General features: G+C 50.0%; 3 protein-coding genes across 12 annotated transcripts; all 3 read right to left on the bottom strand.

The window, feature by feature from the left end:
• Positions 1–9,281: 9,281 nt before the first annotated feature.
• Positions 9,282–47,597, bottom strand: UBOX5 (U-box domain containing 5). 5 transcript variants are annotated; one of them, XM_027622391.1, is made up of 6 exons: positions 47,477–47,552; positions 42,610–42,657; positions 17,446–17,540; positions 14,686–15,886; positions 12,568–12,729; positions 9,323–10,090 (listed from the first exon to the last, which is right to left on the bottom strand). In XM_027622391.1, exons 3-6 carry the CDS (start codon positions 17,497–17,499, stop codon positions 9,675–9,677), a joined length of 1,833 nt encoding a protein of 610 aa, XP_027478192.1. In that variant the 5' UTR covers positions 17,500–17,540; positions 42,610–42,657; positions 47,477–47,552; the 3' UTR covers positions 9,323–9,674. The 5 variants fall into 5 exon arrangements, with proteins under 5 accessions (XP_027478195.1, XP_027478192.1, XP_027478193.1 ...); XM_027622392.1 differs by lacking the exon at positions 47,477–47,552 and adding an exon at positions 45,096–45,171; XM_027622390.1 differs by lacking the exon at positions 42,610–42,657 and having other exon boundaries at positions 47,477–47,597.
• FASTKD5 (FAST kinase domains 5) lies at positions 36,092–47,598 on the bottom strand. 2 transcript variants are annotated; one of them, XM_027622389.1, is made up of 3 exons: positions 47,477–47,566; positions 42,610–42,657; positions 36,092–38,930 (listed from the first exon to the last, which is right to left on the bottom strand). In XM_027622389.1, exon 3 carries the CDS (start codon positions 38,891–38,893, stop codon positions 36,446–36,448), a length of 2,448 nt encoding a protein of 815 aa, XP_027478190.1. In that variant the 5' UTR covers positions 38,894–38,930; positions 42,610–42,657; positions 47,477–47,566; the 3' UTR covers positions 36,092–36,445. The 2 variants fall into 2 exon arrangements, with proteins under 2 accessions (XP_027478190.1, XP_027478189.1); XM_027622388.1 differs by lacking the exon at positions 42,610–42,657 and having other exon boundaries at positions 36,093–38,930; positions 47,477–47,598.
• Positions 47,599–49,370: 1,772 nt separating this feature from the next.
• LZTS3 (leucine zipper tumor suppressor family member 3) lies at positions 49,371–59,160 on the bottom strand. Of its 5 annotated transcripts, none has more exons than XM_027623000.2 (5): positions 59,023–59,160; positions 54,522–54,684; positions 53,504–53,980; positions 52,317–53,186; positions 49,371–51,967 (listed from the first exon to the last, which is right to left on the bottom strand). In XM_027623000.2, exons 2-5 carry the CDS (start codon positions 54,591–54,593, stop codon positions 51,269–51,271), a joined length of 2,118 nt encoding a protein of 705 aa, XP_027478801.1. In that variant the 5' UTR covers positions 54,594–54,684; positions 59,023–59,160; the 3' UTR covers positions 49,371–51,268. The 5 variants fall into 5 exon arrangements, with proteins under 5 accessions (XP_027478801.1, XP_027478802.1, XP_027478805.1 ...); XM_027623001.2 differs by having other exon boundaries at positions 52,380–53,186; XM_027623004.2 differs by lacking the exon at positions 54,522–54,684 and having other exon boundaries at positions 59,023–59,044.
• Between the last annotated feature and the right edge of the window lie 651 nt (positions 59,161–59,811).

Here is a 59,811-nt window from a genome sequence, read left to right as displayed (position 1 = left end):
GGCGCCCCGAGACCTATCCATTTTCTGCACCAAACAGGGCACACGGAATAATGTAGAACTAGCTAACATTTACTGCATGCTGACAATGAGTTCTCGGCTCAGACACTATAAGCCATATGTCATGAGATGTGACATGACAACCGTCCCCATTTTGTTGGTGTGGAAACTGAGGCACCCAAGGGTTAAGCAAATGTCCTGAAATGCCACAGCAGGCAAGGGGTAGGAGCAGGACCCCAACCAGCACCGAGCTTCCAGAGCAGCCCCAAGAGGGCTCACCACCCCCCGGATTTCAAGGCTTTGAAGGGTTCGCCCAGCTTCCGATCTGCAGTGGAGCTTGGCAGCCAGGGCAGCTGGGGAGGAGCTGGCCTCTCCCTCAGCCTTGTTCTGTCCCACATCCTGAGGGACACGCACACAGGTGGGTGCTCCAGGCTGCAGGCTTGGGCTCTGTCTGCGCGCCTCACCCTCGGCCTCCTCCTTCCACCATGCAGGCATGTGGGCACACTTCAGGGGGGGCCCACCTGGTCACAGACCCAGACAAGAGGACCCCTCCTGCCCTAGAAACGGTCATGGGAATATTAGGTAGACTGTTCCAGGCCACAGGCTGCAGGGTCCACATTTGAGGAGGGCATAGCCCCTGGTCTCACCGGAGGAGGGTCAGAGTCGGGCCCCTAAGGCATGAGGCCGGGGCCCCTTAGGCATTACTGGTCCTTGAAGCCCTCAAAGCCTGAAATCCTGTGTCAGCAGACCAGAATCTTCCAGAAACCCGCTCTCAGGAGTCACAGGACTCCAAGGACTCAGCTGCTTCATCCCCACCTGCCATAAGACACGGGGGTCCAGGGCGCCTGGGTGGCTCAGATGGTTAAGCGTCTGCCTTCGGCTCAGGTCATGATCCCAGGGTCCTGGGATCGAGTCCCGCATCGGGCTCCCTGCTTCTTGGGAGCCTGCTTCTCCCTCTGCTTCTCTCTCTCTCTCTCCCTCTCTCTCTCTCTCCTCCTCTGTCTCTCACGAATAAATAAATAAAATCTTTAAAAAAAAAAAAAGACACGGGGGTCCAAACCACAATATGAATGTCAGTTTCACTATCTTCTGGCCCTTTCTGGACAATCCTACATGCCCCTCATGTTCTTGAGAGTCTGTTGCCAGCCCTCTACTCCTGGTTCTATGTTCTGTAACAAGCTTTGGAAAATTTGAGCAAAAGGAATTTACTGGAAGGCTATTAAGAGCTCATAATTTAGGGGCACCTGGGTGGCTCAGTCAGTTAAGCATCTGCCTTCGGCTCAGGTCATGATCCCAGGGTCCTGGGATTGAGCCACACGTCGGACTCCCTGCTTGGCAGGGAGCCTGCTTCTCCCTCTCCTCCTCGCTCATGCTCTCTGTCACTATCTCTGTCTCTCTCAAATAAATAAATAAATAAATAAAATCTTAAAAAAAAAAAAAACAATAAAGAGCTCCTAATTTAGGGGAAAGCTAGAGACCCAGGCTCAGAAACTGATATGGTCCTGGAGGACCATGAAACATAAAGCCGGGAATGTCTCCTGAAATGGATGCGTCGGATCCCCCAGCGGCAGCGCCTGCGATGGGGATTCTTGTACACATGATTTATGGGGCAGGGAGGGCCCTCGGGGCTGAGTGAAGCTGGACGGGGTAGGGGAAGAAGCCAGGCAAAGATGCGGTGTCAGCTGGATCTAGGCTCAGCCTGATCCCACAGGGAGCTCTGAGTGTGACACCAGAGTTGTCCTACCTTGAGGCAAGGGGGTTGATTTTTGTTATATATCTGGGTATTAGGTGTTGGTCAAGGAGGCTGGTGGGGAGGGGATCTCCCAGGCATTTTCTTGGTGCGGTGGCTCCCATTGGCTGAGGCCAAGTCTTCAGAGACAGGTCAGCTGCCGGCCATATTCACAGCATCTGGGGGCCGATCATCTGCAGGATGATCGCCTTCGGCTTTGTCCCTCTGCTTGGGTTCACATTCTAGGGAGGGGTGTCTATTTGGCATAGCTCGCCTCATATGCCCATCCCTTAGGCGTCTGAATAAAGCTCCCTCGGCCTGTATCCGATGGAGAAAGAAACCGAAGCTTGAAAGAAGACCAGGGTGAAAGGCCAACGGATGCTGTAGAGCAAATCCACCACCAAAAATCCACTGAGGTATTTTTCTGAAATCAGAACCGGAGTCCCATCTTTTCTGCCCCCACCACTACGCTCAGCACAACTGACCTCCTCCTCCTCCAGGTTGACGTGTATGCCGAGAATGCTTGATTCACGTGTTTCCCTGGCTCTCCACCCCTCTAGACAGTGTCCTTCTCTTCAGGGGGTCCCCGGACGCTGCGGTGGGTCTCGAGTAAATGCCGGAGTTAGTGGCCAGCCCAGGGAGTGTCACGTTCCTCTCTCTGCGCCGCCTGCCCACAGAGGCGGGTCAGAACGTGCGGTGTTAGGAGAGGGACATCTTTAGGCCTTCCCCTCCCCCTCTGTGCTGAGGACGACTCTAGCTTTGCCTTCCTGGTTTCCCCCCAACACACACCCCCACCCCAGCTCTCCCCGTAGCAGCTGTCTAGGATCTTGTCATTGTTCCAGTTACTACCACTGTATACCAAACCTCTCCAAAAGGCAGTGACACAGAACCACCATCATCTTATGATCCTAGGTTCCGCAGGTCAGGAGTCCAAACAAGGCACAGCAAGTACAGCTCTTCTCTGCTCCACAGTGACCGGGGCCTCTGCTGGAAAGTGTGAACGGCTAGGGGCTGGAATCATCTGGAGACTTCTCCACTCACATGCCTCGGCACCTGGACAGGGATGACCCACAGGCTGGGCTCTCTGTGTGGCTTTTCACAGCTTGGTGGCCTCGGGATAGTTGGACTTCTTGAATGTTCCAGCTTCCAGAGTGCTTGAGGAGTGTTCTAGCAAACAAGGGCTTTAAGAGTGTCCCAGCAAATGAGGCAGAAGTGATGTGGCATTTTATGACAGCCTCCGAAATCACATAGGGTCACTGCTGCTACACCCCATTGGTCAGAGCAGCCGCAAGCCCATCCAGAGTTAAGAGAAGGCAGATGCTTAACCATCTGAGCCACCCGGGCGCCCCGGCAACTGGTTATTTAAAAGAGTCACAGTTGGGGGCGCCTGGCTGGCTCTTTTGGAAAAGCATGCGACTCTTTATCTTGGAGTTGTGAGTTCAAGCCCCACGCTGGCGGTAGAGATCACTTAAACATAAATAAACTTTTAAAAAATAAAATAGTCACAGTGGCATGAAGTCAGGAGGAAAGGACGAAGACTCAGGTTTGAGATCGATTTTTCCAAGGAGTCTGGGAAAGGGAGGTGATGGATCAGCATGCTGAGAAGGGGCGTGGGAGGAAGGTGAACGGGAGGTGGACGGAGGAAGAGGGATTTTAGGAGGTGTTGTTGAGTAACAGCCCTGTGTGAGATGGCATTTGGGTTGCTGAATCTGTTTCTTTTGCCCCAGACCGGCTGGCTCTGAGACTGAACTGCAGTGATCACTGCTTTGCAGACCAAGCTGGGCCAGATCTAGCCAGCCGCACCCAGCCTGCCCCCAGAAACTTTCAGGGTGGAGGCGCCTACTGTCATTTCCGTCGCCTCATTACCTAGGGTCAATGGGCAAGGCCATCTCATGCATAAACGCGTGCCCCAGCATCTCATTTCCCCGGGTGTTCATGCTCCCCTGCCCCTCCTCATTCCCAGGGGCCAGATCCCACCAAGCCTGATCTCATCCTTCGGGTGGGAGGGGGAGGAAGGCAGGAGAGAGGGGTTCTCTCTAGAGGATCCTGGTTCCTGAGACAGGCTAATTACAGGCTTCCTAATTAATGAGCCATGGGGTTGCATTTCATCAGCTGAGTCACGATTAATGTTTGGGCCCTGGACCCAAGGGGAGGGTATCGGGAACCATGGGAGGGGAGGCCAGCCTGTCTCTGCCTCCCTCAACCGTGATTCTCTACCCACCTCTCCTTTCTTTCTTTCTTTCTTTCTTTCTTTTTTTTTTTAAAAGATTTTAAGAAATCTCTACACCCAACATGGGGCTCGAACCCACAACCCCAAGATCAAGAGTCGGATGCTCCCCTGACTGAGCCACCCAAGTGTCCCTACCCACTATCTTTTCAAACCCAGTTCTCTCCACTGGTTTAGAGGCTATCAGACTGCCCACCTTCCTCCCTACTCCTGCCTCTGCTTCCCAACAACCTTCCTGGGACGGACACCCGTCTGTCCATCCTTTTTTTTTAAGAGTTTATTTATTTATTTGACAGAGAGAGACAGCGAGAGAGGGAACACAAGCAGGGGGAGTGGGAGAGGGAGAAGCAGGCTTCCCGCCGAGCAGGGAGCCCGATGCGGGGCTCGATCCCAGGACCCTGGGATCATGACCTGAGCCGAAGGCAGACGCTTAACTCCTGAGCCACCCAGGCGCCCCCAGTCTGTCCATCCTTCATGCCTTCCCGCCCCACCAGGACCACACAGGGCTCATTGGGTTACTGTTTCCCTCATCTAGTTTCTCTTTCAAACAGCATCTCCCTCAGCCACACACATCCCACATCTCGGGGTGCGGTCTGCAGGGTGGCAAGCCCAGCACAGTTGGGGGGGGCAGGCCAGTCCCCGCCGCAGCCTGCCACAGACCATTCCAGGGCCGCTCTGCACCTGCTCCTTCCCTGTCTGGCTCCTTGCTCCTTCCTACACCCTCCTCCTTCAGCAGCCGCACAGGGTGGGTACTTTTCCATTCATATCTCAAGCCGATTTCCCCACTTACATGAAGTGAACTGTGCTGAGTCTTTGTTCGGCAGAACAGCTTTTATTTTTGTGCCTAGATGTGTAATATTTTTTAACGTTCGAAAGCTGTGCTGTAGCATTCAGGCCACTCCTATAGAGGGGACTTGAGTCTGCTCTTTGTTTTTGTTTTTTTTTAAGATTTTATTTATTTATTTATTTGACAGAGAGAGACACAGCGAGAGAGGGAACACAAGCAGGGGGAGTGGGAGAGGGAGAAGCAGGCCTCCCGCTGAGCAGGGAGACCGATGCGGGGAGCCTGATGCGGGGCTCGATCTCAGGACCCTGAGATCATGACCTGAGCTGAAGGCAGACGCTTAACGACTGAGCCACCCAGGCGCCCCATTGAGTCTGCTCTTTGGCAGCCTCTGCCACCAGTAAAGCATCCCAGGGGTTAAGAGTGGCCTTGGAGTCAGTCAGCTGAGCTCTTCATGGACCTGAGCCTCAGTTTCCTCCTTTAGGAGTTAAGGATTGGGGGGCAGGGGCTGGCTGGCTCAGTCTTTAGAGCATGCGACCCTAGTTCTCGGGGTCGTGAGTTCAAGCCCCATGTTGTCTGGAAAGCTAAGTTAAAAAAAGAGACACAAGGATTAAACGAGGTCATACAAACAAAGCACTCAGCAGGATGCCCCCCGCGCCCCCCCCCGAGTGTACTCAATATGTAGAAACTTTATTAAAAAACTTTTGAATGCAAAGTTTGTGTTTTTTCTTAAACACACATGGGTGGCCTTCAGAGTCTCCATAACCTCCTTGATGATAATATATGCCCAATCACACGTGGGTGTAAACCACTTGTTCCTGGGTCCTCCGCAAGGGGGCGACACGGCTCCTCAGGCCCCGCGGGGGTACCTGGGTCCGCTGCTCAGGTTGCTTGCCGCTTCCGGTGGCGCCAGAGTTGTTCTCCGAGTTTTGCCAGAGAATCTTTGGGCTACAATCCTGGGAGCGGGATGGCTGGGTCAGAGGGTCCATGTACATGTGACTTTGCTAGAAACTGTTACGTCGCCCTCCGCAGAGCTCGCGTTGCCACCCGCGGTGCATGGCAGCACCTGTTAGCCCACAGCCCCAGCAGTGGAGTGCGGCCCCACTTTGAGATGCGTGCCCATCTGCTAAACAAGAGATAGTGTTTCAGGGTTGCTTTTATTTTATCATATTGTGAGCAAGGTTGAGCATCTTCTGACATGTTTAAGAGGCTGTGTGCACTTCTTTATGAATCTTTATTTTTAGAAGCTATAGGAACCATTGTAATACACCTTACAAATATACTTTTCCCAGGTTGTAATTTACTTTTTACCTTGCTAATGGTAGCTTGCTATTCTTTGTACAAGGTTTTTTTTTTTAATTTCAATGTAGTCAGATTTGTCAATCTTCTCCCTCACTGTATCTGGATTTTGAATGAGGAACATTTTCCTCACTCCCAGGTTCCCAGTCATCCCATTTTCCACTTTCTTCTAGTTCTTGGATGGTTTCCTTCTTCCAGCAGCCCCAGTACCACTTCGTGAAACATCCATCTTTCCCTGTTGGTCGGCTGGATTTTTAACTGTTTCATTGGTCTGTGTATTCAAGGGTTAGCTCTCCCCATGCAACCCAAACTGTTCTTCATTTCCAGGGTTTTCCTGGTTATTCTGGCTTGTTTTTCCAAATGATTTTGATAATAAGAATAGTGTCTAAGACAAGGGCAAATGTCCATGAAAAAACTGGTAAGGTAAAGAGCAGTCAACAGAACCACACAGCATATATACGTATTTTTTTTCCCCTTATAGAAAGATATTGTAAGGGGGAAAAAACCCAACCCACAATGTTTGTGTGGTCGCGTCTCAATAATGTGGTTGCAGGTAGCATCATCTTGCTATTGGCACAAACCTTGGTGGAGAAAACGTGCCAAAGGCCACCAGGCTGCCTCTTCTTCCTTCATCCTCCCTTCATCCCCGAGCCACTCTCAAGATTCGTCACCCCTCTGATCTGTGGCATTTCTTTGTAAGAGAGGGAGTGCGTTCCCGCGGGGTGGAGCCTGGGCTATGGCCTCTGCCACAGGTAGCTGGACAGAGCATCTTTGGCTGATTCCCAGTCCAGCCAGCCCCTTTCGGCCTAGAACTGGAAGGAAGGATCTGCGGGAGCCAGTGGGCAGGGGCCGGGTAGGCCAGTGCAGGCTGTGGAGGGGCTGGGGGGGGGAGGGGGCGGGGAGGGCCCTGCGAGGGTGGCGGGGGACAGCCCTGAGGCGCCCCGCCCCGCCCAGAGCCCTCACAATGGCAGCTGGCCCAGTATCACAACCCCACAGGTGGGAGGCAAGCAGCCAAGCAGCGGCCTAGAAGCCCGGCGGGGCCGCAGCTTCCTCCAGGGGCAGGTCGCTTTGTCTGCAGACCTACTTACAGCAACCCCCGAGGCAGAGGGCTGGTTTCCTGGGGGATGGAAAAGCTCCTGGCGGCGGAGTGGCCTCGGGCTGAAGATGCACGGGAGGCGGCAGTGCGGCCCAGGGCTCGGGGCCCTAGGTGCTGTGGGGCGCTGCCGCCAGGCTGCCAGGACATGGAGTACTACTCTGTGAGCACCGAGCAGATGCTCATCTTCTTCCTCGCCGTCTGGTTCTTCTACTTCTTCTACCTTCAGGACTTCTGAGCCGCCCTCCCTCCCGCTGTCCCCGGGGCTGGCGGGGCCCCAGCCTGGAGCGAACGACCCGAATCGGGCCACAGAGCGGCCAAGGACTGAAGACTTCCTTAGCCCCTCAGGAAGAATGGCCAGGACGCCAGGTCGCCCTGCTCCTCACGGATGGAGATTTGGGGCCCAGGCCCCCGCTCTCAGAGGGCCCAGGGCTGCGCGCCCCACACAGCCTTGGTGTCTCGAGTACATGACAGAGGAAAGGGGAAGACGTGTGCCCCCGCGGGACCTGTGGCCGGGCGAGGGGGCAGCGGGCCACATCGAGGCTTTGCGCTCCTGAGTCTTCTCAGAGTCAGTGGGGCCCAGCTCCGTGCTCACTGGTCAGCTGCTCTGTGCCTGGCCTGGGGATGCTGCTGAGAAGTAAACTGCCCTCTGAGCCTCGTTGGTGGCAAGAGAACGGTTATTCCCATTTTCTAAGGGAGAGAATCAGCCCGGCCATGCTTAGCGTTCTGGCAAGGGTGGTGAAAGACCACATCCTTTTGGGGGACTCTCTAGACTAAGGTAAAGGGGCGCCTGGCTGGCTCAGTCAGTAGAGCATGTGACTCTTGATCTTGGGGTCGTTGAGTTCAAGCCCCATGTTGGGTATAGAGCTTAAAAAAAAAAAGAAGAGTAAGATCAAAACGGATGCATGTCCAAGGACATGGGTGTGGCTCCACCTGGGCACAGGACAGGAACTGTCCTCCCCAGGGGCTCCCAAGCCTGGTTTCCCACCAGGGCCAATCGGGGAGCAGGAGCCAGTTTGAAATGCAGATCACGAGGCCCCTCCATAGGGGGGGAGACAGCTCTGCCCTTATCTGGGGGTGCCTCATGCAGACCCCACACTGGAAGCAGCTGCCTCTGGCTCCCTGGGGTGGGGCGGACAGGGGGCCCCCAAACAGCAGGCACCCCCAGATGGCAGGGCTCCTGAGTAGTGGACCTGCCTGGGAGGGCTGAGGGGGCTGCTACCCTGAGGCCATCACAGGCTGAGGAATGGAATCTCCCCACCCCCAGCGCCGCTTCTGCCACAAATGTGGGGCTTTTCTTACAATACATTGAGGCAAGGAGGGTAAGGCAGGAATCTGGAAAGGCCCAGACCTTTAAAGCCAAAGAGCACCCAGGGGCCTCACTGGCTAAGAGGAAAGCCCACCAGTACAGACCCTGAAGTCTCAGGCAAGGCTGCCGCCTGAGGCAGGGGGAGGAATTTCCTTTGGGGACACACAAACCCCCTAGGAATCTCTAGCCCCACCCCCAGATCTCTAAATTCCTGGGTTTGGACTAGAGTCCAAGAATCAGAGCTTTTAGTAAGCTTTTGTAATAAGCTCCGCTCCTCCCTGCCAGCGCCTCATTCCCTGCCCCCTACCCCCCCGCCCCGGGGCAGAGGAGGCAGCGGGCCTGTGGGAGGGGAGGAGAGCAGGCGGCTGGGATTTCGGGGCCCACAGTGCCTGCCTGAAACCTGCACTGCCAGGCCCTCCTTCCCGCAGACTCACAGGGACTCACGGGGAGCAGGGAAGGGTCCGGCACACTTTCTCACGGACATTGTTCCAGCAACTAGAATCTTCCATGCAGTAAACAGTTGTAGGAGCACAGAGTTTCCCCTGGGACGCCACAAAACTAAATTTTGAGTGAAAAGAATGCAGCCGAGTTGTTTAAGTACTTCTGCCAGGGGCCCCGTGCAGCAAAGCTCGGTGGGCCTCAGAGGGCAGTGCGGCCAGCAGCTCGGTGGGTGCCGGGCCTCCCCACTGGCGCCCACACCCACGTGCAAACCCTCGCACGTCAGATGCATCCCGAAATGTGACTTCTCGTCTGTCAGGCCACTGACCTGAATTGCAGCCTGATGGGGTTGCCGGGCTGGCTCGAGGCTGCCCTGTGACAGCCCCACTTGGTGTGGGTGCCAGTGGGGGACAGACATATGACGACAGACAGGCACTTTGTCAGGAGGAAGCCCACAGCGGACAGACGTCAACCATCACTTTATTAAGGCTCGGAGTGGTCTGCCAGTTGGGGGCTGAGTCATTCACTCCAGACCCCCACCACGGAGCACTCCCGGCTCCCGGGTGACACCGAAGGCGGAAGCTGTCTTCGAGATTCCGAGCCACAGTCTGTTGTGCTGCACTCACGTCTACCCTGCGGGGCTGGGATGTGTGCACGGACCACGTGGGGGGCCCCCCAGCAGGGTGGGGCCGGCTCTCACAGGCCCTGGGCTCTGGCAGGGGAAGGGGGTGGGGTGGCAGGGAGGCACAGGAGGGCAGGGATAGTCCCCCATCCCTCCCAGCCCAAACTATGGCTTTGTTATCCTATTGCCACTTGAGCAGGAGTGGGGTGCCCCCTCCCACCCCATACTCTGGCCCATGTGCTACACTGTGGAAGGAAACAAAGGGGAAAGCCCCTGGGGAAGAAAGGGCCCCTGTGTGCTTGGGGCCCTGGCCAGACCTCAGGGGATCCTGACCCCCACTCTCTCAGCGACTCCCCTCGACGGGTCTTCTTGGGCCGAGGCTGCTCACTCAGAAGTGGACCCGCAGCACGTCCTGGCTGGCAAACGGCCGCCGGCAGGTGGCACAGGCCACGGGCAGGGAGCGCTGCTTCTCGCCCAGGCACGGCCGGCACAGGAGGTGGCCGCAGGGAAGCTGGTACACCGGCTCCTTTTTGAAGTAGGGAGAAAACACTCTTTTGCAGGAGGCGCACTCGGGGCCCGGGACGCTCCCAGGCTGCTCTGGTAAATTAGGGAGGAAAATAAGCCAAGGTTAGGGAAAGCGGCCCCCTCGCTCAGGCCCCGTCCCAATGGCCGGGCAGATGCCTGGAGCAGGACAAGAAGCTTCCCCACCCTCCACCCCCGTGGCAGCATGGCTGTATCCCTCCCGAGGCCACTTCTGGCTGATCCGGGAGGACAGGGTGTTGGGGAGCCTGGGAACCTGGGAGGCTTCCCCTCAATGATTAAATCTTGGTGCTCCAATGAGTGCTCAAGAAAAGTTGGCTTCTGAGGGCAGGCAGGCCACACCGAGCCCTCCCTCCTGGTCTCCGAGCAGGACTTACTTTCCACTGGGACAGGCTGCCAAGGTCAGAGTGGGGCACAAGCGCATCCTGACAACAAAACTACAAGGCGAGATGCCACAAGACAAGGAAAAAGCAGAGAGGGGTCAGGTGCAGCAGGGGCCGGGCAGGTCAGCGGAGGAAGGAGGGTACCAGAGAGGCAGGGCTGAGGTCTGTCTGCAGCAGACCTGCCCGCTGAGCCCGGCACCTGCTTCTCTTCAGCCCAGCAGCCCCCTCCTGACCTGCCGACCCCCTTTCCGTGCTGCAGGCTCTCTTTCCCTGCTTCCTGCAGGGCCTCCCCGAATGGGGGCCACACAGGCTGAGTCCTGCCACCCCCTCCCTGAACTGCACCCGCTGCGCTTCCTTTTCTTGTGGCCCTGGCCTTGGGACGCTGCTCTTTCTTCCCCATTCCACACCCCTCCGGAGAGGGTCAGGGTGGCCTCTTGGGGGAAGAAAAGGGACCAGCCATGCAGAAAGAAAGGGAGAGCAAGTACAAAGAATGGCTGGTCTAGAACCAAACCAAACCAAACCAAACCGAGAAAATGGCCGGTCCATGAAAGAAAGGACCCAGAGGTGTGACGTATGAGACTGGCTTCGGGCGAGACTGCAAAGGGGGGCCGGGGGCGGGCTGGGGCATGCAGGCCTTCACAGGCAGCGGGAGTTTAGATGGTATTCAAAGCTCAACCGGATGCCCTGAGAGGCGTCTAAGAAGTGCAGAGCCACGAGCTGGTTGAGAGCAAAAGAAGACGCCTCTGGCTCCCGTGAGCGACGGGCAAGGGTGGCTGCCAGGGAGCTGCAGGGCTGCTGAAGGAGACGGGGGCTACGGCACAGGAGCTGGGGCCGGGGGGCAGCAGAGAACGGGGCTCTGAGGCATGAATACCGACAGGTATTGAGGAGTACCGACAGAACCTGGGGATGAATGGATATCAGGAATGTTGAAGGAAACCAAGGATGATGTCCACGTTATAGGCCTGACCAAAGGGTAGAAGATGCTGCTCTTTATCAGCAGTGGGGTTACGGGAGCGGGGGGGATCCTCCAGAGGGTGTTTGCAGTTCTGAGTTAGAATTTCACTCAAGAAATATCCATGAGTTTCCCATGTGGAGGTGCCAGGCAGCTGTCAGGGAGGTTGGGGTCTGAGCTCCAAGGAGAGGAAGGAGCTACAGGTGAGCATAGGTAGTCACCGGCCGGTGGGCTCTTGCTGGGAGGACAGAGAAGAGGGTCCAGGACCAGAGTCTGGAAGAGATGGAAGAGTCAGCAATGGAAACTATAAAGGGATGGTGAAAACAGGGAGAAGAGTGTGCCATCCAGAAGGCCAAGAGAGAAGGTGTTTTGGGAAGGTGGTGCTAAGAAGCCGCATCAGCCACTGCTGAGAGGATGAGTGACCACTGGGTTTGGAGTCCATGGAAACCACCGGTGACCTGGACAAGAAGGTTCTGGGGGCTGGCCAGGGTGGAAACATAATCAGAGAGACAGGGGGGTGGGTATGAGAAGCGGAAGAGCTAAGATGGCTTGGGATCCAGACAAGAGCTCAGCCCAGGTCTGGAGGGGCAGCAGGAATCGAGTGTCCGCCTTATCATGAGCTCCTTCAGGCTTCATCTTGTAAAACCTGTCCCAGCATTCCAGCAGGTTCTCTCACTTTGTAGCCTAGTTGATTCTATCATCTAATGTGGTCCCAGATTCAGGGTAGGCAAAAACTGGCTCAGTAAGCTGCCCCAGTTCTTTGCTGAAACACCAGGGACAATGTTGACAGGAAGGCATGAAGAGGACAACGCCAGACTCCCTCCACAGTTCCATAAAATAAACCACACACAGGTCGGATGGGAGACGGACTAGATATGAAAACTAAACAAAGGAGAAACAAACAAAAGTCCTTAGGACAGAACAATTAATATTAGATCTCACCGAAACACCACAGAGCTGCCAAGCCCTAAGCCCACAGAATTACTAAGACTTAACTAAAGAAAGCCTTTCTTGTGAAGAGTTACACTTCACAGGAGCTCCTCAACTGCCCCCGGAAAAGGAAAGAGACTGGGGTCTCCCCGAGGCCCGAGCGCCAGGGCTGAGGAAGCCGGGCATGGGGGTCGGCAGAGCCCCGGAGGCAAAACCCAGCCTCCTGTTCCAGGGCTCCCAGGAGACAGATGGGGCCCTGGTTACCCGAGCTGGCGCCTGGCCTCCAGGAGGTGCTGCTTTCTCTCGCGCCCAGCTGCTGGAGCTGCCCCCTGGCCAGCCGAGCTGTGAAGGAGGGCATGGAGCCAAGGGTCGACGTCAAGGCAACTTCCAAGCTTTGTGACAGCTTCTGCTCATGGGACACCGGACCTGACAAGAGATGCACAGACCACAATATCCAGAGAGAGGTTCAGTAAAAGAGAAGAGCAAGCCGTAAGTCCTTGGAGGACTACTCGAACAGCACTTCCAGCTTCGAATGGACACAAATGTAAAGAACCTCCTCCGTAATGTCCACTCGTGAATTGTGATGACAGAATATTAGCAGTTAAAGCCCTGGGGACCCATCCCACCCAGCTTCCAGGGTTCCTGGGCTCCGCTCCAGCTTTCCTCCTCTTGGACAAACTGCTGGGCAGGCCCGGGCCACCTGGTGGCTCCCCTGCGGAACTGCACCCTACTTTCTGCAGGTCTTGCAGGCCAAGGAAATGACTGGGTGAAGGCCCAGCTTTGTGCCCCTGCTCCCTGTCCACTCCCTCACCAGCAGCCTTTCCTCGTCTCCTCTCTTCCGGGGCCCCTGCCACTCCGCAGGGCCACTGGCCTGCACCTCTGGGCACTTGTGTCCTCTCCCTCCTGCTGAGTAAAGCAAAGTGGTCATTATCAAGTGGAATAACAAAGACCTCACTCTGCCCACTCCATGATCTAAGGGACCTTCTCGGTGTGGTCCACAGAAAGCCAAGCAGTGGGCTGAGGGTGAAGGCAAAGGGGGAGGGGGACAGCTGTCCACGAAAGAACCCAGAGACCTGCCTGGTAGCAGGGTTCACAAAACTGCCCTAAAGCAGAGAGTAGAACGCTTTGTCTACAGTTTGTAGGACTTGCCTGGGACCTTGAAGCACAGGTCAGCACGGTCCTATGTCATCCACAAATCTGTCAAGGCCAACACTACTGGAGACCTCAGAGACCTCAGGGTCTGAGGACCTTTCCTTGTCTCACCCCACTGCACCTCGAATGCTTCCAGGAGTTTCTGAGGGTCATGTTAACTAAAACTTATACTCAAAACCAGATGTAACCTTTAAGCACACTATTTGCCTATGGTTTTTACAGTAAGAGAGGAAATTAGAAGAATGATAAAATCTAAACAGACCAATTTTCATAAGAAAAAAGTGTCAAAGAGCTATCTCCAAAACACCCGGCACAAACCGTCATGGGCAAATTCTACCAAATATGTAAAAGAGTAAATGATCTTAATATTATTATATTGTTCTAGTTTATGTGCTGCCAAAGTGAGCACTCTATTATACTGTTCTAAAGTTTAGTAAAGGAAAATTTCTTAATTCTTCTTATGGAGCAAATAAATCTTTGATAACAAAACATGACCAAAGATGGCATGTGCCCATGCATACATACACACGACAGTCCAAATTATTTATCCAAAATAAAACACTAGCAAACAGAACCAAGCCAAACATTAAAAGAAGCATGACCAAAGGGAGTTTCTTCCAGGAATGTAGTACTGGCTATTCAATATTAAGAAGCCTATTAATGTATTTTTTCATATTAAAAGATCTCAGGATGAAAAATTGTAGCATCATCTCCATTGACATTGAAAAGGCATTAGACAAAATTCAACCACCAATCTTAGACAAAAACAAACAAATAAAAAAAACCACCACTGAACGAAATAAGAATCAATGGTGTGGGAGAGCATCTGAAATGGTTCCCAATGAGACCCACCTCCAGATACTCCTGCCTTGGGTACCCGGGTACCCCCACCCCTTGAGTGTGGGCTGGGCTCAGCGACTTGCTTCTAACAGGATATAGCAAACATGATAGGATGTCACCACCACGACTGGGTTAAACAAGACTGTGACTTCCATCTGGTTTGCAGACACTGTGACCGTGGCTGTGGAAGACTGTGAAGCAGATGGCAGAGCCAAACCACGCCTGGATTCCTGACCAGAGAAGCTATGAGATCATGCATGTGTAGTGCTTTACACCAGTAAATGTGAGGATAATTTAAGGTGGCAAGGCATAAAGCACAGGGCAACAGTGCCAAGTGTCACCTGGGAAGCGTAGGGATGACCACGGACATGGACGTAGGACGTGGAGTACCTGTTGAGCAGTCCATGTGCGTCAGCCCCAGCTCACTGGCAGCTTTCATTTTCTTAGCGGGGTGCTCTGAGGTAGTGGGTGAGACCAGAAGGCTTGTGGTAGAGAAACAGGAAGCACTGATACCGAGGCTACCGTCTGGGGCGTGTTCAGCGTGCTCCATCTTCCTTTTCCGAGAGGGCAAAGCAATGGAAGAGGGGGTCACTGCCAACGCAGTCTGTGCTCTCCCGAGCAGATGGCAGCCAGGAATGGAGTGCTGGAGCAGGAAATGGTCAATCCGGGCCTTCAGGGAGGGGTGAGGCAGGGGCTGGGAGTGCGGAGTAAAGGCCACCCCCGTGAAAGGGTCGCTGGGCACTCGGCCCCACGCAGCTTCGCTGCGGTTACACTTCTCCAGTGTGCTCTGGTCGATGACCTTGCCCGAGGGCAGCAGCATGGGGCAAGGCATGATCTCCAGGGTGATGGGATCCAGGAACTCCTCAGGCACATCCCGAATTACCTCGGCTAGCTCCCGCAGGCTGGAGGGGGCCTGCTGGCCCTCAGACAGGCCTGCAGGATCGCAGTCACTCTCCATGGGCAAGGCGGGAGCCTGCAGAGCCAAGTCCTGAGGGAGGCTCTCGGAGGCAAGCAGCAGGACACTGTCTATCACCTCCTGAGAGCAGGTTTTAGCTGGCTGACCCCACACTTCCAACCGTTTGATGCAAGGGATACCGCTGCCTGTCACATGGGTGATACAGATCTTGAGATGGGCCACGTGGCTAAGACAAAGAGCCCCTTTATTCCAGAGCTCCTGTGCCACAACAGCGGGAGAGGGGAGTGTGGCTTCCATTGGACCAAAAGGTGGCCTGGCCTTGAAGCCCCTGTGACTAAACACCACTTGGCTCTGGTTTTTCAGTAAGACTTTGCCTACCAAGGTGAATGCCTCCTTGTCCGGGATGGATGGCTCGGCTGCGCCCGGGGTCCGGCACTCGGGGGCATTCCAAGATGCTCTGCTGGATGAGGCGGACGTGTACATTTCCAGGCCTGTGACATTCTGGCCTCCCCCAGCTGTGAGGTCTATGTTAATCCTACAGATTTCCACACTGAAGGGAAAGGAAACTGTCACATAGACTGGTGGCTTAATGAAATACTCTGTCCTAAAACCATGACTTCTCTTTGTGAGGTCTTCAGAGATGAGATTTTCTACTTCATAACCATCAGCTGATATCTAAAGTTAATGACAAATACGAGACGCATTCATTTGATGAGATCCAAATGAAGACAACCAGTTTTCAAGAACTTGCCACTTCTAAGAAAATTATTTAAAGAAAGTATTAAGTTCCTCATTTAAAATGCTCCCTATCACACCGAATTCTCCTGGGTTTTTTTGGGGCGGGGGGAGGCACTCAAGTTCAGCTCAAAGGCCGAGGGCAACTTGTTCCTACGTACTGCCTATTCTTAAAAAATACGAACAAGGGGCGCCTGGGTGGCTCAGTCAGTTAAGCGGCTCCCTTCGACTCAGGTCATGATCCCAGGGTCCTGGGATCGAGCCCCGCATCGGGCTCCGTGCTCAGCGGGAGGCCTGCTTCTCCCTCTCCCACTCCCCCTACTTGTGTTCCCTCTCTGGCTGTGTCTCTCACTGCCAAATAAATAAGTAAAATCTTAAAAAAAAAAAAATACGAACAGAACTCTGCTCAACCCAACCAAAAATTCCTTCAAAATAATGTCTCTGAGAAAAAAAGAGCTGATATACCAATGTTTTTTTTGTTTTTTTTTTTATTTCAGAGGATGAAACCAGAGAGATTTAGGGGAAAACAAAGATGTTCACTAAAGTTCTTAATTTTGTATTTGGACTTTACCAATTGGTTTCCCTAGCAAGGCACAATGAACAATCTTGTAAATCTATGATTGTTGGAACTTGGTTAAAAAAAGGTGTGTTCAGAAACAAGGACCATAAGACTACGGGAAATCTAGAACAGTGAATATGCTATGGGGTGGGAATGTGAGTAACTTCTTCCCCTCTTAAATTTCCAGTATTTGTTATAACTGGTAGAGATCTTTTTTTTTTTAAGAGAATTTTTCCTTTTACGAAGAAAAGTCATTATCACACTAATATAGGCCTTTCGTAAAAGCAAAGTGGCCTAAGGTGAACTTTCGGAAGGCAGGGGATAATCTTCATTTTACACTATTTCAGCTTATGAAAGGTTTCATAGGAATGTTCTTTTCAGATGGCAGGGGGAAATTGTGTCTCCGTTGGCAGAAATCAGTTTCACAGTCTGGGAACCTGAAATAGTACGCTGTGTGCAGAAGGTCCAAATCAGGGGAGGGTTCAGATCTCCCCTTGCAGTTTCCTTACTCCTTGCTCCGGGCTGTGGAAAGATAACCTCCTTTGCACAAAAGGGGAAGCAGCTTAATTCAAATAATAAAGAAGGAATCCAAATAACAAATACAAGCCATCATCTCTAGCACGGGAAGTAAGCGGGAAGAACGGCAGGGGAGAGACAGTATCTCTACCTTCACTAGGACTTTGAGCGGAATTAAATTTTATCATCAGAGGGAAGAGCACAATGAATACGACCCTCCAGAAAATGAGCTACAGCTCACCTTCTAACAGTGGTGTATGATTCTAGCCGTGGGGCCTGACCATGCTTACCTAAGTGTCACCTGGTGGGATCTAAAACAGAGAAGGTGAAAGCACATTACACCTCCACATACACAAGGCAGGTATGGGGAAAAACATGAAAAGTAGCCATCGTATATTTATGTGCATATACTTGTTTTGCTTACCTTGTTGCAATAAATTCTTGGTCTGAACTGTGGGAGGCAAAGATTGATGACCATCTTTGTGGCTGAAAGGGTAGCTTCCAAGCATCAGAAATAGCCTTCAATAAAAAACAAAACTTGGTATTAGACAAGTTAAAGTTCAATTCTAAACTTTTAGGAGTTGATTCCTAAGGGAAGAGAATCAAACAGGGTAATAAAGACTTCCACGCACATGAGAATGGTCTCATCGTATCATACATGTAATGCTAGGGAAGAATGAGTCACCGAAAAATTGCAGAGTTTTTTTTTTAAGTTTTATTTAAGTAATCTCTACCCCAACGTGGGGCTCAAACTCACAACCCTGAAATCAAGAGTCTCACGTTCCACCGACTGAGCCAGCCAGGCGCCCTGATAGAGGGGCTTTCTCTTGCACACTGAGCAGCTTGGCCAAGACTGCTGGTTCTCTGGCTGACAGATGGACCCATTGGAGGCAAGGGCCTGTCAGCTCTGCAAGGGGCTCCCCAAGGGAAAGAGAGAGTCAAAAGTGGCAGAGCATAGAGAATAGAACTACGCAGCCAGAGGGTTCCAAACGGAACAGGTCACAGAAAATAATCACAGTGCTAGGCATCTTTGTCATTTAACACCTGTCAATGCAATTGCATTTTCTTATTAAGACAAAAAATTAGAAGAGTACAAAACACCATCATTGAGAAACAGAAAATCTTAGACTTGGAAAGCACCATAGAAGGACAAATTTAATGACGAATGTCCAGGCTGGGGGAAATGGGTGAAGCTGGTCACAAGGTACTAACGTGTAGTTATAAGCTCTGAGGAGGAAACGCACAGCACGGTGACTATAGTTACCACTGTATCGTATATTTGAAAGTTGCTGAGAGTAGACCTGAAAAGTTCTCATCACAAGGAAAAAAGCTGGAACTGTGTGAGATAATGGATGTTAACTAAACTGACTATGGTAAGCATTTTGTATTATATACAAATATTGAAATCATTATGTGGTACATCTTAAACTTATTCAATGTGATATGTCAATGAATAGCTCAATAAAACTGGAAGAAAAACAAAGATCAATGTCCAAAAGCCTTTGGTATTCTTTGTACAGAAGCAGGGAAACCACTAGAAATAGCCCTCCTAGCAGCAGGCCTTGCCAACGGCTCTGAACTCCTTGGGTGAGGCCAGCCAGGCATTCTATGTTTTTCTATCTGGCAGACAAGACAACAAAAACTGTTAGCCCAACAGGGACAAGGTTACCCTCTGGGGTCTGTGTTATCATGATCAGTAGGTGCTTTCGGCTCAGGTCATGATCCCGGGGTCCTGGGATCGAGCCCCACTTCGGGCTCCCTGTTCAGCGGGGAGTCTGCTTCTCCCTCTGCCTCTGTGATCTCTCTCACTCCTGCTTTCTCTCAAAAAAAATAAAATCTTAAAAAAAAAAAAGAGGGAGATGAATCTGATGATGTAGAAAACCCTTGGCCTAAAGTCTCCTATTCTTTGTGAACCTGTGTTGAAACTCTTAGTACTTCACACTTTATGAGGCATGCATGCCCATCTCTCTGTCAGAATATTCTAGGGCGCCTGGCTGGCTCAGTTGGTTAAGCAACTGCCTTCGGCTCAGGTCATGATCCTGGAGTTCCAGGATCGAGTCCCGCATCGGGCTCCCTGCTCAGCAAGGAGCCTGCTTCTCCCCCTAACCCTCCCCCCTCTCATGTACTCTCTCTCTCTCTCTCATTCTCACTCTCTCAAAATAAAAATAAATAAATCTTTAAAAAAAAAAAAGAATATTCTAGAATCTGGCCTGGAATCAACATGGACTAGTTTACAGAATTCTTTTTTTCCCCCCTAGGGGAAGACTGTGTTAACGTCTCTGGCTTCTGACACTTTTCTCGTTCTCCACAACAACTCAAAAATGAGTGTATAAGGAATTGCACCTGCAAATATTCTCAGGGCCCTTATATGTGCCCCTTCTTGGTCCAGAAACCAGAGCACATTCAGAGTAGCACTGCCCTCAGTTCTCCTGCCCAATCAGGGCAGTGGCTTCTTGTTAAGTCTTTTGGTTTTGTTTTCAATGTACAATTAAGCCATTCACTTTAATTGAATATAGAAGCAGTAAAATGAATATAAAGCCCAGACCAAGGAAACAAAACACTTCTTCTGGAAAAGCCAGCCTAAAATGCCAAAGGAAGACAGATGACAGTGACACAGGTGGTGACCTAACAGACGTGCGAGTGTGAGCTGGGTTGGCCCTGAGCGAACGGTGAGGTCAGGCACTGCTGTGGGCCACCCTGTCCTCGGGCTTTGTTCTGATGGGATGGGGCTTTGCTAAGAACAAGCAAAGAGACAGAAACTGTGTCATTACATCAAAATGCTGAGAGGTGGTTCAGATGAGTCAGATAAAGGGCCCCAGGTCTGCAATTACCTCCACCCCACCGTCCACTTCTTAGGCCTTTTCTCTCTCTGAATTTCAGGGACAAAAACAAACCCACAGAGAAACACTGTCAGCTCCTTGAAGTGTGGACCTGATTTCCCAGCGGGAGGCACTGAGTTCACTCACCTTTACCTTCTTCCTCTCTCCTTGCTATCTTCTTGGGACACTTCACACTGTGGGCTTCTAACTTTCATTTATTCTACACATCATGACATTCATTTCTCTGAGAACTTAAATGCCAGGACCAGAACAAGGTGGGCAGGGGTCCTCTGGAAGCCACGATGAAGGGCTTACCTGTGAGTATGAAGCCAAATGGAAAAGTCTTCCAATATTATCCGAGGACCCAACTCAATCGTAAATGGCAGTGTGAAATGAAGTTGCCCAGAAGTGACCGCCCTCAGGACTACTGTGCCCTTTGCCTTTAACCCTGGCTCAGCTATCACCTGATACCTGCTCCCACAGTCGGACTGGAGAGGTGACCTGGATGAGGGCAAGCCAAAGGGCTTCCAAACTTCAGCTACCTCATAACTTTAAAAATCCCCCTTCAGACACCCTGAGAGGGGAGACTCTGACTGTCCCTCCAACCAGCAGGACAAGATACAAGGTTTTATCTGCACCGTGTCATAGCAACACAAACAACTCCTAGTGAGTCATGAGACAAGGACCCTCTAGTAACAAAACACAACTCTGGCTAGAAAAACACATACATAAAATGGCTTAGAGAAGGCCATCAGGGATTTTATTCAGTTTTAATCTTAGTAACTGGTTAGCCCTCAAGTGGATACTAATGTCTTTAGTTTGCAGATGAAGACACTGTGGCTTAAAGAGAGGTGAAGCTGGCTTCTAAACCTTCCAAACCACTCTGGTTACTATCTACTTGGACACCATTTACCTTGAAGGATTTACCAGGAATTTTTTTTTTTTTTTTAAGATTTATTTATTTGAGAGAGAGAGAGTACACAGAGGGAGAGGCAGAGGGAGAGAATCTTCAAGCCGACTCCCCACTGAGTGTGGACCCCTCCCCAAGCATGGAGCCCAACATGGGGCTAGATCCAATGACTCATGAAGTCATGACCTGAGCCGAAACCAAGAATCGGATGCTTAACCAACTGAGCCACCCAGCAGCCCCTTACCAGGAACTTATATGGAACCTGCTTCTCCCTCTCCCACTCACCCTGCTTGTGTTCCCTCTCTTGCTGTCTCTCTCTGTCAAATAAATAAATGAAATCTTAAAAAAAAAAAAATTAGTGGCCTATCTGTGAAAATTCACAGGACACCAGGGTAGCACAACACATCAGCTGGGAATCCTAACTGTAGTCTCTATAACATATCCTCCCCCTGAGCTGCTCCTCAGGGCAGTGTACTGGACCACCCTCATGTTCAAATCCCATACACAGCCATCACCACACTCCTGGAACCGCTGCAAATAGCTTTACCAACTACTGATTTTTTGTGTGGCCCATTAGCAAGGAATTTCTTAAGAAACACCTCTATGAAGCTGGCTCCTGTTTTATTAGGTTGTTAAGAGGATCATTCTTTGGGGCGCCTGGGTGGCTCAGATGGTCGGACATCTGCCTTCAGCTCAGGTCATAATCCCGGGGTCCTGGGATCGAGCCCCACATCGGGCTCCTGGCTCAGCGGGGAGTCTGCTTCTCCCTCTCCCTCTGCCTCTCTCCCTGCTCATGCTCTCTCTCTCTGTATCTCTGTGTCTCAAATGAATAAATAAAATCTTTAAAAAAAAAAAAGAGGATCATTCTTTACTCTGGATGGTATCCTCTCTTTGAAACCCATAAGAAAATTCTCTTTGGTTTCAGTACTAGGAAAAGTTTCTTCTGATCAACTCAATATTTTATGTATGAATATGAATCATATAAATTGATCATGATCCTTTCTTTATTTTGGCTGCTGGAAAGCTCAGAATAAATCTGTGGCCCATCCCTCCAGATTTCTCTTTGCCTGAATTCTTCAGTTAATTTTTATGCCATAGTGTATATTTTGAAAGCTACCTTAAAATCATCATGGAACAAGAAAGCGTAAAATTAACAACAAACCACTCTCCTTTTGGTGGACATTTAGGTTGCTGGCAACTTTTTACTATTACAGTATTAAGATAAAAATCTTGGGGCGCCTGGGTGGCTCAGTCGGTTAAGCACCTGCCTTTGGCTCAGGTCATGATCCCAGGGTCCTGGGATCCAAGCCCCGCATCAGCCACCCTGCTCAGCAGTGAGTCTGCTTCTCCCTCTCCCTCTGCCCCTAACCCCACTTCCCGCTCATGCTCTCTCTCTTGCTCTCTCTCAAATAAATAATCTTAAGGAAAAAAAACATAAAAATCTTAAGTCAATTTTTGTCTTAGTACAATTTTGACTTTTTTTCTTAAGGAGTCCTACATGTCTCTTGTTAAGGTGGCTATTTATTAATAGGATCCTTTTATCTCATTAATTATTCTAACCAGTTTTGCTATATAGAGGAAACTTTTTCACTTGGGTATCTATAGTATGTTTGGCTATCTTATTAAACCAATTATTTTAACAGATTTTCAGTTCTTTTTTTAGGGGGGGTTTCTACAATCTTAATAATGAGAGCCTCTTTCTCAAAACGGTAACCCTTTTGTCTCTAGACAAAGCTAGAACTTCCAGAATTATATGAAATAATAAGAGTTACCATGCTTGTCTTTTTCCATTAGAAAATGGTTCTAGTGTATCATCTCCGAAATAATGCTGATTGAAATATTCTTTTTATGTTAATAAAGCATTCTAATTATCAGAGTTTTCTGAAAATCAGGGATAGGCTTTGAATTCTGATTTTCTCTATATATTGAGTTTTATTATTTTTCTTATCTGACAGACTAATGAGAGATAGCACATTTTTCTAATTTTAAACCATCCTTTTATTCCTAGGATAGGCTCTATTTGGTTGTGTCAGACTGTTCTTTAAATGTTTTTCAAATTCCACTGAATTTGATTGCTCCTATCTAATTTTAGACAAGATATTATTGCACATTCATATAACATTTATAATCCCTGTGCTAGACACTGGAATACAGAGATAAAAATGAAATGGTCAGGTGGTGAAATTATTCTGCATGATACCGTAATGATAGACATGTGACATTAGGCATTTGTCAAAATCCACAGAACCATACAACACAGTGATCCTTAACTTACATGAACTTCAGTTAATTATAATGTTTCAATACTGGCTCACCAATTATAACAAATGTACCACACTAATGCAAGATGTTAGTATTTGAAGAAATGGTGTGCAAACAAGAGGAGGTATAAGGGAACTCTCCGTATTATCTGCTCAATTTCTCTGTAAACCTAAAACCACTCTAAAAAATTAAAGCCTATTTTTTTCGTTTTAAACCTTTTTTTTTGAAGATTTTATTTATTTATTTGAGAGAGAGAGAGAGCATGAGAAGAGGGGAGGGGCAGAGGGAGAAGCAGATGCTGCACGGAACAAGGGAATCCGATGTGGGGCTCAATCTCAGAACCCCAGGACCATGACCTGAGCCAAAGGCAGTTGCTTAAACAAATGAGCCACCCAGGCACCCCTTAAATTTTTTTTAACATTTTATTTTTTTTAAAGTAATCTCCATACCCAACGAGGGGCTCCAACTCACAATCCCGAGATCAATAGTCACATGCTCTACCGACTAAGCCAGCCAGGCACCAATTAAAAAAAAAAGCCTACTAATAAGAATTGGGGGGGGTGACTGAAACAACTTAAACAACTGGAGATCAAACTGAAACGAATGACTGTGCCATGGAAGAAGAGTGGCAGATCCTTTTTTTTTTTTTTTAAGATTTTATTTATTTATTTGAGAGAGAGAGTGAGAGAGAGAGAGCACATGAGAGGTGGGAGGGTCAGAGGGAGAGGCAGACTCCCCGCCGAGCAGGGAGCCTGATAGATGCGGACTCGATCCTGAGACTCCAGGGTCATGACCTGAGCCGAAGGCAGTCGCTTAACCAACTGAGCCACCCAGGCGCCCTGGCAGATCCTTTTGAAACCATCTTACAAATGACAGTAACTGTTTCTTTGGCAAATAGTGACGTCCAAACACTGTAGGATTCTCTAGGACTCCGTCTGCCTTCAAGGCCTTTATGTGATCTTATCACCTTTCTGGTTCCAACACCCCTGATCTTTTAAGGTCAAGTGCTTCCTGCCTTAATGCTAAATCCAGGAAAAAAGAATGGCTCAGCTCAACATATGAAAATGTAGACAGCCTCACCCAGGAAGACTCTCCTCAGCCCTGCCTGGGAAATAACCATGTTACCTGAACTCCTGCAAATACTTATTTACTTATACATTTACTTCAGTAAATACTTAAAAATGAGAGCCTCCTTTTCCAAAGCTGGCATCTAAGTACAAGAGAGACTGGGTCTGAGTATAAACCGAGGGCCACGGATCATGGCTAAAGTGCTCTGCAGTTCAGAGAAGTAGCCTGGAGCCAGATAATTGAAGCATTATAAGACAGCAAGATAACAAAGGTTCATAAGGAGATAACACGTCGGTTTCCATTAGAGATTCTTTTTCCTTTCTTAAAGGAAGTATTTCAGATAAAAAGGTAAAGAATATAGTAAACACGGGCGCCTGGGTGGCTCAGTTGGTTAGGCGACTGCCTTCGGCTCAGGTCATGATCCTGGAGTCCCGGGATCGAGCCCCGCATCAGGCTCCCTGCTCGGCAGGGAGTCTGCTTCTCCCTCGGACCCTCCCGCCTCTCATGTGCTCTCTCTCTCTCAAATAAATAAATAAATAAAATCTTAAAAAAAAAAAAAGAATATAGTAAACACTCTTATACCCACCACCTAGCTTTAGCAGATGTAAACATTTTGCCATGTTTGCTTCTCATTTTGGCGTTAAGAAAAAACTGAAAAGATACAAACAAAACCCACACTAATCCTTATTTCTTCTCCTTTTTTACCAAGAGGCAAACTCTATCTGATGTTGGTGTCTCTCATTCGAATCAGTATTGGGTATGTGTGTATCTATAAACAATATGCAGTGGTCTTAATGTATTTTTAATGTACCTTAATGATATTATACCATGCACATCATCTCACAACTGGCTTTTCCATTCAGCATTATTCTAAGGTTTCCCATGTTGAAATGTTGGTATCTAATTTATTCATTTTAACTTCTCCATAATATTCAATTGGAGGACCAAAAACGGTTTATTTTTCCATTGCCCTATTACATGTTGTTTGTAATTTTTTTACTATGAAAAAATGTTGTAATAAATATTCTCTACGAGTCTTGTGAAAAAAAAAAAGAAAGAAAAAAAGAAAGAAGAAAAAGAAAGAAAAAATAAATGAAATGGTCCTGTCCACAAGTCTTGAGCATGATGGACCTCCTTCCGACAGTGACTATGGAATATAAAAGTTTTCAACAGAGCTTTCTGCAAATGACATTCAGAGTAGGGAAGGATGGCCTAAGCGAATGTTTTTTCAATCTGTGGTTTTGAAATCAAGTTATGGGTTGAAAAAAGAAATATTAACTGAAAGAGAAGATAAAATATCAAAATACACACAATATGGGCATTACTTCATGAAACTTTTTTTTTTAGGATTTTAAGAAATCTCTACACCCAACGTGGGGCTTGAACTCACGACCCAGAGATCAAGTTGCATGCTCCACCGACTGAACCAGCCAGGTGCCCCTACTGTATGAAACTTTTCCTTCAGTTTTATCCAAATACATATAACAAATTACATCCTAGGTCCAATATAAAATTTCTTATTGTGGCTCTTGATGGAAAAAAATGGAAAAATACTGGCCAAAAGTATACCCAGAGAATTCAGGGAAGAATTCACAGGAGTAATGTTTGAAATGGAGACAACAAAGACGTATGCCTGACCTCATGGACAACTCTGAAACGGGACGGATACGACACACTAATGGTATAATGGACAATGTGTACTGGACTATGGGAGTCAGGAAGCAAGAACAGGAACAGGGGAAAGACACAAGGGATGGGGACCAGTAATAGCCAACACACAGAGACAGGACAGTGAGGCTGGTTTAGGAAATGCTGAATATACCACTTAGCTTCTTAGAAAGGGAGGAGGAGACAGGGATGGAAACGCAGATGCAGATGGGGAGGGCCTTGAATGTTAAGGCCAAGGGGCTTAAGACTACTTTACCTATGGTCCGAGGTAGTGTTTTTCTCCCAAATTGCAGATCAAGAATCAAGAACTCACATTACTGAAACATAACTAGGTTGTTTTTTTTTTAATTAAGTAGAATAGAGTCAGAGTGTACCATCCATGAGGATGGGAAGTGTTTTGTGAAACTTGTGAAATATATAATTGAAACTACATTTCTATCTATTTATTATTATGGGTTGTTTAATCTCTACACCTCATGTGGGGTTCCAAACTCACAGCCCCAAAATCAAGAGTCACATGCTCTACCAACTGAGTCAGCACCATTAGTGTGGGTTTTGATGTAAAAGACATTTCTTACTGAGGACTGTGATAAAAAAAAAAGTTTGAAAGCTACTGGTCAGAAGGAAGTCATAGAAGGCTTCTAACCAGGGAAAGAAATGACACTAATGAAAAGCATGCCATTAACCTCCTAGATGACAAAGCAATTCTGAACCACTTAGAGGCAATTCACCCTTCAAGGGGCTCCCACTATCTTTTTTGTACTACATGAGGGGCTATCTTTGCAAATGGCTTCCTGAAGGCATCAAAGTACACACTATTAAGAAATATACTAGCAATCTCAATTTCTCCCTGGGCATTTTCTTTCTTTAATTTTTTTCTTTATGAGGGAGGGGTATCCTTAAAGAGGAGGAAGGAGGAAAATGAACTATGTATAACATATTACTGTCTCACAAGGATTTCAAAACTACCTTCAAGGAAATTTTTTTTTTTAAAGTAAATTACCCCCAATGTGGGGCTCAAACTCATGACCCTGAGATCAAAGTCACATTCTCTACCGACTGAGCCAGCCAGGCGCCCTGAAAAAAATCTTTTACTCTTAAAGATTTTAATTAAAGTTTTTAAGATCACTGCAGATTCACATGCAGTTGTAAGAAACAATACAGAGATCCCATGTACCCTTTAACCAGTTTCCCCCAATGGTAACACCTTGCATAGCTACTACACGTCCTGTCACCAGGAGGAAGCTGACAACAATACAATCCATGATCTTATTCAATTTCCCTAGTTTACATGTACTCATGCACATGTGCCTGTGGATTCAATTCTATGCAATGTTATCACATATATAGATTTGTGTAATCACTACCACAGTCAAGACAGAGAACAGTTCCATCACAAGGATCTCTGGTACTGTCCTCTAAGAAGCCTTTTATTTTATTTTATTAGATCTTTTTTTTTTTTTGAGAGAAAGAATGAGAGAGAGAGAGAGAGAGAGAGAGAGCACATGAGAGGGGGGAGGGTCAGCAGGAGAAGCAGACTCCCCACTGAGCAGGGAGCCTGATGCGGGACTTGATTCCGGGACTCCAGGATCATGACCTGAGCCGAAGGCAGCCGCTTAACCAACTGAGCCACCCAGGCACCCTGAAGCCTTTTATTTTAAAGATTTTATTTTTAAGTAATCTCTATACCCAATGTGGGGTTCGAACTCACAACCCCAAGATCGAAAGTCAGGTGCTCTACCCACTAAGCCAGTCAGGAGCCCCTAAATCCAAATACCCTATTACCACGTAAGTCTTCAAGTTCTTTACCCAGATCTAAGGCAAGAATGAGGTGCCTGGGGTCAACTGAAGAGTCCAGTGAATCCCACTACCCACACTGTAAGAAACACTTGAGTTGAGGCACCTGGGTGGCTCAGTCGTTAAGCATCTGCCTTTGGCTTGGGTCATGATCCCAGGGTCCTAGGATTGAGCCCTGCATCGGGCTCCCTGCTCAGCAGGAAGCCTGCTTCTCCCTCACCCACTCCCCCTGCTTGTGTTCCCTTTCTCGCTATATCTTTCTCTGTCAAATAAATAAATAAATAAAATCTTAAAAAAAAAAAAAACACTTGAGTGACATGTTTATTCTTGGTGTACCAGCCACTTAAATGATAAATATGACTATATACAAAAACTGCAAAACTATATATAAAATTTTAAAAAGACCACAAGAACAGAAGACTATGATCACACATCTGTTAAAAATCTGTATCTAAAGGGGCGCCTGGGTTGCTCAGTCACCTGGCCATCTGGCTCTTGATTTTCGCTCAAGTCATTATCTCAGGGTCCTGGAATCAAGCCCCATGTCAGGCTCTATGCTCAGCTGGGAGTCTGCTTGAGGATTCTCTCTCCCTCTCCCTCTGCCCCCCTCCCCACTTGCCCATGCTCTCTCTCTTAAATAAATAAATATATCTTTAAAAAAATCTATTATCTAGGAATATGTACACATGAATACTTTGGGAGGTAATGGTGGCCATGCAGAAATTTAAAATATGGAACAGTAGAGTGGTGGGCTACATTTTCCCTTTTGTGTGTTTAAAGTACATGTAAGTAGTTAAACAATTGGACTGGGGTCCTGGGGTCACAGATGATACCAGAGAGGACTGAGGGTGTAGATACAATGCTCAGAGTACTTCTTGCAGTTGACAGTTCCTCCAGGACTGGATGGCCAGATGGAGATAGACCTTTCTCCTCTGCACCCCCTGTACGCAGGCTGATGAAGGGCAAGCGCAAGGGAAGGGCTGAGAAGGGGTACAGAGTAGGCTGATCAACCATGTGGTCTATCTAGGACTGAGGGTTTTTCCAGAATGTGGAACCTTCTGTGATAATACCAGAAAAGCCCCAGGCAAACTGGGACAAGTTGGTCATCCTATCTGGAAGGTTTCTATCTGTACTTCTTTGGAGCTTGAAGCTAAGTAAACCTTCTTATGGTTAAGGACTCAGAACATGGGGGTAGGGAAGTGTGGAGGGATGATTTAGAAGAGAATAAGGTGACCATGACACTTTCTGAACACCTGAGCATCCATCTGCCTTTGGCCTAAAAAGAAGTTGCCATAGCTGAGTTAGACAACCTGATTTTTGAGTCTCACAAAAACGCAATGGAAAGTAATTCTGGCAGATACACATACTTTAAAGACTAGGCTCAAACAGGTTACAGAGGAAAAAAAAGAAGAAAAGATTACCTGTCAAATAAGAGAAAAGCATTTAACCTCAGAGTGGGTGGAATATCAATGCACTGAGCAATTTTATAAATTGGGCACTTCAGCTTTTAAAGAAGTACAATACTTCTTATAATTTCTAAATTGAGTTACTTGTCCATCCATGAAAAAAATGTGACTTGTGTTCATTTTTCTTAGAGCTGGTTAAAATGAAAGGCAGCTGTCCCAGCACATCCCACACAGTCATCCACCAGTGAGAGATGCACAAAAGACCAGAACACAGGTGTGCACCCAGAAAAGGCTTGCAATCCTATATGCTTGGAGCCCAGTCACCCTTCAATGGCTTACTACATGCAAGGCACTCTGCTAGGCACAGGTAGACACAACTTTTACTCTTAAAGAAACTCATAGGCTTGGGGTGCTGGGTGGCTCAGTTGGTTAAGTGACTGCCTTCAGCTCAGGTCATGATCCTGGGGTCCTGGGATTGAGTCCCGTATCGGGCTCCACCTGCTTTGCAAGGAGCCCACTTCTCCCTCTGCCTGCCACTCCCCCTGCTTGTGCTCTTTCTCTGGCAAATAAATAAATAAAATTTTAATAAAAAAAAAAAAGAAAGAAACTCATAGGCTCAAATCAAGGCACTCTTAAAATTAAGAGACCCACAGTCTCAAAACAAGGAGATGAACAAAGGGTTCTACCATTTACTCATCACCTTAATAGTAGGGTCAGCAAAATTCTATGGGAATCCAGGTGAAGCAGCCATGTTCTTCATGTATAAACCTGACCGCTGGACCTTATTCCATCTGTTCTTGCTGCTCTTGAATGCTCAACTTATCTCTGACTACTGACCCTTTCCTCAACATGTAAGTCTCTTCTGCCCTCAACAGCCCACTCAAAAAACCTTGCCTTGGTATTGAGTTTTTCTTAGTGTTGCCAATTTAGCAAATAAAAAAAACTGCCTACTTGTATCTGAAAATCAGATAAATAATGGATTTTCTTCTTTTAGTATACGAATGTCTTGTGTACTATTTGTGACATATGCTAAAAAATTACTTATGCACATTCAGCAAACTAAGAACAGAAAGGAACTTCCTTAACATGATAAAGGGTATTCGTGAGAAACCCATAGCTAATATATTCAATGGTGAATGAAAGAATCCCCCATAAGATCAGGAACAAGAGAAGGATGCCTGCTTTTACCGCTTCTATTCAATTTCATACAAGAAAACCCTAGCCAGAGCAAGTAGGCAAGAAAAAGAAAATAAAAAGGTCTCCAAAGTAGAAAGAAAGAAGCAAAACCACCTTTATCCATAGATTATATGATCCTATATATAGAAAATCCTAAAGAATCAACACACACACAAAAACTGTTACAGCTAATAAAAGAACTAGGCAGGGGCGCCTGGGTGGCTTAGTCAGTTAAGCGTCTGCCTTTGGCTCGGGTCATGATCCCGGGGTCCTGGGATCCAGCCCCACATCGAGCTCCGTGCTCGGCGGGGAGCCTACCTCTCCCTCTCCCACTCCCCCTGCTTCTGTTCCCTCTCTCACTGTGTCTCTGTCAAATAAATGGATAAAATCTTTTTTTTATTTTTTTTAATTTTTTTTAAAGATTTTATTTATTTATTCATGAGAGACAGAGGGAGAGAGAGAGAGAGAGAAGCAGAGGGAGAAGCAGGCTCCCAAGGAGCAGGGAGCCCGATGTGGGACTCGATCCCAGGACCCTGGGATCATGACCTGAGCAGAAGGCAGACACTTAACCATCTGAGCCACCCAGGCGCCCATGGATAAAATCTTAAAAAAAAAAAGAACAAGGCAAAAAATGCAGGATAAATAATTCATTTTTAAACATTAGCAATGAACAATTCATAAAGATGTTAAGATAAAAATTCCATTTACAGTAGCATTAAGAAGAATAAAAATACTTAGGAATAAATGTAACTGGGGAGGTGCAAGACTTATACACTGAAAACTATAAAATGCTGCTGAAAGAAATTTAAAAAAGATATAAATAAATAAAAAGACATCTCCTGTTCATGGATTACAGTCTCAGTACTGTTAAGATTGAAAGATGCCAGAGGTGCCTGGCTGGCTCAGTCGGTAGAGCATGTCACTCTTGATCTCAGGGTCATGAGTTCAAGCACTACACTGGGCATGGAGCCTACTTAAAAAAAAAAAAAAAAGAGAGAAGAAAGAAAGATGCTAAGCACCATTAGTCACTAGGGAAATACAAATCAAAACCACAATGAGATACCACTTCACATTCACTAAGACAGCTATTAAAAAAGAAAAAAAAAAAACAACACAGAAAATAAGTGTTAGCCAAGATGTGGAGAAAGTGGAATCCTAATACACCGCTGTTGGAAATGTAAAATGGTACAGCCACTGTGGAACAGTTTGGCAGGGGGCACCTGGGTGGCTCAGTCAGTTAAGCATCTGCCTTGGACCTGGGTCATGATCCCAGAGTCCTGGGATCGAGTCCCGCATTGGGCTCCCTGCTCAGCGGGGAGCCTGCTTCTCCTCCCTCTGCATCTCCCTTGCTTATGCTCTCTTGCTCTCACTCTCTCTAAAATAAATAAATAAAATCTTAAAAAAAAAAAAAGTCTGGCAGTTCCTCAATAAGTTAAATATAGAATATATAACCCAGCAACTTCACTCATAGGTATATACCCAAAGTACTGAAAACAGGTGCTCAAACAAAAATATGCACATAAGTTTCACAGCAGCACTATTCACAATAGCCAAAAAGTGGAAAAACCCCAGGTCAAACAAATGATGAATGGATAAACAAGGTAGGGGATGTCCACAGAGTGGACTATTTAGCTATACGTAATGAAGAGCTGGCACATGCCATAACATGGGGGAATCTTAGTAACATTATACCAAGTATAAGAAGCCATATACAAAAGGTTACATACTACAGAATTCTACTTTTTGGAAATATCTAGAATAGGCAAATCTACAGAGACAGAAAGCAGATTAGCAGTTGCCAGGGTCTGGGGGAGGCGGAAAAGTGGAGTCACTGCTTATATGGGTATATGGAGTTTTCTTCTGGGGTGAAAAAATGTTCTTGAACTAGATTGTGGTGGATTGGTTGCACAACAGCATCAATGTACTGTCACTGATATTCACCCTTAAAAAAAATGGCCAATTGGGCGCCTAGGTGGCTCAGTTGGTTAAGCAACTGCCTTCAGCTCGGGTCATGATCCTGGAGTCCTAGGATCGAGTCCCACATCAGGCTCCCTGCTCTGCGGGGAGTCTGCTTCTCCCTCTGACCCTCTTCCCTCTCGTGCTCTCTATCTCTCATTCTCTCTCTCTCAAATAAATAATAAAATAAAATCTTTAAAAAAAAATGGCCAATTTTATCTGTATTTTACCACAAAACATTATCCATTATGTATCTGAAATTCAAATTTAACTAGGCATTCTGTGTTTTATCTGGCAATCCTAGCCCCACTCTGTATCCTGCTCAAGGTTCCCCTTCTCTTCAAAGGTTCTCAAGGAACTGCCTCAACATTTGCAACCTTAACTCTCAACATTCAACAGGTGTGCAGTCTGGTTTACGCCCTGACAATCCAATCAAACTGCTATTGCTAATGTCATCAGTGATGTCCAAGTTGCCAACTTTACTGGAGACTTTTGTTTTTGTTTTTTAAAGATTTTATTTATTTGACAGAGAGAGAGACAGTGACAGCCAGAGAGGGAACACAAGCAAGGGGAGCGGGAGTGGGAGAAGCAGGCTCCCTGCTTAACGACTGAGCCACCCAGGTACCCCGAGATTTTTGGTTCTTGCCATAACTGCTCTCTCCCTAGCAACCGACATGGTGCAAATTCTTTTTTTTTTTTTTTTTAAGATTTTATTTATTTGAGAGAATGAGAGAGAGAGCAAGCACAAGGGGGAGGAGGGGCAGAGGGAGAGGGAGAAGCAAACTCCCTGCTGAGCAGGGAACCCGACCAGGGGCTTGATCCCAGAACCCCAGGATCACGACCTGAGCCAAAGGCAGCCACTTAACCGACTGAGCCACCCAGGCGCCCAAATCCTCTCCTTTTTGCAATATTCTCCTTTCCCACTGGCTTCTGTGCAGTGAAAGGTTAACTCGGCAGGTTTGGGGTGTTCAAATCCTGCACATTCTAAAAAATACCTGACCCTTTGCCAGCTCCTTGGAGCTAATCTCTAAGCGTTTGGAACATCCTTCCAAAGACTGTCTGCATAGGGTGCCTAGGTGGCTCAGTCGTTAAGCATCTGCCTTCAGCTCAGGTCATGATCCCAGGGTCCTGGGATCGAACCCCGCATCGGGCTTCCTGCTCTGCGGGAAGCCTGCTTCTCCCTCTCCCACTCCCCCTGCTTGTATTCCCTCTCTCGTCGTCTGTCAAATAAATAAATAAAATCTTAAAACAAAAAAAAAAAGACTGTCTGCATTTACCTGAGACCTTGGCCACAGCAGAGAGCCTACCCTACCAATGTGATTTATGGTAGGAGCCTTGGGCCAGGTCAGTTGGACCTCTGAAGGGGGCAGGGACTGGATAACTAAGGTCAGCCATGTGGGCACTCTATGCCTACTTGACTGACCCCCAATAAAAACTGTGCACAGGCTCCAGTGAACTACCCTGATTGGCAATATCGGTAAATGTTGGCAAACATCATTGCTGAGATGAAATTAAGAGCTGTCCAGGGGGTACCTGGCTGGCTCAGTCGGTTAAGCGTCTGCCTTCGGCTCAGGTCGTGATCCCGGGGTCCTGGGATCAAGCCCCGCATCGGGCTCCCTGCTCCGTGGGAAGCTTGCTTCTCCCTCTACCCCTCCATCCTGCTTGTGATCTCTCTCTCTCAAATAAATCAATAAAATTTTGAAAACAAAAGAAAACAAAACAAAAAAGAGCTGTCCATGTGACTGCACTGGAAGAGGACAACTAAAGCTTGTGCCCGGTCTCTCCTAGACTCTACACTATGTGCCTCTTTCCTTTGCTGATTTTAATCTGTACCCTTTCATTGTAATAAACCATAACTCTGAGTATAATAAGCTTTTACGAGTTCTGTGAATCCTTCTAGTGAGGGTGGTATGGGGCCCCTTGACAGACTTGTTACCATTTTCCCTAAGTCTGATTATCTCTTCTTTTTTTTGTCTTTACTCCTGGGTCCCCTTGGCTTCGCCCTCCCTATAAATGCTGGTATTCTACTCTTGGTTATGTTCCCTTCCCTGCTCCACAACTATAATAATGTCCTTCCCACCTATCCCAGGCAATTTCATTCACTTGTGGTTCTGATTGCCACCTGTCCTCATCCCCATTTGAGACTCCAGCCTGGGTATTTCTGCCTGGAAGCTCATCTTAGCATCACCAGGTCAGATTAACCCTCACCCAAACACCTTTCCTGCTTTGGTTCCAGTTTTAGTTTCTGACTCCCTATCAGTGTAGTAGGCACTAAAATCCTCATTCCCAGGGGCGCCTGGGTGGCTCAGTTGGTTAAGCGTCTGCCTTCGACTTGGGTCATGGTCCCAGGGTCCTGGGATCAAGCCCCGTGTTGGGCTCCCTGCTCAGTGGGGAGCCTGCTTCTCCCTCTCCCTCTGCAGCTCCCCCTGCTTGTGCTCTAATAAATAAAATCTTGAAAAGAATAAAATAAAATCCTCATTCCCTAATCAAGCAATTAGCAAGTCTTGCCTTTTTCTCCTTCCAAACATCTCTGAAACCGAGACTTTCCATTCCCATAGTTCTGGCCCTCATTAGCTCTCACCTGAGCTCTTGCACACATCTGTGAAATATTATCCCTAATATATCTCATGCATCCCCACCCCCAATCTAGTTCTATCCTTTTTACCTAACAATTCTAAAACATGAATCTGCCCAATTATTCCTACTTAAACTCCTTTAGAGGCACCCCAGCCCCTGTAGACTTAGGCGCTTTAGCAACACTGTAAGTTGTGACCCAGATCCACACTCTCTCTACCCACACCCTCTGCCTTCTTTCCACCCCAACTCTCCAGCAATGTGCAACCACTCTAAATTCCCAGACCATACTTACTAAACATTATCATCTCTATGCCATGACCCATTCTAGGCACTGTAGATAAATTAGTTAACTAGACACAGTTAACTCAAAGGGCTATCTTCCAACAGGGAAACCAGTAAGTAAACAGAGTAATTTCTGATACTGCTGAGTGCAGTGAGGAAAATGAAGCTGAAGATGACAGAGCACAATCAAAAGCCAACGGGGATATTGTTTTAGCATGGGCAGGGAAGTGGCCTTTGGGAGGAAACCTGAATAATGGTGGGATCCCTCCCTTTTTAAAATTCTCAGACCCCAAATGTTTACAAAGTTGCTTATATATATACTGGATCTATATACACAGAATCTGTATGTACAATCTCTTTAGCTTATGGCTCTAATACAACCAAACCTGAAGCCCACTAGACTTCCTATCATGGGAGGTAATGCATTTCCTTCTTGTCTGAGCTACTTATCATGAAAAACATTCTACCTGGTCATCAGATTTGGGAATCACTGGCCCAAGAGGCTTTCATTTAATTCTACTCTTCTACGTCCAATTTTAGGGAGAAAATATCCGGGCGGAAGGTAGGGGGAGAGTTTAATGCAAGAGAAGTAGAAACGCAGAAGAGGAGGGCTAGAGGATGACATTAAGCTCACTAAATCTGAAATGGCTGTTGTAAACAGGAAGAACCAGCAACTAAGGACAACCAACCAAATGTCAATGCGAATGAGATTTTAATTTTAAAGGGAGAAGAAAACACGCATGGGGGAAAAACCCTGAAATGTAAATGAAACTGTAAAAGATTCTTATTTAACTTTATTTTAAAGTATGCTCCACATCAAACGTGGGGCTTGAACTCACGACCCTGAGATCAAGAGTCACATGATCCACCGACTGAGCCAATCAGGTGCTCCAAAAGATTCTTATTTTAAAACAAAGTATATGAAAACCATTTTCAAAAAATTGGCTTTGAAAATGTCTGACTACACTTTTATCTTTTTTTTTTAAAGATTTTATTTATTTATGACAGACAGAGAGACAGCGAGAGCAGGAACATACGCAGGGGGAGTGGGAGAGGGAGAAGCAGGCTCCCAGCTGAGCAGAGAGCCCGATGCAGGGCTCGATCTCAGGACCCCGGGATCATGACCTGAGCCAAAGGCAGACGCTTAACTGACTGAGCCACCCAGGCGCCCCTACCTACACTTTTATCTTAAAAATTCAAAATCATCGTGAGGTAAGGCCAGTCAAGAGAGTAAGAAAAATATGATAGGACTTGAAAACAGGGCACATTAAGAGGTTTATTAGTCACCTGCACAAATTAGCGACAACTTGTCCAACTGGGCCTGGTTACAATTGATCCACAGTAACACTAACTTCACTCTGCCGTAGACAAAGAGCACAGCAAAGTCTCCTCAACAGAGGATTTGGTTACCAAACCTATATTCCGGCTTTTATAACGGTTTCCCAACACCTTGCACAGCACGTCTCTACAGCATTTACGAGTCACAATGTCCCTGAAAGCCCTTCAGAGAGCAGAGGTGAACACCTTCTCATGGAGGAACATCAGCTTTTCTAAGCGAGTTCGTTTCAGGAGTGGGAGCCATTCCCAGTGGAATAACTCGACCACACGGTATCCGAGCTGCTTCAACTGCCGCCTCTTCATGTTGTGCAATCCAAGCAGATCCCTGGAACCGTAGCAGTACTGGTTCTTGTTTGTCAACTGAATAGCCAGCCTCACATGTGGGGCCTGCACGCAGGCTGAGGGATGAGGGCCCGCCATCTCCATGGCCCCCAATCTGTCTGCCACACTGCCAGGGGAGCTCCCCAAATGCATGGCCACATTCTCGAATTCCCTTGCCTGCTGCTCAGTCTCTGACTCAATTTCTCCCTGGAAATGTCTTCTTGATTTCCCTTTTAGAAGCTGATTCATCAAATCATCTGTAAGGCTGACTCCCACGTGCTTCAGCCTCAATCTGGCTTCATCTTCAATTGATATGGCTTCTTTGTTAAATGGTAATGGCTTCAAGTTAACATCAAGCTGGACCTCTAAGTCAGAAGATCGGGTATGAGGCAGAATCATATGGTGTTTGATGTACTGGGGCCCACCCAACATGTTCTCAAGTAAAAAGAGAGCTTCTATGAATTCAGGCTTTGAGCACATATCCCTCCTTGCTAAATTCCACAGCATTTCCGACCCCTCTTGCTGAAGGTGAGCACTAAGACGATTGCCTCTGTAATCCAGACACTCAATGCCAACTGTACCATCAAGAGTATACAACTCCTTAGTGAGTTCGAACTTACTTCTCTCCTGAGCTAACCTGATGAACTCTGGACTCAAAGCAAAGTTGATGAGCTCTAACGGAAAGTACTCAGAAAATGCCAGGCCCAGCAAGCAGGTGAGCAGGTGTTCTGGGTATCGCTTGAACTCAGGCATCTTTCTGTGAATCTCATTTATCAGACTAGAATAAAACTCTTCTGTATTGGGTGGCTTGTAATTCAGAGTTCCAAATGACCACAGAATCTTGGCTACATCCTTACTTCGACAGTATGCCACCCTAGGAGGCAAAGAAGCAGCCACAGCATTCATTAGCCCTTCATCCAGGATGCGCAGGGCTGAGCAAGCAAGAGTCAGGTGCATGACACCCTGAACTCCTAGAAAAGGAATTCGTTGAGGAGCAATCTGGCCAAATTGCTTCATGAAATTTATGTGATCCACGTGAGTGAAACGGAACATTTTAAGAATATTCACTAAGGCATAATTACTCAGATGCTGCATGTCAGCACAAGCCAAGTCTCCAAGTTTCCGCATGACATATTCAGAGAGACTACTACTTGATTTAAAGAACCCCAAACAGATTGTACCAATCTCCTCTAAATTGATCAAATCTATATATTTGAGGATCAATGATTCCAGTTTTTGCATGAGGTCTTGGGGTACCTGACGACTTTCACCTATAATATAAATTAAGTGAATCAGCTGGGATAAGGATAGATCGTTCCAGTGTAAATTAAGATAACTAAAAAAGATTTTTAAAAACCGGGGTACTCTGCGGCCCAAGTACCGCCAGAGGTCGGCCACCAGGAGAAGTTGATCCAGACTCATGTCCCACACCTTAGCACAAAGTCTGATTTCACACACATCGAGCACTGAATGGGAGTAAGGGATTCCTAAACTGACAAAGGCTTTCAAAATATTGATCAGATCTGGGACTTCAAAGAGCTGTATGTTTTTCACACTCAGCTGGCAGAGCAAAGCAAAGCTGGTACTGGACAGCACAACAGGACGCTGCTCTGCAGGCAGAGAGCTCAGCTTACAGAAATAATCAGCAATGACTTGAGGCTGGAGATTATCTTGATAAACTGTGACTCTGTGCAGAATGAGTTCACCTTCTGAAACAGAAAGGGGCTCACAAGTCTCCGGTCTGCTATAGCTGTGCAGCTGGTATTCTGGTCTTAGCTGGAGGAAACCTCGGGGGTCTTCAAAGGAATCAAACGTTTCTATATCGTCTTCAACAACTCCCACGGCCCGGGGGGAGCCGGGCTTCAGTGGGCTGGCCCGAGAGGCAGAAGCCCTGCTGGATTCCGAACCTGGGAGGGCGCTGCTGGTTGTCAGGAGCCTCCGAGAAGAGGAAGCGCTATGAATGTTCTCAACTTTTTCGGCAGGCCGGCAGAGGCCGCTGTGTTCTGCAGGGTCCTGTCCCCCCTTCCAGGCGCAGCTTCCCACATTCCAGTACATCACACTCTGGGTCGCACTGTAGGCAAAAGGATGGCAAAACGTTCGGTATCCTAAAGGTTTTAACAACTTGAGGGTGGCTGCCGTTCTGGGGTCAGTAGCGATCGTTCTGGCAGTCAGAACACAGTCCTCACGAGTTTGTCCAGGCAATTTCTTGTTTGCATGGTGCTTGATTAGAGCTGGACGGGGAGGCGTTCCACAGAAACTGCCTGGAAATCTTCGGCAGATCGCAAGAGCCATGGGTCACAAATGACTGGGCCAGAATTGGTGGCAGATACTGAAAAAAGGGTAGATGAAGAATAAGTGGCTTCCACCTATCACAATACCAAAACGCACACATTTTAAGAAAGGGATTAAGCTACACTGCTGTCCACTCAAGTAAGTTCCATGCTATTGAATGCCCAAACCACAAGACAGCACACATCAAGGATAAACTCCTTCTCCTTGGTATCAAGGCATAAAGGGCCCACTTGGAGAGTAAGAATGTTGGTAAAAGCTGCTGTGCTAACTCCAAAAGTAAAAAGTGGGATCTGGTGTAAAGTTTAATTACGCCCACGACAACCCTCCTTGTTCCTAAGGTATGAAGCTCTTGATGACGGGATTCTGTTCTAATGCTGCTCCTACACCTTTTAGAAGATGCCTGTCTCCTCTCCAGGAGGCTTATCAGATACCGAATCGCTATCACAGAGCAATCACGCAATTGGAACATATACTCAAAAACTCATTTTGGTGGGAGAAGGCAGAAGGCCAATGCACTCTGCTCATTGTCGATTCACGGGTGGGAAGCAAAAAGCATCTCAAAGTTGGGCTCGGGGTTCAGGGAACACCAGGTCACACATCTGCCCTGCTGACATGCAAGGCAGGAGCACAGTTCTCCTCCAGGGGTGGCTGGTCAGCAATGTGGCCAGTGAGTCAGATGCTGATTACGACCCTGCCTCTGAGCAGCGCAGGTCCCACTGTACCCCCGCCAGTCGAAACCCTGAGAGGCTACGACACTGACTCTGCTATACTCCTGTTTTCTCTAAAGGCTTTTAGCTTTCCTTCCACTTGAGAAATGCCAAAGCCTGACAAGCAAAACCCAGTGAGCCCTGAGCTGCCAAGATGTGGACCAGATAGGGTTGTTGCTGCCCATGATCCCTTGCAGGTTCTGAGGGTGCCAGAGTGACTTTCTGAAATTCCTGCCCAGCTCCCTGGTCAGCCCCTTCTCTCCAGAGCCCACAGCAGGAGAACCAGGTGGCCACAGGGCAGGCCAGTGGCTATGTTCGGGTAGTCCAGCTATACAGGCTTCTCTGGATGGCAAGAGTGTATGCTTTAATTTCTTTGTGAACCACAGTAGAATTCTATCACATTAAATCTTTATACACTTAGTTCTTTTACTGTGGCCTGTGGACCATTCTGTCCACTAAGTTTCAATCTATCGGTCCAGATATTACAGACCAGGTGTCAGCAAGCGATGGTCCACGGGTCCAAACCTATCCCTCCACCTGTTTCTTAGGTAAAGTTTTATCTGAACATAGCCAGGCCACACATTACATATTGTTTATGCCTGCTTTCTCACTACAAGAGTAAAACTGAGTAACTGTGGCAGAAAAACACACGGCCTACAAAGTATAAAATATTTACTATATGGCCCTTTACAGAAAAAGTTGGCTATAGACGATTAGTTTATGCCTATGAATGCAGATGGCCAATTTTTTAAAAATTAGAAAACATTAGGAAAATAGTACTGAAATAACTTTTCCTTTAATAGTTAGAGATAATTGGAAATTTATGCCTCAAAATAGTCACGAGGAATCTCAACCAATATTGCACCACAGGCATGCTAGGAACAAAAGAGAGCAAGTAACAGAACTCTCCCGTTGACAGAATAGGGTTTGTTTTTTTTTTTAAGATTTTTTATTTATTTTTTGGGGGGGTGGGAGAGGGACTGGGGGAGAGGGAGAGAAAGAGAAGTGGGGGGCAGAGGGAGAGGCAGAGAATCTCAAGCCGACTCTGCACTTAGCACAGAGCCCCACCTCACAACCCTGAGATCATGACTTGAGCTGAAACCAAGAGTTCAACCTTAACTGACTGAGCCACCAGGGTGCTCTGACAGAATAGGGCTTTTAAGAAGACCTGCTTTAGAACCTGGAATCTACATCTGGCTCAACAGAATTTGCAAATAAAGCCATAAACCATTCAAATCTGTAGACTTTCATCTCATCTTGGGAACTAGTTTGAAGTAACAACAACAAAAGACAAAACATTTTTTTACAAAATAACTGTGCTCTAAAGAAAAAACTGGCGCCTGGCTGGCTCGGCTGGTAGAGTATGCAACTCTTGATCTCGGGGGTTTTAAGTTCGAGCTCCACACTGGGTGCAGATTAGTTAAAAATAAAAAATCTTTAAAAAAACATAAAGCAAAAAACTGAAAACAATTCAGATGTCCACTGGGAAGTAGAGGGCTGGTTTATAGGATAAGTGTATGGCAGGCATCAACATGAGAAAAAGCACATACAAATATACAGTGGAACAAACAGAACACAAATGAGTGCCATCACCTAAAAAATTTATATAAAAGGAAAGTAATTATATGGCTTTTTGGTGGGGAGACTTTCTGTTATATCTTTGATAAAATAACTTTTCCCCGTTCTATTGACATTGAAACCGTTAATACAGAAAAGTATACGAGTTTAACAAATGCCTTTATAAATACTTTTTTTTTAAGATTTTATTTATTTATTTGAGAGAGAGAATGAGATAGAGAGAGAGCATGAGGGGGGGAGGGTCCGAGGGAGAAGCAGACTCCCTGCTAAGCAGGGAGTCCGATGCGGGGCTCGATCCCGGGACTCCAGGATCATGACCCGAGCCGAAGGCAGTCGCTCAACCAACTGAGCCACTCAGGCGCCTATAAATACTTTTAAAAGTGCATTAAATAACTTAAATTACTTCAATAAATACTAAGAGTACTTTTTTTTTTTTAAAGACTTTATTTATTTGAGAAAGAGAGACACAGACAGCGACAAAGATAATGAGAAGAGAGCATGAACAGGGAGGAGAGGGAGAAGCAGGCTCCCGCTGAGCAGGCTCAGCGGGAGCCTGCCGTGCAGGGGGAGCCTGCCGTGGAGTTCAATCGCAGGACTCTGGACTCATGACCTGAGCTGAAGGCAGACGCTTAACCAACTGAGCCACCCAGGCGCCCCTACCTAAGAGTACTTAATGAAATTACTGTGCATGGTCCTCAAATGAACAAAAGAACCATTTGGAAAATGGAAAAAAACCATCTCCTCGAACATCAATGTTTGAGTGGTATCGATTCTGTATTTTGAATTAACGTGGTTCTTTTTGATTTGTAAAAATACAGCTTAAGTCCCAAGATGGAAAAAACAACAGCCACAATCATCTTAGGGCCTCCTCTGTGCCAAGCCTAGTATATGCTTCTCATTTATTTATTTTTGTTGTTTTGTTTTTTATAAGAGATTGTATTTTTTTATTTGAGACAGAGAGAGACAGCGCACGAGTGGTGGTGGGGGGGGGAGCAGCAGACTCCCTGCTGAGCAGGTAGCCCTATGCGGGCTTGATCCCAGGACCCTGGGATCAGGACCTGAGCCGAAGGCAGATGCTTAATCAACTGAGCCACCCGGGCGCCCCTAGTATACGCTTTTTAAATCTGCATTAGTTCCAATCCTTACAACCTCTCTGTAAGGTAGGTCTTATTATCTCTATATTGTGGATGAGGAAAAGGACACTTCACAAGGTTAAGAAACCTGCTGAAGGTTACACAGCTAAGGGATGGAGTGAGGTTTGACATCAAAGACTGTCTTGATTCCAAAATCCACAGTGCAGGTGTATTCTAGACAAGAGGAGTCAGACTCCAGACAAAGAAGTGGGGAGGACCCGGGGAGAACAATCTACAGGGTTTCCAGACGCCAGGAAGCTGGAGGGTTAGAATGGGTGAACTCAAAAGCCCCTCTCACCTCTAATACGAGCAAACCTCGGATGTAGCGTTGTTCGGTTCCAGACCACTGCAATAAAGTGAGTGTCATGATAAAGTGAGTCAAAGGAATTTTCTGGTTTCCCAGTAAACACAGAAGTTATGCTTATACCATACTGTAGTCTGTCAAATGCGCGACAGCATTATATCTAAAAAACAACAGACATATCTTAATTATAAAATGCTTTACTGCTAAAAAAAATGCTAACCATCATCTGAGCTTTCAGCAAGTCATAACCACTGATCACATATCACCATAACAAACACAATAATAATAAACAACATTTGAAATATTGCAAGAATTACCAAAATGTGGGGCGCCTGGGTGGCTCAGATGGTTAAGTGTCTGCCTTCAGCTCAGGTCCTGATCCCAGGGTCCTGGGATCGAGCCCCGCATCAGGTTCCCTGCTCAGCGGGAAGCCTGCTTCTCCCTCTCCCTCTCCCACTCTCCCTGCTTGTGTTCCCTCTCTTGCTGTGTCTCTGTCAAATAAATAAAATCTTAAAAAAAAAAAAAAAAGAATTACCAAAATGTGACACAGAGATAGGAAGTGAGGAAATGCTGTTGGAAAAATGGTAAAAACAGACTTGTTCGACACGGGGTTGTCATAAACCTTCAATTTGTAAAAAACTCTCTCTGTAAAGTGCAATAAAGTGCAAAATGAGCTATGCCTGTAGTCTAGGATCTGACCTATCACTATCGTTAGTTTATACCGCTTACAAAAAGAACAAAGAGAAGATCTCAAAGACCGAAATCTACAGGAAGGAATGGGTATACCAGATATCCCGTCATCGAGGTAAGGAGAAGTACCATAACTGAAGACCTGGAAGTTGGCAGGGGAGATAAGGGATCCCGAATTTAGGGCTCAACTCAGGAGAGAAGAAAAAGGAAACCCCAGGATAATGATGAAGATCCCAATACTGAAACAGTGAGCAGACATAAAGAGCAACCAGTTCATGCCAGAGGAGGTAAATATTACCAAGGAGAGAGGTTTATACTTCTGAGGAATAATCTGGGGACGGACAAGCAATTGGTAGACAGAAAACCAAGCCAGTAACAACAGTGACAAAAATTATTAACTCCAGGAAAACAAAAAAGTTGTGTAAGACAGAAAATGGTTCCCCGCTCAGCTATAAATATTTACATAATCTTATTGATATAAACCTTGAATATCAGCTTAACCAAAAATTATGAGCAAACTATATATGGAGGATGCAGGGAGGGGAAGAGGAATAGGGGAGGCTGGGTAGTGAGGCCAGAGCCTCAAAGCCCATAATAAAGAAGTCAAAGATATAGATACTTCCTAGAAATCAAGAAACAGCAACACAAATACATTATTTAGAAATAATGCAGATTTAAAAAGCGCATACTGGGGTGCCTGGATGGCTCAGTCGTTAAGTGTCTGCCTTCGGCTCAGGTCATGATCCCCGGGTCCTGGGATAGAGCCCCGCACAGGGCTCCCCGCTCAGCGGGAAGCCTAGCCTCCCCCTCCCACTCCCCCTGCTTGTGTTCCCTCTCTCACTGTCTCTCTCTCTCTCTGTCAAATGAATAAATAAAATCTTTAAAAAAAAAAAGAAAAAGAAATATACTGATAAATGCCAAAAGAAACAAGAGTGGAAAGTGCCTCCACGGAACAAAAAAGGAGGGAAAAAGAAAGGGAATTAATATTTGGTGTTATAAGTTCCATCAAACTATTGGACTGTGTAAACCATGTCCAAATTTGACAAAAATTAAATTTGCCAAACGCATGTACTAACAGGAAGTTAAGGTATTCTTCAAGAAGACAGTGTTCAAAGAAAGTAACCTTAAGTTTCAAGGAAAATGTTGAAAAGTTTTTCTAGTCCAAGCAATTCCTACTGTCTATAGAACTTTCTTATGGATGCCCAGTAACAGAAATGATGACAAAGAATCGTAGAAGCATGCAAAGCCAACTGCAAATGGCAAATAGGAGCTACTTACTTTTTCACCATGCAACTTTTAGCATAACTCCTGAGACACGTATCTACATATACAGGTCTGAAATATAATCACTTCAGAAGTCTGGTCTTGAGTACTGTGGAGAAGGAAAGGAAAGAAGCAAAGGGAAGATACAGAACCCATAAAGCAGAACAGTGAGGAGAAAAGGCACTGCAAAGGAGAGGTTGTCAGATGTGTTTGCCCAGAGAAAACACAGCTGGGTTTGTTAGTTTCTCCTTACTTAAGGACTCCCAGGGAATCCTTAGGAAAGATGGAAAGGGAATACTATGAGATGCCCAATCAGTAACTCCTGACACCTTCTCTAGAGGTTCAAAGACATGTGACATCAGCACAAAGCTCCTTTCCTAGTTTAAGTGTATAAACTAAACTATATGTATGTTCTCCTCCCCATCTCCTCTTTAGGGGACCTAACAAACCAGAATGGAGCCTCAGAGACCCCTGGCACTGCCCAACCGCCCTGAATGATGTGATTTCACAGGAGTGAAGCCTCTTACCTTTCACCTTCCAGGTACAGGTCTGAGCAAAGTCGAATAGCTTCATTTAAACTATAGTCCAGAAGTTAGAGGAAGGGAGCCAGATGAGGAAGACAGCCATGCTAACTGTAGATTAAGTATATGACACTCTCAGCATGTCCAATTCACCAGTTACGGGATCTCCTCTCTTAATTCTGATTACTGTCCTTTTGCTAGAAAGGTTTAAACCCCGCACGCCCTGATAAAATTGCCACAAAAAATGGATACTTCAAAGTCTAATCTTGTCTTAGCAAATAATTTGTTGAGTAACCCTGAGAATTAAAACAAAAAACTAAATTTCTCTAGGTGTTGAGAGTCTACAGAACTTTAATGCCCCTGGTGAGGGCTTAGAGACTGACCTAAGGACCCTTAGCTGTTAATGCAAACGCTAACTGGGCTAGACTCTTCCGTGCTTCGGTTTCCACACAGGAGCAGAGCCTACAAGAGGGATCTACTACTACTATGAAGGTCAAACACTACTGCTAAGGTGTTTAGGTCAAGGTAAGTATCACCCAGAGTTAAGCGAAACCAAAACCAAGTCTAACAGACCATCCCCTCCACTTTGTTCCAGTTTGCACTTTTTTTTTTTAAGGGAGGAAGAGAATATTAGGCAGGCTCCACACCCAACACAGAGCCCCACCCAGGCTCGATCTCACAACCCTGAGATCAGGACCTGAGCCGAAAGCAAGAGTCAGAGGCTTCACCAACTGAGCCACCCAGGCACCCTCTAGTTTCTGTTCTTTTTGGAGAAAACAGCACATCACAATTATCTGTGAAACTTTTTTTTTTTTCTTCAGTTTATATAGCCCTCTTCTCCCCTTTCTAAGCCTCTGCTATTCCTCTATCAGAATGGCAAGAAGGGCCTGGGTAGATACAGTCTGACAAGACCCCACAGATGATTCTGTTAGAGCTACTGCTCTTAAAAAATGTGTCACAACACTCTGTCTTTAGAAAATCTCTGGGTTTAACAACAGAGAGCAGGCACTCATGTCCTCTCAGCCCGTTGCGAGTGGAGCTACTAAAGGAATGACCAAAGCCTTGCAAGTAGAGAAATATCTGCATCCAAAGTCATGTCAACTGGTCAACTCAACCAAATACTTGGTTTTATCTATTCTAGCTTTGCTAGGCTGAGCAGTACAGGTTTTCAGGCAGTTGAAAGGGAAACTTCAGAATTCTCTGATATCAAAGTTGACTTATCTGCATGACGAGTGACAAGACCCTGTTGGGAATCAGAAAAGTAATGGGGAATGAATGGGGAAGAAAATCATACTGTCAAATAAACTAGGCCTGCACAACCGCCAAAGGCCTCCCTGTCTCTGCTGTATTATGCAACACTGAGTCTTCAGATTTTATTTTGGGCTACTAGGCAGCAGCGAACTCCCCAGAGCTTGCCTGAGGCCATTCAGAGCAGTGAGCTGGAGAATCTGGTTGTGGTAAAGCAGCTGTTCTTACTACTCACAAAGTGTGAGCAAGGTGCAGAAAACAGGAATTAACATCCCAGCTGCAACAAATGACTAGAGCACGGAACACCAGACACACTGGTGCTAAAGCACTTGGCCACCAGCTCCACAGGATGAAGCGCTATTCGAGCGTTTACAGTGAGTGAGCAAAGAAGCATGGACTGAGGAAGTGGATGAGTAACTGGTATAAAGAGGACCCAAAGCTCCGTGGGTCAGGACAGAAGAGCTGTGTCATGATTTGTACGGAAAGAGAAAGGGCAATTATTTTTCTTATCTCTGGAGAGGAAAGGGAGGAAGACGTCGATAATACCCTTAGTTAGGTCTGTGCAACTAGAAACCGTCTGTTAAAAATGGGGACGAGGTATACGTCGTATTGATACTTACTGAAGACTCAGGTTGACCCAGTACTAAGCAAAATACCGTAGGATTTTAAGGCTCAAATTGTGGCCTGCGGACCAGAGGCATCAGGCTCACCCTCACCTGGAAGCTGGTGAGCAATGCATAACCTCGGACCCTACCGCAGTCCTACGGCCACAATCTCCAGATCCCCAAGTGATCAGCCCGCACGTGAAAGTGCGATAAGAAGTGCGGCAAAACACCTCACTGCATTCCCCCAACAGCCCTGCGAGGCAGGCAGTTATTATCTCCGTCTCCGAGAGGAAAAGTCAAGGTTCAGACGAACCGTTTGCCCAAGGTCACAGAATTCTGGAGTGGCGGGGTCGCCGAGATGCTGCCTAAAGCGGGCCTGCGAGAGGAGTCCGCAGCCGGGCCCGGAAGCGCGGAGCCCGGCCTCGGCGCGTGCCCGGCCCTGCGCCGCCCAGGACGGGAGAGGCGGGCCAAGCGCCAGGCGGGCAGGGAGCGGGAGCGGCCGCCGCGACCTCCTCCCTGGGCGCCGCCACTCACCTGAGCCTGGCGAACGCGGGCGCCGCAACACCAGACCCCGGATCCCGCGGGAACGCCGCGCCACCACGACTCCTCCAGCAACACCCGCACCTCACAGCCCCACTTCCGGCCAACTGCCCGCTACTTCCGCCTGCTGCGCTGGTGACGGGTGCGGCCGAGGCTCAAAAGACACTGTCAGCGTTTTCCAAGGACGTTTTCCAGTGGAGGACGTTGCTAACAGGACGCGGGAGTCTAGGACCTGCGGAGGGGAAGCAGCGCCGTGGAGGGACCGCGCTGGAAGTCGCTGAATAGCCCTGACACTGGTTCGAATCCCAGATCGCCACTCAGGGTTTTATAGCCTTGGAGAAGTCACATCAACTATCTAAGCCTAGTTTCCCAACTGTATGGTGAGGATAATCACGCATCTGTAATAGAGATGCATCTGTGAAGCGCTCTCAGGAGAAGAGTTAGTGATGGATAGCCGAGCCAGTTAGGAGAAATGGATGTGAGGAGTTGGAGCTGGAGGAGGCCTGTGCATATACTGATGAGCAGGGTCATCATTTACCTCCCTGGGTAGAGGGGCTCACACCTGAGCCACTGTCAGCAACTAGCAAGGAAGAGACCCTCCAGGAGGGCCTGGTCCCGGACTGCTGTTCTGGGGGGGGAGCTTGAGAACTGCCGGTTGGGTTTGTCATACCTTGTCAGTGCCTCGGTTGCTGGTCCACCTATCCTAAGTGCTGTGAAGGAGACTTGAGAACTGACGCTCCTTCCAGGGCACCATCTTGTCAGGGAGGCAAAAACCAATGCAGGGAGGACACTTTACTGCAAATGAGGTGCAAGCCTGGCATCCCAATTCCTGAGCTCTCCGGAGGGCAGTTTGCCTGATTCTCTCACTTGGACCAGACCAGAGCAAACATTCCTAATTGCTGATTATGACTCTCTTTGCCAGAAGAACCCAGAGAGAGCAGAGGGCCCATCCCCAGGTGATGAACCATATTGCTCCTAGGCAGCCATGACAATCCTGTTCTTTGCCAAATACTCAATTTCCCAGTCTCCCTTGAAGTGAGAAGAGGATGCAACTCAGTTCTGGCCAACAACATTTAAAGGGAAACGTCCTGGCTGGATTCTGGGAAAGCTTTTACCTTCATGATAAAGTAGTATTGCCTCAATCGCTTCATGGAGCTGTGGCAGCCACCTTGTGGCATGGAGGGAACTACATGCTAAGGGTGGGAGAGTAGGAGAATGAAGTCTTATGTCCTTGATGAACCAATACCTATGACAGGATGCTTGTGACCAGAATTGTCAGGTGAGGAAAAATAAACCACTCTTTAAGGTCTTGTAAATCAGGTTGTTGCTTGTGGTGGGGTGTGTTCTTGACCGGGGGGGGGGGGGCGCTTTGTAAAGATGAGAGGCAGTTATCATAAAGGACAGCACTTATCCCCAAAGGACAGCTCCCTGCTCACAGCACTCTTGGGTCCATTCTGCCTTTGGGGCTTCACCACTAATTAGAACCTGTTCTCAAGCTTCATGTTTTTGTCTTCTGTCCTCAAACACTGGCCAGTCACTGTAAGGTGGCTCAGGACACCACATCTAGCTGTCCTGCACCACCTACCTGCCTTCCAGCCAGCAGCCTGGTGTCCAGATGCCGAGTTAGAACCACCTTGAAACCCTTCAGGGTGACAATCCGAGCTGAAGAGAAAGCCCCATCGGGCAGAAACTTGGAAACACGACTCCTCCTGGGCGACATGGAGGAGGTTGGGCTTTGGGCCAGCCTTCTCGCACGGCCCAGTGAGCACCTCCAGTCTCATGCCTCCTCTGGGAAATCTGTTTACTCCAGCTTTGCCCTCCACACCCCCCTCACCCAGGCTTCACCTCCCAAACCTGCAAAGACACAAGCAGGCCAAAGAATGCCACTCGAGAGGCTTTCTCCATTTTATTTCTTTGGGAAAAGAAAACGAAGTCTTTCCATCACCTATGGTAGAGATATATATTTATATATATTTATATATAATTTCTTTTGGGGTTGGAAGTCCCAAAGCTGAGTCTGTTCATATTTTTTTCTATTTTTTTTTTTTTTTCCTACTAATGCCTTCTCTTCCCCCTGCCCCTCTGGCCCAGGCCCAGGTTCTGGGGCAGGTACAGTGAGGGGTGAGTGGAATGGGCAGTGATTGCCAGATGGCCCCCCTCACCCGGCTCAGAGATCTGGTGAGGGTCACCGGGAAGGGGCTGTGCAGAGGGATAGAGGCCACACAGGGGGGCACTCTTGTTTTTGTGGGGGATGCACAGCTCATTAAACAGTCACCAGTCATGGGAGGAGGCTGGTCAGGGGTTGGGGAACTTGCTCACAGTAGTTGCCAGCTCTCTCCACCGTGCCTCCAAACCCCGTCTTGGGGGTGGGAGGAAGAGAGTGAAAAGAGAGAAATACAAGGGCTGAGGGCCAAGCCTCCTCTAATTTTTATTGCTGGTGAATTAGAAATTTGCCTTTCCCTTCCTATCTTAGGGAGATAGACTCAGAGGATGCCGAGAGGAGAAGGGAAGTGACAGTGGTGTCCCAACCCCCACTGATGGCCATGCCAGGCCTACCCTGGGCAAACACTGGGCTACTTCGAGGTCCTGGGAACTCAGGGGTCAGTGTTCCTCTCAGGTCAGCCTTGTCCTTCAAGGGCAATCACAACCATCCCCCCTCGCTCCCCAAAACAAAGGCCTCTGGCTCAGGCTTGGGCCCATTGGAGCTTGGAAGTGGGCAGTGCACCAAAGATCAAGCAGAATTTTCTACTGGAAGAAAAGGTGAGGTTTGGGGGTAAGAGGCGGCCTAGGACAATGATGTTCTGAGCGTGAAAGCAGAGGGAGGCTGGGGGAATCAAGTGGGAGAAGACACAGGAAGACATCACAGACACTCATATGACCTCAGAAACCGGGTGAGGGGAGTGCCTGAGAGGCAGGTAGCACTTAATAGCTGTAGTTAGAGCCGGACAGCGGCCCTGGGTGTGGGGTGAGCCAAGCAGATGGGGCTATCACCCTGTGGGATCCTGGCCAGAAGGGTGGCGTAGAGCTAAGAAGTCTCCAGGTGACCCTTCCCAAGAACAGGAGAGCAGATCTTCCCTGGGCAGAGTCTCCACCCCCAGCCTTCCCTCTGGCCCCTGATACACACATATGGACATACACTCAGGACCAGGCCAGGCTCCGAGGCCTGAACCCAAGAGACCTTGGTGGTGGGGGGAGGAAAGGGGCTGGGCAGGTAGCCCTCTCAACCACATATGGGCCATCTGCTCCCACTCGTCCTGCCAATCTGCCCAGGGAGAGATAATAGGGCAGGAAGGAGAGAGGCCAGGAGCCCAAGGTCTGTCAGCTTCGGCAGAGCCCATGCAGGCTCCCTCAGGCTACATGGCCTTGGAGGTGACCACAGAGAGCGTCACTGGACACCGGGGTGGCCAACAGGGGCAGCCCGGACCTACTGAGGGCTGAACTATCTCATGGCACTGCAGGCCTGACGCCTCCCATCTCCCGCAAAGCAGTGCCAAGAAGCGGGGCACGGGCTCCCCTGCTGCCTGGGCCCCTCAACCCCCAATCACTCTGCCTCCCTCTCTCCCCTCCTTGGGAGGAGGGTCCAAGAGGGCTGCCCAGAGGGCCAGTGGTAGAGCCCTAAGGGCACCCAGTGGGGGGTGGGGAGGGACCTGGTCAGAGCTGCTTTGAGAACCTCTTTGGTCTGGGGGTATGGGGGACATGGGGAAGAGAAATGGCAGGAAGGGGACACTGGGGACTCTTGGCCTTTGACAGGGCATTTGTCAAAAGGCCACATGCCCAGGTAGGGGATCAGATTTCCGTGGACTCAATGCGCTCGAGGCGGGAGGGCGTCCAGGCTTTCTTCTCCTCGCCGTGTTGGGGGGTGGGTGTGCTGGCACCCCCCGCTGCCCCGCGCTCCCGCAGCCGCCGCTCCAGCTGCTGGTTGCGCTGGTACATCTCCACGTAACTCAGCTGCAGCTGCTTCTGGTACTCGATGACCTTCTCCTTCTCCTCCAGCCACACGCGGCGCTCCTCCGCGAAGCTGGCCCCCTGGCGCTCCCGGGCTCGCCGCTCGGCCGCCAGCTCGGCCTGCAGCCGCCCCACCTCCCGCCGCAGGGCCCGCGTCCCGCTCTCCCCGCCAGCTTCAGCCTCCCCGTCCAAGGAAACCAACGAGGCGGCGGCGGCCACCCCGGCCTGCCGGCGCATCTTGGCCTCGTCGCTCTCGCACGTGGCCAGGGCCTCCTGGGGCTCGGCCGGGTCCACGGGGGTCAGGGCGGGCTTGAGGCACGCCGGGGGCAGCTCTGCCTCGCCCAGCTCCAGGCTGGCCTGTTTGCTGCCGAAGGAGTCCCTCAGGCTGAGCAGCTGCTCCTCCTTCTCCCGCAGCGAGGCCCGGCCCTCCCGCAGCTGCGAGCGCAGCCCCACGATCTCACTCAGCTTCTGGGACACGTCGGCCTGCGAGTCCTTCAGCTGCTGCTTCAGGAGGGAGATCTCCCCCGCCTTCTGGCACACCTGGGCAGGGGCAGGGGCGAAGAGGACCAGGGTCAAGGCAGAGCCCTGCGGGCCGCCGGCCCCTCCCTCCAGCCCGCGGCGCCGAGCATCCCCAGATGCAGGCTTAACTCCTGGGACACGCAGGAATGCCCCAACGGGCCCCCCTTGGACTACTCAGGACACACGTGGCTAATCTCATACAGCCCCTCCAGCCCCCCGGGGCCGCTCTGGTCCTCAAAGACCCTCCTCATCAGTTCTGTCCCCCTCCCCCTTCACTCCCCTTGGGACAGTGGGCAGCAGCTCTGGGTTTTTCCAGAGCGACAGAAGGAAGGAGACTCAGAGAGGGAGAGCCCAAGCCCCCTGCCCGCACCTCCCACTTAGTTTCCTCCATCCGGGGCAGGAAGTCAGCCTGCTCCTTCTGGCAGGCGGCCACCTTGTCCTCCAGCTCTTCCCGCTGCCGCATCAGCCGGGCGGCCTCCTCCTGCAGCTGCTTCTTGTCCTGCTGCAGCCGCAGCACCTGCAGCTGTAGGCCCTGCTGGGCGCGCTGGGCGCGGCGGGCCACCTGCTGCAGCTTCCCGCTGCAGCCCTGCCGCAGCTCCGCCAGCTCGCGCTCCCACGCCTTCTGCCGCTCCTCCAGCACCTGGGCCACCGCCGCCTCGCTCTGCTCCAGGCTCCGCCGCAGAGCTGTCACCTCTTGCTCCTTCTCCCACAGCCGCTCCTCGAGCTCCTGGATCAGGGCACTGGGCGAGGGGGGTGAGCAGGCCGCGAACGGCAGGCCTCCACCTCCGCCCTCCCCCGACCCCAGGTGGCCTGGCCGCCCCATGGAGGAGGACGACCCGCTCTTGCTGGAGGCGCGCCCGCTGTCAGAGGTCCCCAGGTCCTGGTAGCCCGAGCCGCCGCCGCCGCCGCCACCACTGCCACTGCCACTGCCGTAGCTGGCAGTGCCGATGCGGTTGATGTGGCTGGTGGAGGCACTGAGGGGTGCCAGGTGCTGGCTATAGCTGGAGCTGTAGGTGGGCAGGCTTGTGAGCGAGTTCCGGCCTGAGTCTGAGAGGCCGCCCCCACCCCCGCCCGCTGGGGTCATGGTCCGAGACTTGTCCAGTCCGCCCTTGAGACCACCAGGACCCTGTCGTCCCTCAGGAGTACCATTGGTCTGCGGGGGGCACAAGTTCTGCATGGAGTGGAAGTTCTTGGGTACAACAGGCTTGAAGGCCGAAGGCCTGACTAGCGGCTCTGAGCACTGAGTAAAAAGCAAGCAAGGGGGAGTGGGCATCAGAATGGGGCCTTAACCTCGGCCCCAGCCTCTTCCCTCTGGCCAAGATAGGTTCAGCCTCACCCCCAATTAATCTCCATCCTGGAAGTCCCTCCCAGCCGGGGCTCCACTGCATGGCACCCAAAAGCCAAGTCTCCGCCCTGGAACCACCAGCTAGACTTAGCCCCCAAGACCCCACCCCGGGGCTCCCCAGCCCGACCTCCATTCTGGCCCCTGCACCCCCACCTCCAGGGCCCACTTTACCCTCCTCTCTTCCCCTCAGAGAAAAGGCCCTGGGGACCGACCTGGTCTAGCTTGCCAGAGGTGGCCAAGAGCTTAGGTGGATGGCTGGGCTCGCGATACTGCGGCGGGGCCTTGTCACTGCCCCCACTGCTGCTACTGCCCCCGCTGCTGGCCACCACGTTGCCGCAGACATCGGTGTGGTCGCTGCCCCGCAGCTCGCCGTTGAGGTAGAGGGAGTTGGCGAGAGCCTTGTCTTCGGAGGGGTAGCGGCCTGGCCTCTCCCTGCTGGCCCCACCACCGCTGCCACGGGGGCCGGGGAAACTGCCCTGGCTGCCCCCACCCCCCGTGCGGGTGCCCACACTCTTCATGGCGAACTCCTGGGCATGGGCCACCCCGCTGCCCACACTGCCCATGGCCAGGCGAGGGTCTGGGGGTCCGAGCTCAGAGGGCCGAGGGGCAAAGGCCAGGAGAGGATCCCGCCCTGGGTCAGCGCGCACAGGCAGCGTCTCCAGCTTCGCCATGACTGAGCCAGGGGGGCACTGCGGGCACAGGTGGGAAGGCAAAGATAGGTCAGCCCCACCCCCACTTGCACCCCGCCCTTCAGTATCCCCTTCCCTATAATGGGTACAAGAGTTCCCAGACACCCAGGATGGAGGAATGGGGCTGGGGTAAGAGTGACAGCTTGGTAATGGGGGTGCCTGTTGCCCACCTGATGAAGCCCAGGCCCCAGGGCACCATGCACATACCCTCCCAGCTTTGCTCAGCTCAGCATTCCACTCCTCAGCTCCTGCCTCAACCCCACCTCCTCCATGAGCCCCAATTCTTCACTGCAGCCGCCAAAACTTAGGCGTTCTTTACCCTGGGTCTGGATCCCTATAACCCAACCTCCTGGGCTGGGGAGATGGGGTTGGGAAGGTACAATACTTGAATTCAATAGGGAACCTCAGAAATTAAGGGAAGGAGAGAACCCACCCCTAACCAAAACTTGGGAGTAGAGGTCCTCCCCGGCCCCCTAACCTAGGGTGTTGCAGTCAAGGGCAGAAGTGGAGGCTCACTACCAACGCAGGCTCCTCTCCTTGCCTTTCCAAGGGAGTGGAGGGCCGACGGGTCCTCAAGCCTGGGACCCTCCGAGGCCCGGTCTGCTGGGGCCATGTGCCTCACTCTCGCAGTCGGGGCTCGGCCCGAACCAGCTGGGCGACTCTGGACGGGCCGACTGAGCCATCCCGGACTACAGTTTTCTCCTCTGCGAAATGGGAGGAATGAAGGACCTACCTCATGGAGCTGCCGAGCGCCAGGCGCCCCGAGGAGGCGGACGCGGGAGGGACGGGAGTCTTGCGCCGCGCGCCCCTGGGTCGCATGTGGGCGCCACCTAGAGCACGCCCCGCGCCCCGCGTACGGCCGGGAACCTTGGCTGTAGCGGCGTGGCGAGCGGACCTTCCGGAGGTCTTCCCAACTCGGCCGCACGAGGGGCCCCTTCCCCACGGTCAGTACCTCTGCAGAAGCCCCGGGGCTGGCTGAGACAGGGGCAGAGGACGCGGTGCCACCAACTGCGGGCGCAGGCCGTGCCTCCCTCCGGGCCTGCGTTTCCCATAGGTGGGCGGGGCAGGCGCGGGGCTTCCGCACCCACCTGCGTCCGCAGGGGATTCCGCGCCTCCCATCCCAAGAATTCACTGCCACCGGGAAGACTTCCTGGATTACCCCCTTCCCCCGTTCCCTTTGTACCTTGAACCGTGAAGTCCTCTGAGCCCTTCCGTGAGCGTGCGCCCCCCGCCCCCAAGGCCAACCCACAGGAGCGGGGCGCGGAGGGGGGGGGCAGCGCAGGCAGGGCGACAGGGCCTCGGGTTACCTGTGCTCAGGGAGGCCCCACTTCCTGGTTCCTTTGTCTCAAATCCACACCGGGAAACACCTGCCTTAGAGATCTGCATAATCTAGCGGGGCCAAGGCACCAGGCAGTGCCAGCCGCGGATGCACACCCTGGAATCCGTTTGCCAGAGGTGGCAGGGGCACCCTTCAGGCTCCCCCCCCACTCCCATGAGAAACCAGGCAAGAAGCCCTCCTTCTCTACCAAGGTGAAGGGGTCCAGGTGGCACTCCATGCCCCTCGAGTGCCCCTCAGACTGTCTTCTACCCAGATGCCCATTCTGATGCCATGTCCTCCCTATGAGGCCCCAGACCAGGGGAACCTGACAAAACTCTTGCCCTTCAGGAGTCTTTTGGCCACCACACCTGGAATTACAGCCCTAAGTGCTTGGAAAGTTCACCACCAAGCCAGGCCCCATGGCCTTTGTAAAATTCCATTCTCTCAGCGTCTGCCCCCCTCCCACCCCAGGGGTGGAGAACAGCACTTTACCACCTTCCTCCCAGAAGCCGGTCTATCCCCACATGCAAGGCTGAGTCTAGCGTGAGGCAAGGGAGGCACCTAGTGCAGAACGTCAGCACAGTGTCAGCAGGTGCAGGACCCTGAGAGTGAGTGCCTCTAAGGCCTCACTCTCATCCCCGCTCTGCTTCCGCTCCCCGCGTACTCCAGCTCAGTTACCCCTCAACTCAAAATCCCCCTCCCACCCTAAGCATGACTCCTTTCTCAGCATCCTCGGGTACAGTGTGGGGAGCAGCTGGGGACTAGGAGGATGAAAGCTGAGTGGCCTGAGGCTTGAAACCAGTGGGAAGGCCTGGGCAGGGTCTGGGAGGAAGAACTGACCAAACTTCATAGAGATGGGGTTCAGGGGTGGGGGCAAGGGGTGGGTGTGACACCCTTAACAAAACAGGGGGAGAATGTTTGGGGAAACAGGTACTTTGGGAAAGACCAGACAAAGATCTCTCTCACATACTGGGTGGAAAGAGACTGCAGTGGTCAGCATTCAAGGGTGGTGTGGGTGGAGCCCAGCATCGTGAGAAGGTGGCAGGGCCCCAGAAGCCTGGGAGCCAGTGTGGACGCAAGAAGGAGGCCAGAAGAAGGCAGGCCCTGCAGAACAAGCTGGGGGGCTTCAAGAATGTCAGAGCAGCTCCCCGTGTTAGAAAGGGGCCAGGTAAAGTCGAGACTGGAGAGTGTATCCTGGATCTGGCAGCTGGAAACCTCACTGGCTTCAGAAAAGTGGTGCATGGCAAAGCCAGGCTACAAGAGTAGCTGGGTCTGGAGGGAGAGATGGGAGAGTTCCCTGGTGAAAGAGAAGGCCAGAGAAGGCAGTAACTTAAGGTGGTTTGGGATCCAAAGGCTCTTTTCTAATTTTAAATTAAGCATGGTAGAAACCTGAGTATGTTGCTACGCCAAAGTAAGGTGCCAATAGTGAGATGAGCGAGCGAGGCAAGGGGGCTTCAGCAGATGCCCGGAGGTGGGTAGGAGCAAACCTCGGAAGTGGTCATGTTGATGATGAGCATGACAGGGGACAGTGTTTGCAAGGGTGCTTTCTGGGCTGTAGGGCACAGTACAAACATGCAGTACTACTTTGTGATCCACAAAAGGAGGATCTGACCACAGGTTGAGGCTGGTGGTAGGCCACTCTGCACCACTGTTTCCCTGGGATGTGTGTGGCCCCCAGAGAAGCTCAATGCACAGAGTCCTAGATGGAAATGAGGTGTTCCCGGGACTGTCTCCTGGGACCAGCTCCTGCTCTACCTGGGGAATCCTTGACTATCAACCCAGAGCAGCTCTCCCTGGAGCCTCATTCCCCAAAGAGTGTCTTGCCATAATTCTAACCTGTCAGTAAGCATTCTCCGCCCCTTGCCTTTGCCGAGTTTGGGCTGCTGCAGCTTCTCTTCTCAAAACCCCAGCAGGGAGCTGGCAGGACAAGGAAGGGCATTTGTTTCCCTGAGAGACAGAAACTGAGCCCAGCGGAAGAGTTTGAGCTTCGCGTATAGGTTACGGTCCTGAACTGGCCCAGGTGGCTGAGCATGGTCTGCATAGGCAGGCTTAAGGCATCAGCTCAACAACCTGGGATGACAGCCTGTTGCCCAACTCTGCGGCTCTCTCTGTGCCATCAACCTTCATTGCCTGGGACATTATGCAGAGTATTGATGGTCATAAAGGGGTCAAATGATCTGTACCTGGGCTCTACATGGGCCGGTCCCTCCAACCCGCAGTGACCACTCAACCCCTCCGTACTTCTGTCCCTCCCAAAGCTAAGAACACTCTATCCCTCTCTTGTGGTCTCAGAGGCCCCTATACCAGCCCATTTGCCCCCTAAAGCTTTCAGTAGCCCCTCTTGCCAGCACCCTTGCTGGGGGCTCCTCACTGGCCTCTTCCCCCCTGCACTCCCTCCTACAAACAGCTGCCAGGGGACTCTTTCTAAAGGGCAAAGCTGATCTTGTCCCTGCTCTGCCCAAATTCTTCCACGAGCAGCGCCAAGAACAGCTGACATGGGTTCTGGAGGCATCAACTCAAGTGTAAATCCCAGCTGAACTGATTAGGGGTGAATGCATGCAGGTTATTTCACCTCGGGTTCTCACACCTACCTTACAGGAATCTTAAGAAGTAAATGTATTATGGGTAAGAGGCCTGGCATTTCTCTCAGTCCCCAGAACCAGAGCAGAGCTTGCAGCAGGGCCTTCAAGGCATCTCCTGCTGCCCTTCCTATTTCCCCTGACCTGAGCTCCTCTCCACTCCACACAAAATCTCTTCCCAGCTCTCTATGCCCACCCTGCATCCTTCAAGGACCAATCCAAATGCTGCCTCCCAGGACAGCATCCCTGATCGGCCCTGGGGAGCAGGGCCTTGGAGCACTTGGCTCAAGCTACTCCAGGGAGATTTCACTCTGAAGCTTCCCCAGGGGCTGGACTGGGGGTGCCCTGGGGACACAGATGGCAGAGTCCTAGGGCTCTCTGGGCCCTGACCCTGAGGAGACGCAGAGACAATGCTGTGGGAATGCTAGCTTTGAGCAATGCAAAGAGGCAATGAATCCGGACAGGAAAATCAGGAAGGGCTTCCGGGAAGAAGGACTGAGGGAGAAAGAGGACTGGGGGCACTGTAGGGCTTTTGGGGTGCAGAGGTCTTCAGAACTTCTTGGTTGGGATGTGTGAGGGGAGATCCACCTTTCCTTGGTGTCAACGGGGGAAGGGAGCCATCTCCTAGATCCTGGCTCTGGTGAAGCTGGTGTTTAAGGACTGAGGGGGCTGACAGCGCCCCCCCTACCCCAGCACACACACGCGCGCACACACGAGCTTCCGCGCAGGGGAGTGGGGGTGTTCGCCATTCACCAGCAGTCCACGGCCCGCAGCGCCAACAGATAGAGACCCCGGCCACAGGCTGTCCTGAGGAGGTGCCCGAGGGTCTCCGTGGTGCAGGAAATCCCTCTCGCACCTTCCCTACCTCCCTACCAGCGCGTGTGGCCCCGGGGGGCGGGGCGCAGAGGGAAGAGGTGACATAATCCGGGCCGCACCCCCTCCGGCCGCCACCTCCCCCCAGGCCTAGTGAAGCATCCATGACATCATCGGCCTTATCTCCACTCCCCTCCCCCGCCCCGGGACCCCAAGCAGCGGGACGCACCCCCTCCCCAGCTCCGGGTCCGGCAGGACGAGCATCGCAGTGCAGCGGGCACGGCGACAGGTCGAAGCCGGGAGGGGTGCCGCGATGGGCCGGCCTCACTTACTCGCTGCCTCAGGGTCCAGCGCGGGGTCCTCAGAGCGGGCGCCACCGGCCCCGCTCGCTGGCGCAGCCCGAAGCCCGCCCGGCGGGGCGCGCGGCGCGGGCCCGGCTCGGCTCCGCGCCCCTCCCGCTCCCCGCCCGGGCCCCGCCCACCCGCGGCTGCGGCAAACGCGGGCCCGCCCTCCGGCCACGCCCCCCAGGGCCGCCAATCCCCAGGCTGGGGCGGGGCGCAGCGCTTTAACCCCTTTGTAGCTGCGTCTGGGTTCGCGCGTGGGACCCCTCTATTTCACCCTCTCCAGAGCTGCGTAAGTCCGCCTGAGTCCCTCTGCTCGTCGCCTCTCACCCCCCCAACCCCTTGGGTTCAACCCCCAGGCTCTGATCTCTAACAAATCCAGTGGGACCGCGCCCTCCGCCACTACTTTGGCAACCGGGAGGAGCCCCTCCGGTTTGGGGAAGGGGCTCTCGATGTCGACCCCAGCCCCTTTTCTCTCCGGCTCCTGCTCTTCCGGACGCGGCCTCGCAGCGAACGCCGTGAGACCGCAAGTCTGCAAGGTGGGGGCGGGGCGGGGCGGGGCGGGGCTAGCCCTCCCGGGGGGGATCCGACACCGCCGAGGGAAGACCCGCTTGGGCGCGGGGACCGCTGGCCGGCGTTTAAGAGGCTTCAAGGGGCCGTAACTCTGTCCGGCAGCCAACGGTGCCGGTTTGAAACTTGCTGCTGCGGAGGCTCACTGTCCGGGGGGTAAAAGGGCAACGAGGAAAAAGATACACATTACAATCCAGCAAGGTGTGAGTG

Source organism: Zalophus californianus, chromosome 8, assembly GCF_009762305.2.
Source record: "Zalophus californianus isolate mZalCal1 chromosome 8, mZalCal1.pri.v2, whole genome shotgun sequence".
In the NCBI taxonomy this organism is placed as follows: Eukaryota; Metazoa; Chordata; class Mammalia; order Carnivora; family Otariidae; genus Zalophus; species Zalophus californianus.
This window is presented reverse-complemented; position numbering and strand designations above follow the sequence as displayed.

What these genes read in the sequence shown, in the direction of transcription:
- UBOX5 (XM_027622390.1), bottom strand. Translation starts at nt 17,499, where the DNA reads ATGGTCATCAATCTTTGCCTCCCACAGTTCAGACCAAGAATTTATTGC. An exon ending in CAAGAATTTATTGCAACAAG is followed by an intron (nt 15,887 to 17,445) that starts GTAAGCAAAACA and finishes CATTAACTTTAG; the next exon opens with ATATCAGCTGATGGTTATGA. An exon ending in GCACATGGACTGCTCAACAG is followed by an intron (nt 12,730 to 14,685) that starts GTACTCCACGTC and finishes ATCTCTTGTCAG; the next exon opens with GTCCGGTGTCCCATGAGCAG.
- FASTKD5 (XM_027622388.1), bottom strand. Translation starts at nt 38,893, where the DNA reads ATGGCTCTTGCGATCTGCCGAAGATTTCCAGGCAGTTTCTGTGGAACG.
- LZTS3 (XM_027623000.2), bottom strand. Translation starts at nt 54,593, where the DNA reads ATGGCCCCAGCAGACCGGGCCTCGGAGGGTCCCAGGCTTGAGGACCCG. An exon ending in CCTCTGGCAAGCTAGACCAG is followed by an intron (nt 53,187 to 53,503) that starts GTCGGTCCCCAG and finishes CTTTTTACTCAG; the next exon opens with TGCTCAGAGCCGCTAGTCAG. An exon ending in TGGAGGAAACTAAGTGGGAG is followed by an intron (nt 51,968 to 52,316) that starts GTGCGGGCAGGG and finishes GCCCCTGCCCAG; the next exon opens with GTGTGCCAGAAGGCGGGGGA.